General features: G+C 43.9%; 5 protein-coding genes across 6 annotated transcripts; 4 read left to right on the forward strand and 1 right to left on the reverse strand.

The window, feature by feature from the left end:
• Positions 1–11,966: 11,966 nt before the first annotated feature.
• On the forward strand, positions 11,967–21,483 carry LOC127336051 (uncharacterized). Its single transcript, XM_071825734.1, is given in 6 exon segments — positions 11,967–14,898; positions 14,984–15,359; positions 15,404–15,462; positions 17,732–19,630; positions 19,633–20,685; positions 20,778–21,483. Coding segments are annotated over 6 exon segments (6,705 nt in total). The 3' UTR covers positions 21,164–21,483.
• A 1,155-nt stretch (positions 21,484–22,638) lies between these two features.
• Positions 22,639–23,565, forward strand: LOC127336054 (protein translation factor SUI1 homolog 1). Its single transcript, XM_051362814.2, has one exon. It carries the CDS (start codon positions 22,954–22,956, stop codon positions 23,317–23,319), a length of 366 nt encoding a protein of 121 aa, XP_051218774.1. The 5' UTR covers positions 22,639–22,953; the 3' UTR covers positions 23,320–23,565.
• Positions 23,566–27,191: 3,626 nt separating this feature from the next.
• LOC139835851 (uncharacterized) lies at positions 27,192–27,830 on the reverse strand. Its single transcript, XM_071825735.1, has one exon. It carries the CDS (start codon positions 27,828–27,830, stop codon positions 27,192–27,194), a length of 639 nt encoding a protein of 212 aa, XP_071681836.1.
• Positions 27,831–28,600: 770 nt separating this feature from the next.
• Positions 28,601–29,534, forward strand: LOC127336053 (protein translation factor SUI1 homolog 1-like). The gene has a single exon (XM_051362811.2). The coding sequence runs from the start codon at positions 28,938–28,940 to the stop codon at positions 29,304–29,306; it is 369 nt and encodes a 122-aa protein (XP_051218771.1). The 5' UTR covers positions 28,601–28,937; the 3' UTR covers positions 29,307–29,534.
• Positions 29,535–34,850: 5,316 nt separating this feature from the next.
• On the forward strand, positions 34,851–36,816 carry LOC127330660 (CRIB domain-containing protein RIC9-like). 2 transcript variants are annotated; one of them, XM_051356795.2, is made up of 5 exons: positions 34,851–34,992; positions 35,085–35,158; positions 35,319–35,431; positions 35,679–35,769; positions 36,406–36,816. In XM_051356795.2, exons 2-5 carry the CDS (start codon positions 35,095–35,097, stop codon positions 36,636–36,638), a joined length of 501 nt encoding a protein of 166 aa, XP_051212755.1. In that variant the 5' UTR covers positions 34,851–34,992; positions 35,085–35,094; the 3' UTR covers positions 36,639–36,816. The 2 variants fall into 2 exon arrangements, with proteins under 2 accessions (XP_051212755.1, XP_051212754.1); XM_051356794.2 differs by having other exon boundaries at positions 34,894–35,158.
• Positions 36,817–53,112: the final 16,296 nt, after the last annotated feature.

The following is a 53,112-nucleotide window of genomic DNA, read 5'->3' on the forward strand; positions in this document are numbered from 1 at the left end:
CCCCTCTCCGGCAGGGTGCCGGAGGCGATCTCTGGATTCCCCGAGATGGGATCGGCGTTGGCGGCGTCTCTGGAAGGTTTTCCGTATCGTGGCTCTCGGTACTGGGGGTTTCGTCACGGAGGCTTTAAGTAGGCGGAAGGGCAAGTCAAGAGGCGGCACGGGGGGCCCACACCATAGGCCGGCACGGCCAAGGGGGGGGGCCGCGCCGCCCTAGGGTTTGGCCACCCCGTGGCCCCTCTTCGTCTCGTCTTCGGACTTCTGGAAGCTTCGTGGAAAAATAGGCCCCTGGGCTTTGATTTCGTCCAATTCCGAGAATATTTCCTTACTAGGATTTCTGAAACCAAAAATAGCAGAAAACAGCAACTGGCACTTCGGCATCTTGTTAATAGGTTAGTTCCAGAAAATGCACGAATATGACATAAAGTGTGCATAAAACATGTAGATAACATCAATAATGTGGCATGGAACATAAGAAATTATCGATACGTCGGAGACGTATCAGCATCCCCAAGCTTAGTTCTGCTCGTCCCGAGCAGGTAAAATGATAACACAGATAATTTCTGGAGTGACATGCCATCATAACCTTGATCATACTATTTGTAAAGCATATGTAGTGAATGCAGCGATCAAAACAATGTATATGACATGAGTAAACAAGTGAATCATAAAACAAAGACTTTTCATGAATAGCACTTCAAGACAAGCATCAATAAGTCTTGCATAAGAGTTAACTCATAAAGCAATAATTCAAAGTAAAGGCATTGAAGCAACACAAAAGAAGATTAAGTTTCAGCGGTTGCTTTCAACTTGTAACATGTATATCTCATGGATATTGTCAACATAGAGTAATATAATAAGTGCAATAAGCAAGTATGTAGGAATCAATGCATAGTTCACACAAGTGTTTGCTTCTTGAGGTGGAGAGAAATAGGTGAACTGACTCAACATTGAAAGTAAAAGAATGGTCCTCCATAGAGGAAAAACATCGATTGCTATATTTGTGCTAGAGCTTTGATTTTGAAAACATGAAACAATTTTGTCAACGGTAGTAATAAAGCATATGCATCATGTAAATTATATCTTATAAGTTGCAAGCCTCATGCATAGTGTACTAATAGTGCCCGCACCTTGTCCTAATCAGCTTGGACTACCGGATCATCACAATGCACTGTTTTAACCAAGTGTCACAAAGGGGTACCTCTATGCCGCCTGTACAAAGGTCTAAGGAGAAAGCTCGCATTGGATTTCTCGCTATTGATTATTCTTCAACTTAGACATCCATACCGGGACAACATAGACAACAGATAATGGACTCCTCTTTTATGCATAAGCATGTAACAACAATTAATAATTTTCTCATTTGAGATTTGAGGATATATGTCCAAAACTGAAACTTCCACCATGGATCATGGCTTTAGTTAGCGGCCCAATGTTCTTCTCTAACATATGCATGCTTAACCATAAGGTGGTAGATCTCTCTTACTTCAGACAAGACGGACATGCATAGCAACTCACATGAAATTCAACAATGAATAGTTGATGGCGTCCCCAGTGAACATGGTTATCGCACAACAAGCAACTTAATAAAAGATAAAGTGCATAATTACATATTCAATACCACAATAGTTTTTAAGCTATTTGTCCCATGAGCTATATATTGCAAAGGTGAATGATGGAATTTTAAAGGTAGCACTCAAGCAATTTACTTTGGAATGGCGGAAAATACCATGTAGTAGGTAGGTATGGTGGACACAAATGGCATAGTGGTTGGCTCAAGTATTTTGGATGCATGAGAAGTATTCCCTCTCGATACAAGGTTTAGGCTAGCAAGGCTTATTTGAAACAAACACAAGGATGAACCGGTGCAGCAAAACTCACATAAAAGACATATTGAAAACATTATAAGACTCTACACCGTCTTCCTTGTTGTTCAAACTCAATACTAGAAATTATCTAGACCTTAGAGAAACCAAATATACAAACCAAATTTTAGCATGCTCTATGTATTTCTTCATTAATTGGTGCAAAGCATATGATGCAAGAGCTTAATCATGAGCACAACAATTGCCAAGTATCACATTACCCAAGACATTTATAGCAATTACTACATGTATCATTTTCCAATTCCAACCATATAACAATTTAACGAAGGAGAAACTTCACCATGAATACTATGAGTAGAAACCAAGGACATACTTGTCCATATGCTACAGCGGAGCGTGTCTCTCTCCCATAAAGTGAATGCTAGGATCCATTTTATTCAAACAAAACAAAAACAAAAACAAACCGACGCTCCAAGAAAAAGCACATAAGATGTGATGGAATAAAAATATAGTTTCAGGGGAGGAACCTGATAATGTTGTCGATGAAGAAGGGGATGCCTTGGGCATCCCCAAGCTTAGACGCTTGAGTCTTCTTAATATATGCAGGGGTGAACCACCGGGGCATCCCCAAGCTTAGAGCTTTCACTCTCCTTGATCATGTTGCATCATACTCCTCTCTTGATCCTTGAAAACTTCCTCCACACCAAACTCGAAACAACTCATTAGAGGGTTAGTGCATAATATAAATTGACATATTCAGAGGTGACACAATCATTCTTAACACTTCTGGACATTGCATAATGCTACTGGACATTAGTGGATCAAAGAAATTCATCCAACATAGCAAAATAGGCAATGCGAAATAAAAGGCAGAATCTGTCAAAACAGAACAGTTCGTATTGACGAATTTTAAAATGGCACCAGACTTGCTCAGATGAAAATGCTCAAATTGAATGAAAGTTGCGTACATATCTGAGGATCATGCACGTAAATTGGCTTAATTTTCTGAGCTACCTACAGGGAGGTGGACCCAGATTCGTGACAGCAAAGAAATCTGGAACTGTGCAGTAATCCAAATCTAGTACTTACTTTTCTATCAACGACTTTACTTAGCACAATAAAACACTAAACTAAGATAAGGAGAGGTTGCTACAGTAGTAAACAACTTCCAAGACACAAAATAAAAACAAAGTACTGTAGTAAAATAACACATGGGTTATCTCCCAAGAAGTTCTTTCTTTATAGCCATTAAGATGGGCTCAGCAGTTTTGATGATGCACTCGCAAGAAAGAGTATTTGAAGCAAAAGAGAGCTTCAAGAGGCAAATTAAAAACAAATTTAAGTCTAACATGCTTCCTATGAAGAGGAATCTTGTAAATAAACAAGTTCAAGAAGCATAATGCAACAAGCGTAGAAAGATAAAACAAGTGTAGCTTCAAAAATTTCAGCACATAGAGAGGTGTTTTACTAACATGAAAATTTCTACAACCATATTTTCCTCTCTCATAATAACTTTCAGTAGCATCATGAGCAAACTCAACAATATAACTATCACATAAAGCATTCTTATCATGAGTCTCATGCATAAAATTATTACTCTCCACATAAGCATAATCAATTTTATTAGTTGTAGTGGGAGCAAATTCAACAAAGTGGCTATCATCATATATAGGAGGCATATTGTAATCATAAAAGAAAATTTTCTCCTCAATGCTTGGGGGACTAAAAAGATCATGCTCATCAAAGCCAGCTTCCCCAAGCTTAGAATTTTCCATAGCATTAGCAACAATGGTGTTCAAAGCATTCATAGTAATAACATTCCCATTAGCATGCATATAAAGTTCCATGGGTTTTTTAATTCTCTCTTCAAACACATCATGTCCTAATTCAAGATAAAGTTCATAAAGATCTCTCATATTTTTGTTGTTTTCCATTATGCTTAACTAGTGAAATAAAAACATGCATGATATTAAGTAAAGTAAAACAAGTAACTAATTTTTTTGTGTTTTTGATATAGCAAACGAGATAGCAAATAAAGTAAAACTAGCAACTAATTTTTTGTATTTTAATTTAGTGCAGCAAACAAAATAGTAAATAAAACTAAGCAAGACAAAAACAAAGTAAAGAGATTGAGAAGTGGAGACTCCCCTTGCAGCGTGTCTTGATCTCCCCGGCAACGGCGCCAGAAAATATGCTTGATGGCGTGTAACTCACACGTTCGTTGGGAACCCCAAGAGGAAGGTATGATGCGCACAGCAGCAAGTTTTCCCTCAGAAAGAAACCAAGGTTTATCGAACCAGGAGGAGCCAAGAAGCACGTTGAAGGTTGATGGCGGCGGGATGTAGTGCGGCGCAACACCAGGGATTCCGGCGCCAACGTGGAACCTGCACAACACAACCAAAGTACTTTGCCCCAACGAAATGCTTGAGGTTGTCAATCTCACCGGCTTGCTGTAACAAAGGATTAACCGTATTGTGTGGAAGATGATTGTTTGCGAAAAACAAGAGAACAAGTATTGCAAGAGATTGTATTTCAAGAAAGAGAATTGGACCGGGGTCCACAGTTCACTAGAGGTGTCTCTCCCATAAGACAAACAGCATGTTGGGTGAACAAATTACAGTTGGGCAATTGACAAATAAAGAGAGCATGACCATGCACATACATATCATGATGAGTATAGTGAGATTTAATTGGGCATTACGACAAAGTACATAGACCGCCATCCAACTGCATCTATGCCTAAAAAGTCCACCTTCAGGTTATCATCCGAACCCCCTCCAGTATTAAGTTGCAAAGCAACAGACAATTGCATTAAGTATGGTGCGTAATGTAATCAACAACTACATCCTTAGACATAGCATCAATGTTTTATCCCTAGTGGCAACAAGACAACATAACCTTAGAACTTTCTCACATCGTCCTGTGTCAATGCAGGCATGAACCCACTATCGAGCATAAGTACTCCCTCTTGGAGTTACAAGCATCTACTTGGCCAGAGCATCTACTAGTAACGGAAAGCATGCAAGATCATAAATAACACGTAGATATAACTTTGATAATCAACATAACAAGTATTCTCTATTCATCGGATCCCAACAAACGCAACATATAGAATTACAGATAGATGATCTTGATCATGTTAGGCAGCTCACAAGATCCGACAATGATAGCACAATGGGGAGAAGACAACCATCTAGCTACTGCTATGGACCCATAGTCCAGGGGTAGACTACTCACACATCACACCGGAGGCGACCATGGCGGCGTAGAGTCCTCCGGGAGATGATTCCCCTCTCCGGCAGGGTGCCGGAGGCGATCTCCTGGATCCCCCGAGATGGGATCGGCGTTGGCGGCGTCTCTGGAAGGTTTTCCGTATCGTGGCTCTCGGTACGGGGGTTTCGTCATGGAGGCTTTAAGTAGGCGGAAGGGCAAGTCAAGAGGCGGCACGGGGGGCCCACACCATAGGCCGGCGCGGCCAAGGGGGGGGCCGCGCCGCCCTAGGGTTTGGCCACCCCGTGGCCCCTCTTCGTCTCGTCTTCGGACTTCTGGAAGCTTCGTGGAAAAATAGGCCCCTGGGCTTTGATTTCATCCAATTCCGAGAATATTTCCTTACTAGGATTTCTGAAACCAAAAACAGCAGAAAACAACAACTGGCACTTCGGCATCTTGTTAATAGGTTAGTTCCAGAAAATGCACGAATATGACATAAAGTGTGCATAAAACATGTAGATAACATCAATAATGTGGCATGGAACATAAGAAATTATCGATACGTCGGAGACGTATCAAGGACCGGGGAGAAATCCCCGCGTAAGCTGACGAGGGCGACGCCCGTGGGCGCCGTCACCTCGTTGGAGGCGTCGTTATGGTGCTGCTCGTTCTTCCCTGTGTCGAACATCAAGGGAGACCTTGATCCGGTGTTCGGTTCAGGCGGCGGCGTCACGGCTGTGCCGTTTTCCTTCTTGGAGGCGTCGCCTAGGTGGTTCGGGAGTCCTCGGTGTGCCAATTGGAGTCGGTGGTGGCCGCCGCTCAGAGCTTGGGCTTCCGGGGCACTATGTACACCGTCGGTGGCACTTCTTCGTTGTCGATGCCTCCTTAGATCTGGTGCAGCCCCGTCGTTCACTCACCGTCCCTGGGCACTTTTGGGTGGGCGGTGCGTTGGCTTGTGCCATCCTGGAGTTGGAGTTGGCTTCCTAGAGTTCCCTTCTTCGGTCGTGACGTGACCAAGTATCTTAGTGTACCGTCTCCTCTGGATGGTGCAAGACGAGTGTGTCGTTCGGCTGTGGTGGGTTGTGTTGTAATCCGTGTGGCGTCGTGTTTGTATCGGGTTGCCTTGGTTGTCGTTGTTCGACCATCTTGGCCTCTTCTTCTATGAAATTTGATACACCTTCTAGGGTGTATCTTTGAAAAGAAACTTGATGAAGAATTAAAAAAAAGAGTAAATTTCACTTTTTATCATGTAGTTTTGTATTGGTGACACTAATTACCCCGCCGAATGAAAATTTATTTAGATTACCCATATTAAAGGCTTTGTACCCTTATTTTTTTGGTGTGTATGTATTGGGCAAGGTGTAGGTGATAACCGGGATCTAAAAATATCAAAACGTTAGTAATGAAGGGAACATATGGATTAAACAAGTTTGGGCATAAATTATCCATGAGGCCCTTCTATATTTACATATTTTATCGCTCCACATCGACGTACCATACCTATTCTATCTACGAATAACAAATAAAATGATATATTGGGTCTAAACCAAGTTTAAAATCTCCTAAATGAGATGTTTTGGTAGAAATTCCACTAAATGGGGTAATATGTGTCACAAATGCACAACGGACAGAGTGAAAAATGGAATTCACTGTAAATTTAATATAATAAAATAGCTTTTTAATTGGGCCGCATTGGGAGCGGCCCTAAACCGCCCTTTAGGCGGTGCGGCGGTAGCGCCCGCTGCGGGCGGGGAATCCTGTGCCCTGGGCCCTGGCTGGTGGCTGCCCTCTTCTCCCTTCCCCGGAGCCTTCAGCGCCCAGGCAGAGGCGTAGAGCTGCTGCGGAAGGTAATAGGCGGCAGGCTGGCCGCTAAGGCCGGTCAGGTAGTGCGCGGCGAGGGGGCGCCGTCAGGTGGTGGCGCGACGGACGCGGCGGAGCAAGTGTTGCCGCGGCGGGGCGGCACATGGACGACGGGCGAGGTGGCCCGGCAGTCAAACTTCAGGGACGTCTGAGGGTTTGCTCGATCCGCTCTCTATCTGTTGATTAATCAACTAGTTGTTTTGTAAGTCTAGTTATTAATTAGCTCACCACGTCGACTAGAATTCTAGAAATTCCTCTTTTTGTTTTTGGTTTCCGGAATGATTTTGCAACCTAGTGCATTCGCGTTGGGCCTTGTCTCACTTGGTAGTGTAGTAGACAGATGTTGCCACAGAGTTGAAGTCTGCATAATAGATCAGCAGCACCAGTCTATGACATATGCAACGATAAGCTAGTTTAGGAGGTCTGACTTAGGATTCAGTTAGCTTACTTAGCATTGAGTTATCTGCTCTCTCCCCTTTTTTTAACAAGTGTAGTAAAGGGTTACTCAGCATTCGGCCCCTAGGCTGTCGGTACTCAGGTTGGTGGTTTGACTATAGCGCTGAATAGGTTGAAAGTTTCTATGCACAATACAAACTTCTAGAGAGGGCGGCCCTGATAGCATTTTGTGGGGCGGCATCGAAAATGGGCTCACACTGGCGCGCCCCAAAAACCGCTGGCGCGTTTTCGAGCCCAATAGATGCGCCGATAACCCTGTGTCGGCCCCTTCGTGAAGGGCGCGAATCGGACGCGTTGGCGCCTCACATAGCGAATGATTTTGGGTGTGGGTGCCGCCTATTAGCTACACATCCCAAAATTATACATGCTTTCCCCCAAAACCCCTTCCCCTCCGCCGCTCAATTCTCCCGCCTGCCGCTCCATCTCTCATCCATACTCCAACGCGAAAAACCCTCGCCGCCGCCATGCCGCCAAGAAAAAGGCTCCGTTGAAGGCAGCGAAGGCCCCGGCGGCGCCGGCGAAGCCACGCACCGTGGCACCGAAGGAGAAGCCGACGACCATGTCGTAGGAGGTGCGGGACGAGGAGAAACTCCACTGCACCATGGTGATGGCTGATCGCAGAAGGCACCACATCGCCGCTGAGGCGTATAAGCCGAAGCCGCGAAAGCGGCGGCTGCCGCTGACATGTGCCTCAGCTTGGGCGTCGGTCTGCCCGAAGGGAGCCAGCAACTCGCCGGCCGCAACTTGAGCGACGGGTTCTCGAGCTCACCCTTGTCACCGGGGTACTACGCGGAGGGGCTGTCGCTCTCGCAGATGCGTCTGTCGCAGATGGACGGTCGCGCCCGCTACGCCCTCGAGTACACCGACAGGGACACGACCTTTGACCCCAACAAGCCGTTCTCGCTGGATTCGACACTGAGGGGCAGCGGTGCCTTTCGCTTCCCCGTCGACCTGAACTCGTCGCTAGATCTGCGTCGCCCGGGAAGCACTACCGGCTACGTGACTGACGGCACCAGCCTCCCCCGCACCCTCTTTGGCGACGAGAGCATGAGCGCCCACCAGGTGTTCGGTACCGCGTCCAGCGTGTCCATGGGCGACGACGACGTGAGTTTTCCTTCTCTTTATGTGTTATGTGCATTGTAGACACCACCGGCGACTCAAAGTAGGTTATTCGTTGTATAGATTGACGGCGCCGAGATCCTCAGCGGCTTCATACGCAATTGCCACGGCTACAAACCCCTCATCGACGAGTATGAAGAAGAGGCCGACGAGGACGAAGATGATGCGGAGGAGGAGGCCGAGGAGGAGCTGATCGACGCCGACACCGGCGTGACCACGAGGACGAAGAGGAACATGCGGGTCGGCGGCACTCGTGGTCCTAGGTGGAAGTCTTTGGAGGATGAATGCCTCGTCGACGCGTGGTAACAAGTGAGCTTTTGCCTCATCACCGGCGCCAATCAATCCGCCGGCAAGTTCTACAAGCGCATCCTTGATTCATTCAACGAGAAGAAGAACTATGGTGTCTACTCCACCATGCACATGAACCGGAACGAGGGTGCCCTCTCTCACCGTTGGAACATCATCAAGGCGGCGTGTAGCAAGTTCCATGGCTACTATGAGAAGATTAAGGCCCGGAAGGAGAGCGGCAAGACAGATGGTGGATTGGGTATGTTCTATGTCCATTTGATGATGCCTATTTCATAATGCATCATAGTATAGCTTGTTAATATAATCATGCAATGTTAGATGATCGATGCCCTCAAGATGTACAAGAGCCAAAATGAGGACAAAGATTTTCTCTTCATGCATTGCTTTAAGAATCTAGAGGGTTGCAAAAAATGGGACGCCACCCACCTCACTCTCAACAAGGACAACGTCGGGGAAGATGGGCCTGTCAATCTCGCCGGCGCCTCCACCAGGTGTCCCATTGGCAACAAGAAGGCCAAGGCCGAGAGGATTGCGGTGCCGGTATTGGCCGCCATGGACGCCTCCCTAGAGAAGATGCTATCCTCGGGCCACCTGTCGTGTGGAAGGCAATACTCTAGAAGCAAGATATGAAGATTGAGTTGGAGAGGGAGAAGGTGGAGGCGGCGAAGATGGAATCTCACGCCGCCGCTATGAAAGCCACCACCGAAGCGACGCAACTTTTGTTGGCCAATATGACTCAAGAATCCAAGATCTTGATGGCTAACATGGCGAAGATGGACCCATTGGCGAGGGCGTGGCCCTAAATGTACCGCGAGCGCATCGGCCACGAGGTGCTAGCGGCGCAAGCTGCGTCGGCGTCCATGATAGCGCCAACACCGTCGACGTTCAGGCCTCCCCCGATGCCGCCGACGTTCATGCCTTCCCCGACGTCCGTGGAACCAGTTCCCACGATGGAGGTGCCATCGGTGCTCGCCGACGATGAGGACATCGTCTAGGTTCAGCCGGCCATGACCCCCTTCATCTGATCATTTTGCTTGAAAGCCCAAGTTGTTTTTGCAGCCGGACTATGACGGTGATTCAGTGGCCGTATGTTGGCTCAAACTTCATATTCGAAAACATATTCGAATTTGTTGGCCGTATGTTGATCCGAACTTCATATTCGAAAACCTAGTCGAATTTCTATGCATGTTTTTATGACTTTTTATTCAAATGATCTATCGGATCGCCGATTTGGGAAGCGCCGGTGTGGGAGCAGCACCCCAAATAAAGGATGATGCGCCGACACCCCAATCCGGCTATACCGGCACTCCGCCGGCGCCTAATTTAGGGCACCGGTGGAGATGCTCTAAGGGCATGTCCAATGGGGTGACGCATCCGCGGTGATCGGAAATGCGTCTGGTACCCGCTCCAGCGGGGCGACGCATAGTGACCGGGCCGTTGGCGGCGACGCAAACGCGGCCCAAATATGCGCCAGGTTTGCGTCTCTGCGGACGCTGCACGGACACAGGCGGACGGTCACTTCAAGTGACCGGTCGCTTTTCCACCGGACCCGCCTGGCAGCGAGCCTGCATCGAGAGCATCACTTCCGCGGTCAGCTCTTCCGCGTATGCGCCGCAACCTTCGCCATCAATATCGCGGCGGCCTGCTGTGCACTGGCGGGCGGTGGCTGGGCCGCCTTGAATGGCATCTTTCCCGCGCGCGGCCGCCCTTAATAGTCCACCTGCGCCATCGCCCACAACACGGACACCTCCACTTCCACCACCAGAGTGCGCCGCCGCAGCACCATGGGGAAGAAGAATGACTTCGAGGCGTTCGGCAGCGGCAGCAAGAAAGCGGTGCGGCCGCGCAGGGTCCCGCTGCCCGTCCATGTGGCGCGGCTCATGCGCACGAATTGGACGCCGTGCGACGACTGGGGGACGTGCAAATGCCTGGCGGTTGGCGGCTCAGCTACCTCCGCGTGCCCGTCCCGCCCGTGCCTGCGCGCGATCCATATAGGAGCGAAGAGATCCGGCACAGGCGGGAGTAGCTGCCGCCGGACCTCCGCGCTGATCCCGCGTACGCCGTCAATTCCGACACGTGGCGCACCTGGCATGGCACCAAGAAGGATCCGAGGAGGAGAGGGGACTTCCCCTTCGACCCTCCACTGGCACCTTGTCGTTGAACACGGCAGCCGCCGCCGCCTGCACAGGACGACGATGACGACGAGGAGTACAGCGAGGCGCTGACCTACTACAATGAGGAGGCAAGGACGACAGCGAGGACTACGTCGCCTGTAGCGGGAGTATTTCAGAGTCCAGACGTGGTACCACTGAACAGATCCTCCATCTCCAGTGTACTCCACCGTTCGGCTCGCACCCATCCCGCTGCCTCCTTCTGCCGTCCCCACAGCTTCAGCCGTTCAGCGGCCATAGCACTGGAAGGGATGATGAAGTAGAGCCGCAGCGGAGGCCGCTGCGTCAGGTGGTGCGTGCTGCACGCCGACGGGTCGCTTTCTGGCGGCCGGCGGAGCAAGTTCTGCCGCGGCGGGACGGCACCTGGATGCTGGAGGGTTCGCTGGATCCGCTCTTCCTCGATTTCGATCTTGTGGTTTATTAAGGGATTGCTTTATACTGGTAATCAGTTAGCTCACCCTTAGCGAGTACTAGAACTCTACGAGTCATTCATCGTCTTCCTACATTATCACATTTGCCATTCGTTCGACTCGCTTCTCAATTTGTAGGGAATTACGCAAATTTACAGGCCAGGGAGTTGATGTCTGTCAGTAGACCAGCACCAATCAATCAGTATCAACATAAGCTAGTTTTGGAGCCTTTGGTAGAAGGCAAAGAACGTAACTAGTATTGGAGAAGCGTGCGATTACTTAATCAGCATTGGACTGTATACTTTTTCTCTTCTCAGAAACAACTCAAAGTAACTAGCATTATTTTGCGTTCAGGCAACGTTTGCTGCCATTGGCTGTTGGACTGGCGTCAACAGGTTGAAGGTTTCTAGGCACGATAGTCTTTGGTAGGTATGGCTAGTTTATAATCCTTGTTTTACCAAATTTCTACGGTATCTTTGGCCGGCAATTTGACTTTGGCGGGCAAAACGATTGAAAGTACTATAGATGGAAAGCAACATATTCATGAACCGACTCATTACATATATGACCAGTTAGAATGAACAAAACAGAGCAGATCGAGCAGCTCAATGACCTCTCCATGCATTCTCTTCATTGTGCTACTTGCATTATTGGCCATCTCCGTGTCAGCCATAGTGTCCGCTGTTGGGGCCTCTTCTCTGAGTCCGACCAGCGGCAACGGCAGTGACACTGATCTCGCCGCACTGCTGGCTTTCAAAGCCCACCTTTCTGACCCTGAAGGTGTTCTTGCAAGCAATTGGACCACCAGCACGTCTTTCTGCCAGTGGGTTGGCGTCTCATGCAGCCAACGCACGCAGCGTGTCATGGCCGTGGAGCTGCCAGGTGTGCCCCTCCACGGATCCCTCGCTCCTCACCTTGGTAACCTCTCTTTTCTCTCCATCATCAACCTCACCAACACCATCCTGACTGGCTCCATCCCAGATGATTTAGGAAGACTGCATCGCCTCAAATTTCTTGACCTTGGCCGCAATGGTCTGTCAGGTACCATCCCACCCACCATAGGAAACCTCACGAGGCTACAAGTTCTTGTCTTGAAGTTTAACCATCTTTCGGGTGCAATTCCGGCAGATCTACGGAACTTACACAACCTTGGCTTCGTGAATCTCCAGACCAATTACCTTACTGGCTCGATACCAACTGATCTATTCAACAATACACTGAAGTTAAGTTATCTAACCATTGGTAATAACAGTTTGTCAGGACCGGTGCCATATTCCATTGCCTTGTTGCCTATGCTCAAGTTTTTTGACCTCCAATACAATCAGCTTACTGGCCCATTGCCTCCGGCTATCTTCAACATGTCTAAGCTCCATACAATATACATCTCTCACAACTACTTAACTGGCACTATCCCTGACAACGGAAGTTTCAGTCTCCCCAGGCTCAGAATATTCAGCATTGGATTTAACATATTCACTGGTAAGATCCCACAGGGCCTCGCGTCTTGTCGGGGCCTCAAATCTATTTCCATGCCTACTAACTTTTTTGAAGGCGTTGTGCCAACATGGCTGGGAAAATTGCCAGATCTTATTTTCATTTCCTTTGGTGGGAATAACCTTGTTGGCTCAATTCCTTCCGCACTTGGCAACCTCACATGGCTAAGTGAGTTGGACCTAGGAAGGTGCAAGCTAACGGGACCAATTCCGGCAAATTTTGGACAGCTGGGCCAACTATGGGATCTGCGTCTCCGAAGCAATCAGCTAACGGGACTTTTTCCTGCTTCGCTCGGTAACCTTTCTGAGTTATCAAATCTGTCGTTGGACCAAAACATGTTGGCTGGGTCATTGCCTAGAACAATCGGCAACATGAACTCATTGGTGAGACTTACTTTTACAGAAACCAACCTACAGGGGGATCTTGTCTTTTTGTCCAGTCTTTCTAACTGTAGAAAGCTCCGGTATCTTGACATCTCATCGAACAATTTCACTGGCGGCCTCCCTGACTATATAGGTAATCTGTCAAGTCAGTTGGAAAACTTCTATGCATTTGATACCAATTTAGTTGGTGAACTTCCGGCTACAATTTCAAATTTAAGCAGTCTTAGAGTGCTAGACCTTTCAAAAAACCAGTTGTCTGGTGCAATTCCAGATGCAGTCATGACGATGGAGAATCTGCTATTCATTAACCTCCGTCGGAATAGCTTATTCGGCACTATCCCATCACAGATCGGAATGCTAAAAAACATAGTAAAGTTGCATCTTGAGCACAACAAATTATCTGGCTCCATACCTGAGGACATCGGCAATCTTACCAACTTACAACAAATTAGACTATCTTATAACCAGTTATCATCAACTATACCATCAAGTTTATTCCATCTTGATAGCCTCCTTTGGCTAGATTTATCTCATAACTTCTTGAGCGGCACATTACCGGTGAATATAGGCTATTCAAAGCAAATTTACCACATGGATCTCTCTGTGAATCACTTGACAAGTAGTCTCCCAGATTCGATTGGAAAACTTGTCATGATGATCAGTTTAAACCTGTCACACAATTCATTCTATAACCAAATTCCAGATTCATTTGACAAGCTGGCTAGCTTGCAAGCTTTGGACCTATCCCATAACAATCTCTCAGGTTCCATACCGAAGATCCTGGCCAATTTTACCTTCCTCGCTAGATTGAACCTGTCTTTCAATAATCTACAAGGTCAGATACCCAAAGGAGGTGTCTTCTCCAACATCAGCCTGCAATCGTTGATGGGGAATTCAGGGCTTTGTGGTGCTCCACTTTTAGGATTTCCAATGTGTGTGGATAACTCTGTAAGAACCAACGGTCTCAAGCTCAAATTTTTTCTCCCTGCTATCATTGTGATAATTGGAGCTGTGTCATCCTGCATATTTGTAGTAATCAAAAGAAAAGTTGGGAAGCAGCAGAAAGTAACAGTTTCTGTCGGAATGGTTGACACCACAAACCGCAAATTAGTCTCCTACCAAGAGCTCGCTCATGCCACTGACAATTTCAGCGAGAGCAATCTCTTGGGGTCCAGCAACTTTGGGAAAGTTTTCAGGGGCAAACTGAGCAACGGTTTGCTGGTTGCAGTAAAAGTTTTGGACCCGCAGCTGGAACATGCCACTAGGAGCTTCAATGCTGAGTGCCGCGTGATGCGCATGGCACGGCACCGCAACTTGACAAGGATTCTCAGCACCTGCACCAACCCAGAATTCAGAGCACTAGTGCTTCAATACATGCCCAATGGAAGCCTAGAGAAGCTCTTACACCATTCTCAAGGCAGAAGGCACTTGGGCCTCCTCGAGAGGCTTGGCATCATGCTTGACGTGTCGATGGCAATGGTGTATCTGCACCATGAGCACTACGAGGTTGTACTACACTGCGACTTGAAGCCCAGCAACGTGCTGTTTGACGAGGACATGACGGCACATGTTGCAGACTTTGGCATCTCAAGGCAGCTAGTAGGTGATGACAGCTCCATGATCTCCGCCAACATGCCTGGAACAGTTGGGTACATGGCCCCAGGTACTACTTTGTGCCACCTCTAATATGTGATTTTTATTCAATCTTCCGTCAACCATGCATTGAAATTCATGAATTTGTTTGGCAGAGTACGGATCCCTTGGAAAAGCATCACGGAAGAGTGACGTGTTCAGCTATGGAATCATGCTTCTCGAAGTCTTCACAGGAAGGAGGCCCACCGATGCTATGTTTGTGGCAGGACTGAGTCTCAGGCAGTGGGTTGATCTGGCGTTTCCTACGGAACTAGTCCAAGTGGTGGATGGCCAGCTACTAGAACTGCAAAACTATTGTTCTTCAAGCAGGAGCTTGGTCGATGGTTTTCTTGTGCCAGTATTCGAGCTGGGTTTGCTTTGCTCCAGCGAATTGCCGGACCAGAGGATGACCATGACGGAAGTGGTCGTGAGGCTCCAGAGGATAAAAATTGACTACGTTAAATGGGCAGCAGAGACTCAGAGTGCAGATAAGTGATCGATTAAATGCCCTTGCCTCCATGTATGTTCTGCTTCAGTGCTTCTTCACTAAGGACAATGTCAGCTGCATCAGGGTACTACTCACTTACATGGCTACGTTACTTGTACAGTTTGATCCACGTTTCGTTGATGATTTCTAGATTATGATGCTTTGTTGTGTTGGATGAAATGTCTGAAAGGTGTAGCAGAAAGAGGCAGTATGCTGGGAAATGCCTGGGGCGCCGTTGGGAGGAGAGTTCTTTGGAGGAAGCCCCATTGCGACATGTATCTATTATGTTATAATTTTGGTGTTGGCCGTAGCTTATACAGTGTTCTCTTACGGCTAATCTCGAGCCCTTGTACGTCTCTGTACACTTTGTATGCTTTTCCCTTCTATCTTTATAAAATTCGGCCGATATTATGTCATAATTTTTTATATACAAACTAAGCACAAATCAATATTGATGCTACATCCATATGCATGATTCCCATTTGTTTTTTGTAATTATTTTTGACAGGCTTGGTGTTAAATGGGGCCCAACTCTACCAAAGGGACAAATTTCAGTAGCATAAAAGGCCACGATGAAAATGAAAGATGCATTCATCTGCATAGCATACATTTGTATTGCACATAATATAAAATTTTATTGTAAAAATGGTCTCTATTTTAACACTGATGCATTTAACTGTAATTTTTTTAGTTGCTTCAACTGGAGGTTGAACTGAAATATTTCATAGCTAAATAATGCTTCTTCGGATTTCAAATATGCGGACTTACTAGTAATCCAAAATATATAAAAAAATAAAAATTTAGTGGTAGCAAGTTTAAATTGGGAGGGAATTTTTCGCATTAAAACTATGAACATTGGGACAAAATTTGAATTTGTCTTTTTTTGTTTCTCTAGCTACATATTTAGTTTGATTAAGAATTTTTTTCACATAACATAGACACATGAAAAACAAGTGGTGATTTTTTTTAAATAGCAGCTTCTAAATTGATAAGAATGTACGGGTGCACCGTGAGTAGTCCAGGCGTGGTACCACTGCACAGATCCTCCATCTCCCGTGTACTTCACCGTTCCGTTCCGCTCGGCCTCCTCCTCGCACCCATCCCGCTGCCCCCTTCTGCCGGCCTCAGCGGCCATAGCACTGAAACGGGGAGTGAAGCAGAGCCGCAGCGGTGGCCGCATGGGTGATATGCACCGCGCGCGCCGCTGCGTTAGGCGTGGCGAGGCGGTGAGTGCTGCGCGCCGACGGGTCGCTGTCCGGTGGGGCAGCACGGCGGCCGGCGGTGCAAGTTCTACCACGGCGGGACGGCACCTGGACGACGAGCGCCGCCGCCCCTTGGTGAAACGTCACGGTCGTCAGAGGGTTCGCTCGATCCGCTCTTCCTCGATTTCGAATTTTCGATCTTGCGATTAATTAAGGGATGGCTTTGTACTGCTAATCACCCTTAGCGAGTAGTACTAGGATTCTAGGAGTCATTCATCCTCTTCCTGCATTATTGCTTTTGCCAACCGTTCAACTCGCTTATCAATTTGTAGTGAAATACGCAAATTTACAGGCCACAAAGTTTATGTCTGTCAGTAGATCAGCACCAATCAATCAATATTAACATGCAGCAGTAAGCTAGTTTGGAGGCTTTGGTACCAAGTCAAAGGAACTTAATTAGCATTAGATTGTCTACTTTCTTTCCTCTCAGCAAAAACTCTAGCTGTTGGACCAGCGTCACCAGGTTGAAAGCTTCTAGGCACAATATACAGACTTTGGTAGGTGTGACTACTTTATATTCCTTGTTTTTACCATTACATTCTTTGGTAGGTGTGGCTAGTACTAGTTTGTAATCCCTGTTTTACCAATTCTGTACTAGTTCTATATTTGACCCGCAACCTTGGCCTTTGCGAGACTGCATATATGGAACATGGGGGCATGTGAACCCACTTTTTGAAAAGTTCCGTTTGTGATCTCAAAACATGTTTTAAAAATCGAAACACAAAATGATTTTCCAGATGATCTCAAATATGTGCCCTGGACATGAGTTTCGTGACGAAAAAATCTTTTATTTTGTCTCGGCAAAAAAGTGAAATTTTGCAGGGCTATATAGCAGTATATATGTGACGTATTTTGTCTTTTTTAGATTCTGAAATAAAAAAGTGGTTTCTCCACGAAAACTTTCTACGCACACATGGAACATGCGTACGTACCCGGATATTTTTATTTCAGAATTTTTTAACATTTGAAAAATGCATTTCCAACTAGAGTTCACATGCACCCAGGTTCAAACCGGACTTTTCCTGCCCAGCTAAACAATATAAAGGGGTTGAAAGTCTGTGTAAAGCAGCATATTCATTGAACAAACACATTGTATATATGACCGGTTAGATGAGGAGAACATAGGAGCAGCCCAATGGCCTCTCCTTGCATTCCCGTCTTCATGCTACTTGCACTATCGGCCATCTATGTGCTAGCCATAGTACCTAGTGTTGGCTGCTCTTCTCTGAGTCAGACCAGCAACAATGGCAGCGACACTGATCTCGCCTCACTGCTGGCTTTCAAATCCCACCTCTCCGACCCGCAAGGTGTCCTTGCGAGCAACTGGACCACCGGCACAACTTTCTGCCACTGGGTTGGTGTCTCGTGCAGCCGGCGCAGGCAGCGTGTCACGGCTATTGAGCTGCCAGACGTGCCCCTTGATGGATCCCTCGCTCCTCACATTGGTAATCTCTCCTTTCTCTCCATCATCAACCTCACCAACACTGTCCTGACTGGCTCCATACCAGATGATTTAGGAAGACTGCATCGACTCAAATTGCTTGACCTTAGCTTCAATGGTTTCTCAGGTAGCATCCCACCCACCATAGGAAACCTCTCGAGTCTCCAAGTCCTTGTCCTAAATGTAAACCGTCTTTCGGGTTCAATCCCGGTAGAGCTGCAAAACTTGCACAACCTTGGCTCCATAAATCTCCGGACGAATTACCTCAGTGGCTCAATACCGACCGATCTATTCAACAATACCACTATGTTAACGTATCTATCCTTCGGCAATAACAGCTTGTCAGGGCCGATACCATATTCCATTTCCTTGTTGCCAGTTTTAGAGTTTCTTGACCTGCAGTTCAATCATCTCGCTGGCCCATTGCCTCCGGCTATCTTCAACATGTCTAAACTCCATTCAATATATGTCACCAACAACTATAACTTAACTGGCAATATCCCTGACAATGGAAGTTTTACTCTTCCGATGCTGCGCATAATCAGCTTGGGAAATAACAGATTCACTGGTCAGATTCCGTTGGGGCTCACATCTTGTCAGGACATCAGAGCTATATCCATGCCTGGCAACTTGTTTGTAGGTGTTGTGCCAACATGGCTGGGCAAGTTGACTCGTCTATCTTACATTTTCTTGGGTGAGAATAACCTAGTTGGCCCAATTCCTGCTGCACTTGGCAACCTCACTTTGCTACGTGGATTGAGCCTGCCATGGTGCGAGCTGACGGGACCCATTCCTGGAAATTTTGGACAGCTGGGTCAACTATCGTCTCTTCATCTCGGAGACAATCAACTAACAGGACACATTCCTGCTTCTCTCGGTAATCTTTCCAAGTTATCACTTGTAGTGTTGAAGAGAAACATGCTGGTTGGATCACTACCTTCAACAATTGGTGACATGAATTCTTTGGTGAAAGTCGATTTTTCAGAGAACCTCCTACAGGGGGATCTCAGCTTCTTGTCAATTTTATCCAACTGTAGAAAGCTCAGGTATCTTAAAATCTCGTTCAACAATTTCACTGGTCGCCTCCCTAACTATATAGGGAATCTGTCAAGTCAGCTGGAAACTTTAGCTGCACATGAGACCAATTTAGTTGGTGAACTTCCGGCTACGATTTTGAATTTAACTAGTCTTAGAGTGCTAGACCTTTCAAAAAACCAGCTGTCTGGTGCAATTCCACATTCAATCATGATGATGGAGAATATGCAATTTCTTAGCCTCCACCAGAATGCCTTGTCTGGCCCAATCCCACCACAGACTGCATTGCTAAAGAACCTAATAAAATTGCACCTCGGATACAACCATTTATCTGGCCCCATACCAGAGGACATAGGCAATCATACCAAATTAGAACAGATTGGACTTTCTTATAACCAGCTATCATCTTCTATACCTCCAAGTTTATTTCATCTTGGTGGCCTCCTTTGGCTAGATTTATCTCATAACTTCCTCAATGGTACATTACCAGCTGATATCGGCTATCTAAAGCAAACTTACCACATGGATCTCTCTGCCAAACGCTCAGGAGTAGCCTCCCTGATTCAATTGGTAAACTTAGCATGTTAATCAATTTGAACCTGTCACACAACTCATTCTATAACCAAATTCCAGGTTCTTTTGACAAGCTAGCCATCTTACAAGCTTTGGACCTATCCCACAACAATCTCTCAGGCTCCATCCCAAAGTACCTGTCCAGTTTTACCATCCTGTCTACATTGAACCTGTCTTTCAATAACCTACAAGGTCCGATACCGGAAGGAGGCATCTTCTCAAACATCAGCCTGCGGTCCTTGATGGGGAATTCAGGGCTTTGTGGCGCTTCAAGTTTAGGATTTCCATCATGTTTGGGTAACTCTCCCAGACCCAGCAGTCACATCCTCAAGTTTTTGCTCCCTGCTATCATCGTAGTAATGGGAGGTGTGGCATCCTACATATTTGTAGTACTAAGAAAGAAAGTTAAGAATCAACAAGGAGTGACAGTTCCTGCTGGGATGGTTGACTTCATAAACCATCAATTAGTATCCTACCACGAGCTCGCTCGTGCGACTGATAATTTTAGTGAGAGTAACCTCTTGGGGGCTGGGAGCTTTGGAAAAGTTTTCAAGGGCCAACTGAGCAACGGTTTGGTGGTTGCAGTAAAAGTTTTGGACCTGCAGGCCGAACATGCCACTATGAGCTTTGATGCTGAGTGCCGTGTGATGCGCATGGCGCGACACCGCAACTTGATGAGGATTCTCAACACCTGCTCCAACCTTGAATTCAGAGCACTGGTGCTTCAGTATATGCCCAATGGCAGCCTAGAGACACTCCTACACTACTCCGAGGCCACAAGGCACTTGGGATTCCTCGAGAGGCTGGGCATCATGCTAGACGTGTCGATGGCAATGTCGTATCTGCACCATGAGCACTATGAGGTTGTATTGCACTGCGACTTGAAGCCCAGCAACGTGCTGTTTGATGAGGACATGACGGCACATGTTGCGGACTTTGGTATCTCAAGGCTGCTATTAGGTGATGACAGCTCCATGATCTCTGCGAGCATGCCTGGAACGGTTGGGTACATGGCACCAGGTACTAGCTGGCACCTGTAATATTTCTCAGTATGTAATTCTTGTTAAACCATTCATCAATCATGCACTGAAATTCATGAATTTGTTAAACAGAGTACGGATCCCTTGGAAAAGCATCGCGAAAGAGCGACGTGTTCAGCTATGGGATCATGGTTCTCGAAGTATTCACAGGAAGGAGACCCACTGATGCTTTGTTTGTCGGAGGACTTAGCCTTCGGCGGTGGGTTGATCAGGCGTTTCCAGTGGAGCTAGTCCGGGTGGTGGATGGCCAGCTTCTACTTCCTCAAGGCTCTCCTTCAAGCCGCAGCTCAGGCGATGGCTTTCTTGTGCGCGTATTTGAGGTGGGTTTGCTGTGCTCCAGCGAATCGCCAGGCCAGAGGATGACGATGAGTGAAGTGGCCGTGAGTCTCGAGAAGATAAAAAATGACTACGTCAAATGGACAGCAGAGCTGAAGAACTTGTCTGATCAAAATGCCTGAAAGGTGTAGAAGAGGCAGAATGCCTGAAAATGCCCGGGGCGCCGTTGGGAGCAGAGTTGTTTTGAGGAAGCCATTGCCGCGACAGGTCTTCTCTCCGTTCCTTCATGGGCCCCGTGTCTCCCTTTATTGAGTTGAAGCTGCATATGTAGGCGAGGTCTGAAGTTTTTATCTCCGGTTGTTTCTGTTTTACCATGAATTATGGGAAGATTCGTCAAACCAAGACATGTATACCGCGACATGGTCCTGCCGTCGGTATATCAAAACCACTCTGTTTTGAGCTATAAATAATTTGTGGGATCTTCCTTTCCCCAAGGTGGTCACTGGAGTTGTTCAGATGTCATATCTGAATTTCCCCCTTCCTTTTTTTTTGTCTTTCTATTCTGATGATAGATTTATTTGCAGTTCTGCTGAAGCAAGCTCCGGTTGTCACAATCACCATTTCTTGAATTCGTAGTCTGTAGACATAATTTAGCTTGGTCCTTTTGGTCGTACACCTGTACCGATGATCACAGCCGCATTGGCTGATAGCTGGATATGACTGATTTTCAGGTAACGTTGAAGTTCAGTATATGCATACTAGTATATCTGTTGTGCACTGTGAAACAACTGGCAATCAATCATGTAGTACTTGTAAGTATTTTTTATGGAAATCAATCATGTTATTAAGGACGGAATGACAGTTATAGCAGAATACTTTTGCTAAAATAAAATAAAAAGTTGGACCAGAATAGAGCGTGGCGTTTTGGAGGCTGAGCTACATGTAGCCCTTTATTTCAAAGACTCAAAACTCATATTTCAAAGTTTCAGAAAAATCTGAAACAAAATCCTAGAGGTAGCCAATGATGTACGCTACAAAGGTGCAAAAGCTCAATGCAACTGATTTGTATTATAGGCTACACGAAATCGAAAAAATCTTACAAAATTAGTAGTCTTGAAATGTGTACTATTTAGTATAAAGTTTGTTAGGATTTGTCATTTTTGTGCAGCATAGAATATAAAGTAGGTTGTATTGAGATTTTACACCATTGTAGTATACATCATTACCTATCTCTAGAATTTTGATTTGGATTTTTTAAAATAGGTATTCTGAGTGTTTAAAAATAAAGGAATATACGTTCGAAGTTTTTCGACTAGAATATGAATCTGTATACAGCGCGGAGCAATGCGTAGCTTTCTTGGCCTCCAATCTTCCTTGGAAACAGAAACGAACCATGACAGGACACGAGAGAGGAGAACCCGTAGGAGCCAAGTTTCGTCCCTCTGGCAACGTGCCACGATCGGCACCATCTGAGACCGTACACATACCATTGGACGGCAGAGATCGATCGGGAGATCCTACCTCCGTGTACGACCTGGCACGTCGGCCCTACCGACTCGGGCTCTGCCTCCGTGTCCGGCAAGAACTCCGCTCGATCGATTTCCACCCATAAATACTTCCCGCGGCCTCTCCCAGAAGCATATGCAAAAGAAAACCCCCAGCGATCTCCAGCGCCAGAGCCTCCCGAGCCAGCACACCCGCAGCCGCCGTGTCGTCGCTTTCAGCTTTCCCCACCAACACCGCCGACGTGGCGCCCCCGGAGTTCGAGCCCAAGGTGTCGCCGCCGCCGCCCTTCGCATCCGACCGGTGGGCCGCGGGCGGCGCCTCCTCGTCGGACGAGGAGGAGGACGTCAAGAAAACCACAACCAAGAAGGGCACCGCCGCTGTCAAGCGCGCGCCGGCGAAGAAGAGCTCCAAGCCCAAGGGCAAGGACAAGTACCTCGCGGAGGCTCCACCATCCGAGCAGGAGTTCATGTCCGGCACCCCCGACTTTGACGACGACGCGCTGCCGCCGACCTCCTTCGACCCGTTCGCGGACGAGGCCGCCGACGCGGGCGCCGGCGCCGGGGCCGGGGACGACGGCCGCGTGCACCTCCGCGTGCAGCAGCGCAATGGCAGGAAGACGCTGACCACGGTGCAGGGGCTCAGCAAGGGCTACAACTACGCCAAGGTGCTGCGGGACCTCAAGCGGGACCTCTGCTGCAACGGCACCGTCGTCGAGGACAAGGAGCTCGGCAACGTCATCCAGCTGCAGGGCGACCACCGCAAGAAGGTCGCAGCATTCATCGCCAAGGCCGGGCTCGCCAAGACGGACTGCATCAAGGTCCACGGATTCTAGTCGCCTCATCCAGATCAATCTGGGCTGCCCGGACCCGGAGGGAGAGTTTGCTTTAGTTTCGAGTCTGCTGTTTACAACTTATAATTAAGAGTGCTTTAATTAGTTAGTTTGCTATATCGGGTTTGCTGTTTGGTGATTTTACTTCCGTGTGAGTTTATTTAGCAATAATGGCTTGCAGTTGTCAGCTTAATCATGTAAGGGATCGTACTTTTGCTACATCAATGATAATGCAGACTTTTATATCAATCACCTTGATCTTGATGTTTGATGTTCTCTGTATTGCCCACTCCAAATTCGAAAATTTTCTGGATGAAAGATTGGTATTTATTAAATTTTAATCATAATCAAACACTTTATGAAAAAAAAAATTCATCAATCTTTGTATTGATAATTTTATGTGCTTATATGTTTGTAGCATTAACTTATCTTGGAATAGTAGTTTTGACATCTCAATTGCACCCTCCTACATCGCTCGGTCGAATCATCATCCTTCTCTTTTTTTTACTAATCGGATGCTTTATTAGACAGGTAAGGGCTCCTACTAGCTTTACCAGCCTCCTAGCTAATCTCACACTACTCTGTCAAACAATGACGGGTCCAGCTCAACACAATATTTCACAACAAAAAAAAGACTAATAATTTGAAGATAAATCAAGCGTAAATATCTAATATATATGCTTAGTATCATATTTACTTACATCTAAGATAGACATTGGTACATCTGGTGGATTCGACGATGCCAATCCCATGCTGATCAAGTTCCTCCTGTTCGTCATTGCGTTAATTCAATCAGAGCTATTATTGTAAATTATGGGAAAGCTAAGATACTGACCTCATTTGCCAAGAAACATATATGGCTGAAACCATGTGCTCGGAATTTAAAACTGAATGTTGATGCTGCCTTCTCCATTGAGGAGCATGTTGGGGCAACGGGGCGGTGATAAGGGACAGCCAAGGTAATTTTATGGCGGCCTCATCATTTTTAATACCACATGTGCACTCAGCAGCGATGGCAGAAGCTATGGCAATGATGCATGGTCTCTCTCTGGTGAACCAAATAGGGTGCAATGCAGTGGAAGCTGAATCTAATTCTATGGAGGTAATCCAGATTTATGGGGGAGAAAACCGTATGTGGAATGAGGCAACTGCAATATATGCTGATATTCTTGCACAAGCTGCAAATATAGGGAAGGTTGTGTTCATGCATTGTGGGAGGGATACAAATTTAGTCGCTCATGAGTTGGCTAGGGATAGTTTTTCTAGGAAATCTTGTTGTAATTGGGTTGATGAGCCCCCTAGCTTTCTCCTTCCAGCCCTCCTAAATGATGTAACTGTACTTTGATTGGGAGCAATAAGTTTCCGACGCACTCTTTTCCTTACCAGAGTACCGAAGGGGACTGGAAGGTTTTTAATGAGGCGGCTTGCTTGCTCGGTTTAATATATATGTTTACCTAAAAAAAGATAGACATAAACTCTAGATATCTCTTTTAAGATAATTATAACCTAAATTGAAATTGTATACATATACACACAATATGTAATCGCAGTGGAACCAATTATTATGTGAACCCTTCTTTTTCTGACATGTAGAGTGATTTAGTTAACTACTGAATATACATCATTACGGCGCAAATAAAAGAAATACAACATATATACATAGTTACAATAAGAACCAATTATTATTGCAGAATATTTTTTTAATCTTTATAATGAGTAAAACTACTATGTGGTTAATTTTATATATACGAATATGTACGCATTAAGATCACATATATAATTTTTTTTGAAAGTAAAAATATTTAGTATAAATAAGTGAAACATGTAATTTAAGACTGCATACCATGTTAGGGACTTTAATTGATTAATTCCAACCCGGTTAGGGATTTTAATTCATTAATTGAGTATTTTGCTAGTTATGTGTTGGGCTCCAGTTTTGTAAGTTCGGAAATAGAGAATGAGCTCACGTTGTTGTGTGCGGATATATGTCTAGGCGACATGACCCGGATAATGTCGCAAAATTCAGACAATCGATTTTCCTTAAACTGAATAATATTAGAGAAGAAGTTCAAAAGTAGCTAAATGTTTTGCCTCAAAAGCAAGCACTAGATTACATGTTATTCGACTGAGTGCCCAAAAGAGATTGTAGTATTGTATCTTAATTTCCATTTATCCTTGCATTCAAATTATTAGTACAACACAATTCAGACAAATTAGCATATTGTAAATGCTTACGCATTTTATCCACCATACATCCATACCCATTTGACATAACTATTGAAAATTTATATGATTTAGCTTATATATATATCCTCCTTACTTTTTCAAGTGACATCCACGGCAAGTAACTTGATTTTCTTACTAAAGGGAGCAGCACAAAATGTTTGGGCGGCTGCTAGTTTCTCAAGTCCCTTCTACTAAAACATACACGAAGCGTTTGGGTAATTTTCAGGAACAAAAAATCATGATTATTACACTGTTTTATTCTGGTTGAGTTGCCGATAATATACAACACGGTTAGGTGAAAAGAAACTCTCTTTCTCACATCACCCTGGTTACCTCTCTGTTCCAGAAAATAGTCTCAATGCACACAACACAAACACGTGCCAAAAAATCCTAGCTTCTTAATGGCTCTAAGCTAGACAAACACACCAAAGATCGAAAAGGATGGGCGGTGACAGGACAGGAATTGCAGGTTACCCCGAATGCTTCACAGTAAGAACAACGACTAAAAACAGAGGCAGAGCATCAACATTGGCCACAAGGCACAACCCACCCTTAGAGCATGTCTAACAGACCCACTATTTTTTTGCCCGTAAAAAGCGAGTAGAGGATCATGTATTCATTTTCCATCGGCCCTAGAATATTCTGTTTTACGGGGTGGAGATACGGGATCTGCTAGCTCGGACGAGTTTTCAATATTCTGTTTTACGGGGTGGGGATATGGGGTCTGCTAGCTCGAACGAGTTTTCAACCCCTCAAAACAGGATTTTTAACAAATTGGATATTACAACCAATACAACATTCACATCGAATAAAAGTTTTAAATCACACAATAATCGTCATAATTATTACAATAATGTTTTTCGGAACTGCCAACAAATGTTCTAATGGAAGAATTAAATAAATAACAAATATTCCCGCAATCAAACAATCAAGATAACTGTTTCACATACAACAATAGGAAATGAATGTAAAAACTCATTGGCCATGCAACTGCCAGTGGTGATCAATCAGATCTTGGGTGAGCTGGTGATGAGTCTCAGCATCTTCTATGCTGCGATGCGCTGCAAGAAAAGCTTCAATCCGATCAGGGTTCCGCTGGGGCTGCACTCGGGTGCCAACATTGTCATAGAAACATGGCAAGTTCAACCCTCTCTCATCTTCAATGATCATGTTGTGAAGAATCACACAACATGTCATGATTTTAATAAGAGTTTCCTTGTCCCAAAACCTTGCAGGACCCCGGACAATGGAAAACTTTGTTTGCAAAACACCAAAAGCTCTTTCAATGTCCTTGCAGCATGCCTCTTGATTTTTGGTGAACCAAGCTTCTTTTCTTGTCAAAGCCTTGCCCTTTTCTCTTTAATAAACTTGACAAGAGTTGCATAGTTAGGGTAAATATCATCTGTGAGATAGTACCCCATGGTGTTCTCATTGTTCATAACTTTGTAGTTACAAGTTGGAGCTTCACCCTTAACTAGTCTTGCAAACAAAGGGGATCTATTCAAGATGTTGATGTCGTTGAGTGTCCTCGGTAATCCAAAAAAAGCATGCCAAATCCATAAGTCTTGCGAGGCCACAGCTTCAAGAATAATGGTAGCATCACGGCTTTTACCACAATACATTCCATGTCATGCTTTTGGACAATTTTTTCATGTCCAATGCATGCAATCCAACCTACCAAGCATCCCCGGACACCCCCTCTTTTCATTGATCTCCACGAGTCTCTTTGTATCTTGCTCATCTGGAGCTCGGAGATACGTCTCACCATACAACTTGATCACCATCTTGGCAAACATATGCACGCAATCCGTGGTTATTTGTACACCAATGCGAAGGTACTCATCGGTATAGTCTGCTGGGATACCATAGGCAATCACCCTCATGGCGGCTGATATTTTCTGAAATGGACTAAATCCCATGACTTGGGCAGCGTTCCTCCTTTGCTTGAAGTAATCGCAATTTGCCTCACAATTTCTAACAATTCTCTCGAACAAACTCATACGCATTCGATACCTTCTACGGAAGAGGCGGGGAGGATAGGTCGGTACCTCGGCAAAATAATCTTGCATGAGCTGTTCGTGGCCGAGCGCGCGGTTCTGTGGAATGCACATACGCCCCATAGTGGATCCTTTTCTCTGATCCAGCAGCCTGGCGCGGTCCTCAATTTGCTTCATGCCGAATAGGAGCAGCAGCATCTCCGTGTCGTCGTCGTTCAGCAGCTCGTCGAGGTCCGAATCATCGGATTCCGATGAGGACCAATCGGTCGACGAATCCACCAAATCCTCCATATGCACATCCTCCGAAGTCATCTACCACCGTGAAGCATAGATACACCTCCAAGCATATCGATTCTACCGGCGAAAAGAAGAGAAACACGGTGGAGTACTCACCGTGGGTTTGACGGCGGAGGGGAGCGCGGTGGGGGTGCGGCGGCGCGCGCGGAGGGGCGCGGATGTCCGGCGGGGGTGCGGCGGGCTTCGACGCAGCGCGGCGCGGATCGGCGGGCGGTAGAGGGGGCCGGATCTAAAGGTTTCCGGCGGCGGCGTGCGGGTGGCTACGGCGGCGACGCGGGGAAAACGGGTGCGAAATCTGAAATGTCCGCGCGCCCTAGCTAAAATGGGATGCTGGGTTTGCCATGTATTTCCTCTCCCGCTCCGCACAAATAGGGAGCCAGAAGCCACCCCTTAGCTGAAACTGAAAAAAAATCGACGCGGCAGGCTGTTGGTGTGATAGACGGCTGGGTAGAGCCCTACCCCATATTTCAGCGGTTATTATAAGGGGGATTGGCCCTTTTAAGAAATTTGTTAGACATGCTCTTATGATGTGGCGTGCCCTTTGGACACATTTCACCAGTCCCTCATTGCACGCCTGAATCTTTCATTCTGAAAGAGAGGCGAGATCGATCACAGTATCCTCCGGTTAACACATACACATACCATTGGACGGCAGGGATCGATCGGGAGATCCTACCGACTCAAAGCTCTGCCTCCGTGTCCGGCACGAACTCCGCTCGATCGATTTTCCACCCATAAATACTTCCCGCGGCCTCTCCCAGAAGCATATGCAAAAGAAAACCCCCAGCGATCTCCAGCGCCAGAGCCTCCCGAGCCAGCACACCCGCCGCCGCCGTGTCGTCGCTTTCGGCCTCCCGGACCAACACCGCCGACGTGGCGCCCCCGGAGTTCGAGCCCAAGGTGTCGCCGCCGCCGCCCTTCGCATCGGACCGCTGGGCCGCGGGCGGCGCCTCCTCGTCGGACGAGGAGGAGGACGTCAAGAAGACCACAACCAAGAAGGGCGCCGCCGCCGCCAGCAAGCGCGCGCCGGCGAAAAAGAGCTCCAAGCCCAAGGGCAAGGACAAGTACCTCGCGGAGGCGCCACCATCCGAGCAGGAGTTCATGTCCGGCACCCCCGACTTTGACGACGACGCGCTGCCGCCGACCTCCTTCGACCCGTTCGCGGACGAGGCCGCCGACGCGGGCGCCGGCGCCGCCGGGGCCGGGGACGACGGCCGCGTGCACCTCCGCGTGCAGCAGCGCAATGGCAGGAAGACGCTGACCACGGTGCAGGGGCTCAGCAAGGGCTTCAACTACGCCAAGGTGCTGCGCGACCTCAAGCGGGAGCTCTGCTGCAACGGCACCGTCGTCGAGGACAAGGAGCTCGGCAACGTCATCCAGCTGCAGGGCGACCACCGCAAGAAGGTCGCGGCCTTCATCGCCAAGGCCGGGCTCGCAAAGACGGATTGCATCAAGGTCCACGGATTCTAGTCGCGCGCGTCGTCCAGATCGATCTGTGTCCCAAAAGTTTGGTTTAGTTTCGAGTCTCTGCTGTTTAGAACTTATTAGGAGTGCGCTTTGATTAGCTTGAAATCGGGTTTGCTGTTTGGTGATTTTACTTTTGTGTGAGTTTATTTAGCCATAATGGCGTGCAGTTGTCAGCTTAATCGTGTAAGTGATCGTACTTTTGCTACATCAATAATAATGCAGACTTTTATACTATGTTCGATGTTCTCTGCGTTCCCACTCCAAATTCGAAAATTTTCTGGAAGAAAGATTGGTAATTTATTAAAGGTTAATCATAATCAAAAAAAATATGACTATTAATTACCTTGGATGTTTCATGTTCTCTGCATGCCCGCACCAAATTCGCAAACATTCTGTGTGAAAGATTCATAAATTTACTAAAATTTAGCACAATCAAACTTATGAAAACATTTTTCATCAATATTTACATTGTGCTTATGTGTTTATAGCTTCTTACATTAACACAACTCCTTTCTGAATAGTAGTTTTGACATCTCAATTCCACCGCTACTGGTTATCGTGGCCATGATCTCCTGCGAGTTAACACTACCGGAAAACTTCAAGGTGCTGATGGCTTTTTTCTCGGGGCCGTTGGCACAACGGTTTTTCGCCGTGATGGCGAGACAACATCATTAGGGCTGTGGAGATGGCAAAGCCGTCGGCACAAGTTTTTTTTTCCTTTTTTTCCAAAACTGGAAACTGCTTTTCTGGTTGCATGCAATCTCGATCTGATGAAAATATTTTTTATATGAATCTCCGGAAAATTTTACATCCGATTCTACTACCGTTTACCAATTTTTTGGATTCATCAAAATCAAAAAGGAAATAGGAGTTTTTCCAGGTTTTAGATTTTGATGAGAAAAATATATTTTATTTTATTGCTTCAAGATTTATTATTAAAAACAATAATATATTCATTGTTCTTTAATCAAATAATTGTTTGGAATTCAAATAATAAAGAATTATGATGTTATGGCCCAAGGGTTAATAGGATTGATAGAGAACTATTATCAACAAAGAATAACTACTCGCCGGAAGTTCATCCAGAAGGAACAAAGAAATTAAGTATGCTGAAATGGGAGTAATTTGAGCATAGGTGACCGAGTGAAAAGTTTGACTATTAATAAGTAATAATCCAACCTAACATTAAGCATTCTTAGAGATTACACCGTCAAAAATTAAAAAAATGATAAATGATACACCTTCCTAGACTAACGGTTGTTAGGCATCCGCCAGACCCACCTAGGAGCTATGCCGATAGCATTGGCTGTGCGGACGGCCAAATAATCTTTGCATAGAGAGAATAGTGCCGACGACCACCGCAAGCGGGAGCTCTACTGCAACGGGACCGTCGTCGAGGACAAGGAGCTCGGCAACGTCATCCAGCTGCAGGGCGACCACCGCAAGAAGGTCGCGGCGTTCATCGCCAAGGCGGGGCTCGCAAAGACGGACTGCATCAAGGTCCACACGGCTTCTAGTCACGTCGTCCAGATCGATCTGTGCCCGGAGAGTTTGGTTTAGTTTCGAGTCTGCTGTCTAGTAGAACTTATTAGGACTGCTTTAATTAGTTTGCAATATCGGGTTTGCTGTTTTGTGATTTGCTTCCGTGTGAGTTTATTTAGCCATAATGGCTTGCAGTTGTCAGCTTAATCGTGTAAGGTATCGTACTTTTGCTACATCAATAATAATGCAGACTTTTATATCAATCACCTTGGATGTTTGATGTTCTATGATGCAGATAATTTATAGAAAGTTTAATCACAATCAAGCAATATATATGAAAAATTATCTCTCAGCAATATTTATATTGACAAGTTTATTTTTTTGAGAGCATATTGACAAGTTTATATGTTTACGCGTTTGTAGCCATTTTTACATCAACATAAGTTGTTTCAGAATAGTAGTTTTCACTTCTCAATTCCACCCTCCTAGGTTGTAGCTATCGGCTTTTTTAGCGCTCCTGCCCAACATATAAACTCATGGACTATTTTTCATACTAGTCTAGCAATGGCGGATCCAACTCAACACAAATTTGCAGAAACAGAAATCAATACTAATAGTGCCATTTTTATTATTGATGGAATCAACTCATCGACAGATTGAGGAAATCTCTCCGCAGAAGAATATATGGCTTTCGATCGATTAAAAGAGTGTGACATGCTGTGAATTATTGATGACAACCAACTCTGCTTAGAAGGTGGTCTCTTTTTCCGATCTGGTCATTGCAAGTTTGTATTTCCTCAAGCATGTAAATCTCTAGGCAGCTCTCGTGTTGTTTACTGTGCAGTAACTCACCGTATTCCTGCTTTCTTGGGGAATGTCACATTTCTCCTTTCCAATTGACACTCGTAAAATGTTAGGCTACCTCTCTGTTCAGGGGATCAATAGTGGCTATTAAGCTTTTCCCTTTCTATACATCGTTGATACTCCCTCTATACTGGTTTATTATGTTATCATGTATTTTGAGAAAAAAATTAATTTAGTCAATAAAATATGAGATATACGCCACAAAAATTATATTATTGGGTTCATATTCAAAAGAAATTTTCAATGGTATAACTTTCCTGACATATATTTATATCATGGTGACTAAATTGATGGTAAAAAAATTTCTCGAAATAATGGACTTATAAACCGGTAAGAAGAGAGTAATAAGTACCATGTGTAAACATTTCATATTCTTAGTATTATATTTAATTAGATCTAATACAAACATAAACTCTAGAAATCTCTTTCAAGATAATTGTTAGGCTATACATTTTATAGCCACCCGCCAATATAACCTAAATTGAGATACTATACATATATACACTATATTTAATCCAGTCCGAACCAATTATTATGTGAACACATGCTTGCTTCTTCTTTGACATGCCAGAGTGGTTTTGTTAATTGCTGAATTTATCATTACAAGTAAAATAAAACAAATATAACATAATGCATTACAATCCATAGTAACAGTAAGAACAATTATTATTGAGAACAAAAAATAGTTTATCTTAGCAATGAGTAAAACTGCTATGCGGTTAATTTTGTACATAAGAACATGCACTTGTTAAGATCAGATATTGACTAAAGTTTTTTTTAAATTAAAATATTTAGTATAAATAAGTGAAACATTTATTTTGAAACTACAAATCTGGTTAGTTAGATGTTATTTTCTTTGGTTTCTCCAGATAATAAATACATCGAGGTCCCACTTCATTGTGTCCGGATATACGTCTTGGAGACATCATCCGTGGTCATGTCGTGTCCGTGCAACGTAATCTAGCTCAAGTTCGAGTTCGTAGGATAAAATGAGAGAAAATGTTGAAAAGTACCTAAGTTGCTCGTCAGGATGGGAATGGGCCGACCCGGACTTGGCCTTGGCTCTAGCCCTGATGGCCTCAAGGCCAATTCGAGGGGCCGTGGGCCGACCCAATTCAAAAACGTTGGTGGCCTTGCTGGCCCGATGGGTATCCGGGGCCGACCCAAATTTTAACTTTGATATACTTTCTGGGCAGTGCTTACACGGAAAACGTTTGGCCAGATTGACAGTAAACAACAAAAATGCTCTCCAAAAAAGAAGTGACAGAATAGGCGATCCTGATATAGGTGGTGACTATTTTAGCTATTTGTTAGAGTATGTGAAGTACATCACTAATATTCAAAACGATTACGTGACCATAACTTCTCAGGTAAATGTTTCAGCATGTGTCACGTATGATATACTTGTGCAAGCTTTCTTGTCAATGGATAGGCAGAGGTATCGTGACTCGTGATAGCTTCAGTTTAACGAGCATTTGTTTTAGACACTTGCAGAAACGCGTCGCGCACTGTGAACAGCGTGAGCAGCACAACCTGCGGTTGCAGCCTGATGTCGCTACGTGGTGGGTCGACCCAGCTGACCCGGCGGGTCAGTCGATGCCGGCCTCATTGGCCCAAATCTTATTTAGGGCCGACCCACATGACCCATTGGCCCTGACTTTTTGGGTCGGGTCAGCGACCCGCCGGGTCGGCCCGCCCCATTCCCATCCTGAGTTGCTCGCTGCACATTAATTGAATGGTACATGTTATTCGGCTAGGTAGACAACCAGAATTGTATTAGAACGATCATGTTGTACTTTTCTTTTTGTTTATCTCAAACTATTAGTACATCACAGGTTGGACAAACTGCCATCTTGTAAATACGTTAGTATGCATTTTATCCACCATACATCCATCTTTACCTATTTGACTCAAAATAACTTTGAAATTTATTTTGCACGGTTAAGCCTATATCATGCACACCTTTTTTCATGTGACATCCATGGCCAGTAACCTGATTTTATCATTAAAAATCAATCATATGGTCCTATTTTTCAACCACTAGTTGAAGGCTCGTGCGTTGCCACGGCTCAACAAACATAGACCTAGTTACATTTATGTTCGTATTTCACGTCATATGCATCTAATACCATTTAGAAAAATGATCATATCTCCAAAGATCCGAATGTTTCTTTGGCAGGTGGCGTGTGAGATTTCAAAGGGACCTTTAGCTTCACAGATATAGGGTTAAACCTTGTATGGTGCAACCTCTTGCTTGACATAGACCTTTTGCTCTTTTCCTTCCTTGTCCATTTCTATCCTCTCTAATGCAATCTCTCATAATCTCTCTTGGTTTCCCCTATACATACCGCTTTATATATAAATAGAAAGTAATTATACCGTAGGGGTTTCCCCGAAGGTTTCACAGTCAAAAAATACCATATATAACTATGTTGTGACAATTATTGCCTTATATTTACCTACTTTCAACAACTCATCCCACTCCTTTAAGTTTATTTTCTCACCACACATCTAAAATAGTGCACGCGAACATTGCATACTCGTACCTGAGTAGCAAGTGATGAATTTGGACAAACTACCATCTTGTAAATACGTTAGTATGTATTTTATCCACCATACATCCATATATACCCATTTGACTCAAAATAACTTTGAAATTTATTTTGCACGGCTTTGCAAGCTTTTTTTCATGTGACATCCATGGCCAGTAACCTGATTTTATCATTAAAAATCAATCATAGGTTCCTATATTTCAACCATATACTAGGTAAATACCCGTGTGGTGCAATGAGAAGCCAAAAAATGTTTTGGTGGCTGCTAGTTTCTCGAATCCCTGGTACTAAAACATACACAAAGCGTTTATGTAATTTTGAGGAACAAAAAAAATCACCCAACTTTACACTGTTTTATTCTGGTTGAGTTGTCAATAAGATACAACGCCGTTAGGTGAAAAGAAACTCTCTTTCTCACATCACCCCTGGTTACCTTTTGTGTTCCAGAAAATAGTCGCTGAATCTTTGACAAGGAACTTCCTCTTATCTCATCCCGGTCGCAATGCACGCAAACACCTGCCAGAAAGCATCCTAGCTTCTGCATGGCTCTAAGCTAGACAAACATACCAAAGATCGAAAGGGATGGGGCGGTGACAGGACAGGAATTGCAGGTTACTCCAAATGCTTCAGTAAGAACTACGACTAAGAACAAAGGCAGAGCATCAACATCGACAACAACCCACCATATGATGTGCTCGCATCAACGCGCCCTTTAGACACATTTCACCAATCCGTCATTACACGCTTGAAGCTTCATTCATTCTGCACGAGAAACGGTCACAGTATATCCGGTTGGTACATCTCTGTCATCGCTGGTCTTCCTTGCTGCTTCTCCTTTCTGCATGCCTGTGGTTCCAGAAGGCTTGCTTGGCTGCCTCCGAAGCTGGGATCCAATGGCGTCCTCTTACAAGATGAAAGGGATCTTCAAGAGCTTCAAGATCATCTCGCACATCTTCGGTAAGTGCATCCAGTGAAGTATATTCGTATGTGGGTTTTCGAATTTGATCATCCAGGGCAAGAACGGGGACAGACAACTGAGACTGAATTCATTTTTTCTCTGTGAATCAATCTTTTGACAATTTCCATGTCGCTCGCGTGATTTCGTCCCTGCATGAAGCGGCGAAGGAGCAGGAGATGGAGATCGGCTGCCCTACGGACGTGAAGCACGTCGCGCACATCGGCTGGAACACCTCCACGGGGACGCTGGCTGGAAACGCTCCTGCAAGCTGGGTAAGTGCACGTATATACCCTGATCAATTCAGTACAAATTCTGGTTTCTTCCCCCTGATGAGCCGACGATACCAAAATATTTTTTTCGTGGAAGACACACATGTACTACCACCGTCCCATGAAACATGTCTGAAATTTGTTAAAATTCGGATGTATCTAGACATATCTAAATTTAGACAAATCTCCGTTCATTGGACCGTGGGAGTATTACTGATCAATGATGTATCTGAATGTGTTTTCGTCGTAGATGAACTCCATCGGGGGATCGTCTGATTTTGGGTCTCTGGGTAACCTGGCGCTCGCGGCGCCGTCCGCAGGGACCTCCTGGGCTTCACAAGGTACGGTTGCTCAGAACTCGAGGCTAGAACACGTATCCATTTGGTGTGGTTCCTTCATGTGCTTGCGCTTGTTTAGGTGAGATTCTGAATTCGTCGCGTGAGTTGGCAATGTACGGATGGGCAATTTTCTGCGCTGTTTATTTATTTATATCCTGCCTCGACGCCACGTTGAGCAATTTTCTGTTGGATATTTGATCTGGTATCCTGATTCGCAGAGTGCATGTACTTTCTTTCGTTTTCTTTAGGGTATCGAGTTGCAGAGCACGTGTTGATATCTGAGCTCTAAGCACCACCAGCATGTTCTGCCGTTGGTAGGCAACCCAAAATTGGTGCTAAGAAAACCGAACTTAACTCTAACATAGGCCAGGGCTATGCTCCCATTTCGAAAAAAAAACCTATAACATTCATGTTTGAGCATGCTAGCAACATGTAAAAATGCATCTGAAATGCAGAAAAAAATGCAACAGTGGCTGCGTTCCTCGGGTTTTGGCATCTTTTGGGCATTTTTGGTTAATGTATGCAGATGTTCTTGAACGATAATCAAACATACATGTGGCGATGTGGATTCCATGCTGTGTGTCCTTGCCACTGACGAGCACACACATATAATGAAACTACGGTGTGATTCTGGAACAGATTTCGAGCCCCGACACATATCTCCTGTCGAGATAGCTTCAGAGATAAACGGACAACAAGACGCCGCAGCAGTTCCGACGTGCGTCCCTGACGTGCCACGGCCACCAAAAAAGACGAGGCGCGGGAGGAAGAGAACGGCGACCGGCTCTCTAGCAACTTCGTCGATGCAAAATGAGTCGTCAGTGTCAGCTTCGGCAGCCGACACCGTTGGCACGAGTGACACGATGCAGTGACCCAGATGGAGATCCTGAATTCATTGTACAGGGAAGACTCTGAGTGTGCTGTGTGCTCAACTGATCTCGCCGAGTGGTCTCGACCTGACTGAGTTGATTCACGTCTTAACTTCGGAACAAATTTGTATACCATTTGTAAGTGACTGATTTGGGATGCGTGTGAGTGAGATGCAGTTAACTGTTACAAAGTGCCCCCGCAAAAAAAATAACTGTTTCAAAGTGGACACCGTATTGGTTTTCTGCTGCCCCGCTCGGCATACGGCAAAATCCGCTCGACAAACCATATGCTTAAGGGTGCAACTAAGTCCTAGTGCTTGACCGATAATCATCAAAAATTTAGGCGTTTGCATAATTCGTATGGGTGCAACTAGAGATTGGTTGATAAAAAGGTTAATGTAATTCTAAGTTGCATGGCGTCATCATACGATTTGTGACATGAACATCTTTTTGCATCACGTGAATAATTTTTTGTATTGAGTAAATATTCTGCGTGTACTGCGTGAATCACTTTTTCTCCACTCGGAAAATCCAAGTTACAACTTACATCCACCTATAGGCTATAGGGCGTATGAATCACGACAAAAATTAGTGGTTTTAGAGTCAACCTAACTCTAAGCTAATTCTCGGGCAACCGATCGAGAACCAGCAAAAGGTAGAAATCTGCAAACGTATTTGTCTGGGGTCGAGGTGAATGGGATGCAGCTAATAGTTCCAAAAGTGGATAATCAGTAAACGTACTAGTTGGGAGTGCCTATGAATGAGATGCAAATAATTGTTCCAAAAGTACATAATTTGTAAATGTAATCACTTGGTGTGTATGAAGAAATCAACAAAGAATCATACCAATAGTTCACTTTATACTCTAAAAGTTTTTTAAAAATAGTGTGCTAATTATGCAATAGAAACATGCAAACAAATAGTAGGATGTTTGCTAGGTCGTACAAAGATACTTATCACAAATATGTATATATATACACTATATAGTTTATGCAATTGCCACACGAAATTCAAAAGCAATGTTTAAGTTTAGCGTAACTTAACTTTTATTCGAAGATATACATAACTTATGTATAACAAAGAGCACTACAACGAATATTTATGTGGTTAACTATGCCAAATAAGTAACTAAAAATTATTTTTGTTAATATTGTAGCATGCAAAGAATAATTTTAGTAAGTATTAAATTTAAGTTTAAATTATAAATATTTAAGTTCATTACGGGTTCGGTTCTATTTTTTCTTAGATGACACCTCCTACTAAAAGAATAAATCATAACATTAAACTAGCAGCGATCCTCAAACAAAGAAAGATACTACTAGAAGCTAAACCCAAATGAAAATAAGTTTAATTTCAACATATTAGGAAATCTTACATCTCGTTTTGCACAAGTGTTCTATCGAGATGAAAAGTCTAAAGTTTCCCTCCAAAATTTTAGTGAGTGCAATTCATATGCTAAATCTGCTTCAGAGACATACTCATTGTTTTGGGGTTGTACATCGCAAGTTTTGGGTTCTCCTATTTACAAAGGGGGAAAAATGAGCCAAAACCATGTTGTAGTAAAAAAATAGAAATTACTATAACCTTAAATGATGTATTGTATTTTACTACACTTACATGATCGAAAGGGAAAAGAACCACTCTTAGATAACCTGAAGCAATATCTTACTCCTCTTAGATGTCCTTTAAAATACAAGTAGATGATTTGGACCAAGAAGATGGCGGGTGAAAGGACACGGATGTCGCCTAGAGGGGGGTGAATATGCGGTTTAAAACTTTTACGAGATGGACTTAATAAATACGGAATAAAATTAGAGTTTACTTTGTCAGGTCGAAAGCCTATATACTATGGTTCACCTAATTGCACCAACAACTTATGCTAAGCAATATAAGTAACTATGTGATAGCAAGATATATAACTTCAAGCACGATGGCTATCACAAAGTAAAGTGCATAAGTAAAGAGCTCGGGTAGAGAGATAACCAAGGCACATGGGAGACGATGATTTATCCTGAAGTTCACACTCTTGCGAGTGCTAATCTCCGTTGGAGAGGTGCGGTAGCTTAGTGCTCCCGAACGCCACAAATGGCATCACCTTAAGGTGTGGTTTCTCGATGCACATTGATGTCTACGCCCCCCTCCTTTCCTGTAGACAGTGTTGGGCCTCCAAGAGCAGAGGTTTGTAGGACAGCAGCAAGTTTTCCCTTAAGTGGATCACCCAAGGTTTATCGAACTCAGGGAGGAAGAGGTCAAAGATATCCCTCTCATGCAACCCTGCAACCACAAAGCAAGAAGTCTCTTGTGTCCCCAACACACCTAATAGGTGTACTAGTTCGGCGAAGAGATAGTGAAATACAGGTGGTATAAATAAGTATGAGCAGTAGCAACGGTGCCAGACAATAGCTTGCTGGCGTGTAGTTGATGGTGGTAGTATTACGATAATAGTAATGAAACAAGTAAACAAGCAGCGATAGCAGTATTTAGGAACAAGGCCTAGGGATTATACTTTCACTAGTGGACACTCTCAACATTGATCGCATAATAAATAACTCTTTCTCATATGTGCTACATACACTCTTTTGTTGGATGATGAACACATTGCGTAGGATTACACGAACCCTCAATGCCGGAGTTAACAAGCTCCACAATTCAATGTTCATATTTAAATAACCTTAGAGCATAATAGATCATTGCAAAATAAACCAAGAACTAACATAGTGCACACACTGTCCACATTACACTATGAAGGAGGAATAGATCACATCAATACTATCATAATGATAATTAACTCCACAATCTACAAGAGATCATGATCATAGCCTACGACAAGAACCACATGGTGCACACACTAGTCACCTTTACACCATGCAGGAGGAATAGAATACTTTAATAACATCACATGAGTAGCACACAACTAGTAGCGATACAAAGCTCATCATATGGATCTCAATCATGTAAAGCAGCTCATGAGATCATTGTATTGAAGTACATAGGAGAGAGATTAACCACATAGCTACCGGTACAGCCCCGAGCCTCGATGGAGAACTACTCCCTCCTCATGGGAGCAGCAGCGGTGATGAAGATGGCGGTGGAGATGGCAGCGGTGTCGATGGAGAAGCCTTCCGGGGCACTTCCCCGTTCCGGCGGCGTGCCGGAACAGAGACTCCTGTCCCCCAGATCTTGGCTTCGCGATGGCGGCGGCTCTGGAAGGTTTCTGTGGGTTTCGTCAAACGTCTCAGGGTTTTCGCGACGGAGGCTTTAAATAGGCGAAGAGGCGGCGCAGGAGGGTCGAAGGGGTGCCCACACCATAGGGTGGCGCGGGCCCCCCTGGCCGCGCCGGCCTAGGGTTTGGTGGGCCTGTGCCCCCTCTCTGGCGGCTCTCGGGTGTTCTGGATGCTTCCGGGCAAAATAGGAACCTGGGCGTTGATTTCGTCCGATTCCGAGAATATTTCGTTACTAGGATTTCTAAAACCAAAACAAACAGAAAACAGAACCGGCACTTCGGCATCTTGTTAATAGGTTAGTTCCAGAAAATGCACGAATATGACATAAAGTGTGCATAAAACATGTAGATAACATCAATAATGTGGCATGGAACATAAGAAATTATCGATACGTCGTAGACGTATCAGCATCCCCAAGCTTAGTTCTGCTCGTCCCGAGCAGGTAAAACGATAACAAAGATAATTTCTGGAGTGACATGCCATCATAAACTTGATCATACTTATTTGTAAAGCATATGTAGCGAATGCAGCGATCAAAACAATGTATATGACATGAGTAAACAAGTGAATCATAAAGCAAAGACTTTTCATGAATAGTACTTTCAAGACAAGCATCAATAAGTCTTGCATAAGAGTTAACTCATAAAGCAATAATTCAAAGTAAAGGCATTGAAGCAACACAAAGGAAGATTAAGTTTCAGCGGTTGCTTTCAACTTGTAACATGTATATCTCATGGATATTGTCAACATAGAGTAATATAATAAGTGCAATATGCAAGTATGTAGGAATCAATGCACAGTTCACACAAGTGTTTGCTTCTTGAGGTGGAGAGAGATAGGTGAACTGACTCAACAATAAAAGTAAAAGAATGGTCCTCCATAGAGGAAAAGTATCGATTGCTATATTTGTGCTAGAGCTTTGATTTTGAAAACATGAAACAATTTTGTCAACGGTAGTAATAAAGCATATGTATCATGTAAATTATATCTTACAAGTTGCAAGCCTCATGCATAGTATACTAATAGTGCCCGCACCTTGTCCTAATTAGCTTGGACTACCGGATCATCGCAATGCACATGTTTTAACCAAGTGTCACAAAGGGGTACCTCTATGCCGCCTGTACAAAGGTCTAAGGAGAAAGCTCGCATTGGATTTCTCGCTATTGATTATTCTCAACTTAGACATCCATACCGGGACAACATAGACAACAGATAATGGACTCCTCTTTTATGCATAAGCATGTAACAACAATTAATAATTTTCTCATATGGGATTGAGGATATATGTCCAAAACTGAAACTTCCACCATGGATCATGGCTTTAGTTAGCGGCCCAATGTTCTTCTCTAACAATATGCATGCTTTAACCATAAGGTGGTAGATCGCTCTTACTTCAGACAAGACGAACATGCATAGCAACTCACATGAAATTCAACAAAAGGTAGTTGATGGTGTCCCCAGAAACATGGTTATCGCACAACAAGCAACTTAATAAGAGATAAAGTGCATAAGTACATATTCAATACCACAATAGTTTTTAAGCTATTTGTCCCATGAGCTATATATTGTAAAGTGAATGATGGAATTTTAAAGGTAGCACTCAAGCAATTTACTTTGGAATGGCGGAGAAATACCATGTAGTAGGTAGGTATGGTGGACACAAATGGCATAGTGGTTGGCTCAAGTATTTTGGATGCATGAGAAGTATTCCCTCTCGATACAAGGTTTAGGCTAGCAAGGTTATTTGAAACAAACACAAGGATGAAGCGGTGCAGCAAAACTCACATAAAAGACATATTGTAAACATTATAAGACTCTACACCGTCTTCCTTGTTGTTCAAACTCAATACTAGAAATTATCTAGACCTTAGAGAAAGCAAATATGCAAACCAAATTTTAGCATGCTCTATGTATTTCTTCATTAATGGGTGCAAAGCATATGATGCAAGAGCTTAAACATGAGCACAACAATTGCCAAGTATCACATTACCCAAGACATTTATAGCAATTACTACATGTATCATTTTCCAATTCCAACCATATAACAATTTAACGAAGAAGAAAACTTCGCCATGAATACTATGAGCTAAGAACACATGTGTTCATATGCAACAGCGGAGCGTGTCTCTCTCCCACACAAGCATGATGTAATCCAATTTATTCAAATACAAACAAAAATAAAAGCATACAGACGCTCCAAGTAAAGCACATAAGATGTGACCGAATAAAAATATAGTTTCAAGAGAAGGAACCTGATAATTTGTCGATGAAGAAGGGGATGCCTTGGGCATCCCCAAGCTTAGACGCTTGAGTCTTCTTGATATATGCAGGGGTGAACCACCGGGGCATCCCCAAGCTTAGACTTTTCACTCTTCTTGATCATAGTATATCATCCTCCTCTCTTGACCCTTGAAAACTTCCTCCACACCAAACTCGAAACAAACTCATTAGAGGGTTAGTGCATAATTAAAAATTCACATGTTCAGAGGTGACACAATCATTCTTAACACTTCTGGACATTGCCCAAAGCTACTGGAAGGTAATGGAACAAAGAAATCCACCCAACACAGCGAAAGAAGCAATGCGAAATAAAAGGCAGAATCTGTCAAAACAGAACAGTCCGTAAAGACGAATTTTAAAATGGCACCAGACTTGCTCAAATGAAAATGCTCAAATTGAATGAAAGTTGCGTACATATCTGAGGATCACTCACGTAAATTGGCATAATTTTCTGAGTTACCTACAGAGAAAACAGCCCAGATTCGTGACAGCAAAGAAATCTATTTCTGCGCAGTAATCCAAATCTAGTATGAACTTTTCTATCAACGACTTTACTTGGCACAACAAAACACTAAACTAAGATAAGGAGAGGTTGCTACAGTAGTAAACAACTTCCAAGACACAAATATAAAACAAAGTACTGTAGCAAAATAACACATGGGTTATCTCCCAAGAAGTTCTTTCTTTATAGCCATTAAGATGGGCTCAGCAGTTTTAATGATGCACTCGCAAGAAATAATATTTGAAGCAAAAGAGAGCATCAAGAGGCAAATTCAAAACACATTTAAGTCTAACATGCTTCCTATGAAGAGGAATCTTGTAAATAAACAAGTTCATGAAGAGCAAAGTAACAAGCATAGGAAGATAAAACAAGTGTAGCTTCAAAAATTTCAGCACATAGAGAGGTGTTTTAGTAACATGAAAATTTTTGCAACCATATTTTCCTCTCTCATAATAATTTTCAGAGGCATCATGAACAAACTCAACAATATAAGTATCACATAAAGCATTCTTATCATGAGTCTCATACATAAAATTATTACTCTCCACATAAGCATAATCAATTTTATTAGTAATAGTGGGAGCAAATTCAACAAAGTAGCTATCATATATAGGAGGCATATTGTAATCATAATCAAATTTCTCCTCCATAACAGGTGGTAACAAAAGACTACTATCATCATAAATAGGAGGCAAAGTATCATCAAAGAAAATTTTCTCCTCAATGCTTGGGGGACTAAAAAGATCATGAAAACCAGCTTCCCCAAGCTTAGAACTTTCTATATCATTATCAACAATGGTGTTCAAAGCGTTCATACTAATATTACTACCAGCATGCAAATAAGATTCCATAAGTTTTTTAATTTTCGCATCAAACAATCCATGTTTTAAATCAGGAAATAGAATAAGAAGATCATTCTTGTCCATTATGCCAAACTAGTGTAAACAAGAAACAAAAAGATGCAATTGCAGGATCTAAAGGAAATAGCTTTGAGTACTTACGGCGCCGGAAAATAGCTTAGTAGCCGAGATCCGGAGTGTGAGTACCTTTTACCTTTCCTCCCCGGCAACGGCACCAGAAAATAGCTTGATGTCTACGCCCCCCTACTTTCTTGTAGACAGTGTTGGGCCTCTAAGAGCAGAGGTTTGTAGGACAGCAGCAAGTTTTCCCTTAAGTGGATCACCCAAGGTTTATCGAACTCAGGGAGGAAGAGGTCAAAGATATCCCTCTCATGCAACCCTGCAACCACAAAGCAAGAAGTCTCTTGTGTCCCCAACACACCTAATAGGTGTACTAGTTCGGCGAAGAGATAGTGAAATACAGGTGGTATGAATAAGTATGAGCAGTAGCAACGGTGCCAGACAATAGCTTGCTGGCGTGTAGTTGATGGTGGTAGTATTGCAGCAGTAGTAACGCAGTAAAACAGTAAACAAGCAGCGATAGCAGTATTTAGGAACAAGGCCTAGGGATTATACTTTCACTAGTGGACACTCTCAACATTGATCGCATAATAAATAACTCTTTCTCATATGTGCTACATACACTCTTTTGTTGGATGATGAACACATTGCGTAGGATTACACGAACCCTCAATGCCGGAGTTAACAAGCTCCACAATTCAATGTTCATATTTAAATAACCTTAGAGCATAATAGATCATTGCAAAATAAACCAAGAACTAACATAGTGCACACACTGTCCACATTACACTATGAAGGAGGAATAGATCACATCAATACTATCATAATGATAATTAACTCCACAATCTACAAGAGATCATGATCATAGCCTACGACAAGAACCACATGGTGCACACACTAGTCACCTTTACACCATGCAGGAGGAATAGAATACTTTAATAACATCACATGAGTAGCACACAACTAGTAGCGATACAAAGCTCATCATATGGATCTCAATCATGTAAAGCAGCTCATGAGATCATTGTATTGAAGTACATAGGAGAGAGATTAACCACATAGCTACCGGTACAGCCCCGAGCCTCGATGGAGAACTACTCCCTCCTCATGGGAGCAGCAGCGGTGATGAAGATGGCGGTGGAGATGGCAGCGGTGTCGATGGAGAAGCCTTCCGGGGGCACTTCCCCGTTCCGGCGGCGTGCCGGAACAGAGACTCCTGTCCCCCAGATCTTGGCTTCACGATGGCGGCGGCTCTGGAAGGTTTCTGTGGGTTTCGTCGAACGTCTCAGGGTTTTCGCGACGGAGGCTTTAAATAGGCGAAGAGGCGGCGCAGGAGGGTCGAAGGGGTGCCCACACGATAGGGTGGCGCGGGCCCCCCCTGGCCGCGCCGGCCTAGGGTTTGGTGGGCCTGTGCCCCCTCTCTGGCGGCTCTCGGGTGTTCTGGATGCTTCCGGGCAAAATAGGAACCTGGGCGTTGATTTCGTCCGATTCCGAGAATATTTCGTTACTAGGATTTCTAAAACCAAAAACAGCAGAAAACAGGAACTGGCACTTCGGCATCTTGTTAATAGGTTAGTTCCAGAAAATGCACGAATATGACATAAAGTGTGCATAAAACATGTAGATAACATCAATAATGTGGCATGGAACATAAGAAATTATCGATACGTCGGAGACGTATCAGCATCCCCAAGCTTAGTTCTGCTCGTCCCGAGCAGGTAAAACGATAACAAAGATAATTTCTGGAGTGACATGCCATCATAAACTTGATCATACTTATTTGTAAAGCATATGTAGCGAATGCAGCGATCAAAACAATGTATATGACATGAGTAAACAAGTGAATCATAAAGCAAAGACTTTTCATGAATAGTACTTTCAAGACAAGCATCAATAAGTCTTGCATAAGAGTTAACTCATAAAGCAATAATTCAAAGTAAAGGCATTGAAGCAACACAAAGGAAGATTAAGTTTCAGCGGTTGCTTTCAACTTGTAACATGTATATCTCATGGATATTGTCAACATAGAGTAATATAATAAGTGCAATATGCAAGTATGTAGGAATCAATGCACAGTTCACACAAGTGTTTGCTTCTTGAGGTGGAGAGAGATAGGTGAACTGACTCAACAATAAAAGTAAAAGAATGGTCCTCCATAGAGGAAAAGTATCGATTGCTATATTTGTGCTAGAGCTTTGATTTTGAAAACATGAAACAATTTTGTCAACGGTAGTAATAAAGCATATGTATCATGTAAATTATATCTTACAAGTTGCAAGCCTCATGCATAGTATATTAATAGTGCCCGCACCTTGTCCTAATTAGCTTGGACTACCGGATCATCGCAATGCACATGTTTTAACCAAGTGTCACAAAGGGGTACCTCTATGCCGCCTGTACAAAGGTCTAAGGAGAAAGCTCGCATTGGATTTCTCGCTATTGATTATTCTCAACTTAGACATCCATACCGGGACAACATAGACAACAGATAATGGACTCCTCTTTTATGCATAAGCATGTAACAACAATTAATAATTTTCTCATATGGGATTGAGGATATATGTCCAAAACTGAAACTTCCACCATGGATCATGGCTTTAGTTAGCGGCCCAATGTTCTTCTCTAACAATATGCATGCTCTAACCATAAGGTGGTAGATCGCTCTTACTTCAGACAAGACGAACATGCATAGCAACTCACATGAAATTCAACAAAAGGTAGTTGATGGTGTCCCCAGAAACATGGTTATCGCACAACAAGCAACTTAATAAGAGATAAAGTGCATAAGTACATATTCAATACCACAATAGTTTTTAAGCTATTTGTCCCATGAGCTATATATTGTAAAGTGAATGATGGAATTTTAAAGGTAGCACTCAAGCAATTTACTTTGGAATGGCGGAGAAATACCATGTAGTAGGTAGGTATGGTGGACACAAATGGCATAGTGGTTGGCTCAAGTATTTTGGATGCATGAGAAGTATTCCCTCTCGATACAAGGTTTAGGCTAGCAAGGTTATTTGAAACAAACACAAGGATGAAGCGGTGCAGCAAAACTCACATAAAAGACATATTGTAAACATTATAAGACTCTACACCGTCTTCCTTGTTGTTCAAACTCAATACTAGAAATTATCTAGACCTTAGAGAAAGCAAATATGCAAACCAAATTTTAGCATGCTCTATGTATTTCTTCATTAATGGGTGCAAAGCATATGATGCAAGAGCTTAAACATGAGCACAACAATTGCCAAGTATCACATTACCCAAGACATTTATAGCAATTACTACATGTATCATTTTCCAATTCCAACCATATAACAATTTAACGAAGAAGAAAACTTCGCCATGAATACTATGAGCTAAGAACACATGTGTTCATATGCAACAGCGGAGCGTGTCTCTCTCCCACACAAGCATAATGTAATCCAATTTATTCAAACACAAACAAAAATAAAAGCATACGGACGCTCCAAGTAAAGCACATAAGATGTGACCGAATAAAAATATAGTTTCAAGAGAAGGAACCTGATAATTTGTCGATGAAGAAGGGGATGCCTTGGGCATCCCCAAGCTTAGACGCTTGAGTCTTCTTGATATATGCAGGGGTGAACCACCGGGGCATCCCCAAGCTTAGACTTTTCACTCTTCTTGATCATAGTATATCATCCTCCTCTCTTGACCCTTGAAAACTTCCTCCACACCAAACTCGAAACAAACTCATTAGAGGGTTAGTGCATAATTAAAAATTCACATGTTCAGAGGTGAAACAATCATTCTTAACACTTCTGGACATTGCCCAAAGCTACTGGAAGGTAATGGAACAAAGAAATCCACCCAACACAGCGAAAGAAGCAATGCGAAATAAAAGGCAGAATCTGTCAAAACAGAACAGTCCGTAAAGACGAATTTTAAAATGGCACCAGACTTGCTCAAATGAAAATGCTCAAATTGAATGAAAGTTGCGTACATATCTGAGGATCACTCACGTAAATTGGCATAATTTTCTGAGTTACCTACAGAGAAAACAGCCCAGATTCGTGACAGCAAAGAAATCTGTTTCTGCGCAGTAATCCAAATCTAGTATGAACTTTTCTATCAACGACTTTACTTGGCACAACAAAACACTAAACTAAGATAAGGAGAGGTTGCTACAGTAGTAAACAACTTCCAAGACACAAATATAAAACAAAGTACTGTAGCAAAATAACACATGGGTTATCTCCCAAGAAGTTCTTTCTTTATAGCCATTAAGATGGGCTCAGCAGTTTTAATGATGCACTCGCAAGAAATAATATTTGAAGCAAAAGAGAGCATCAAGAGGCAAATTCAAAACACATTTAAGTCTAATATGCTTCCTATGAAGAGGAATCTTGTAAATAAACAAGTTCATGAAGAGCAAAGTAACAAGCATAGGAAGATAAAACAAGTGTAGCTTCAAAAATTTCAGCACATAGAGAGGTGTTTTAGTAACATGAAATTTTTTGCAACCATATTTTCCTCTCTCATAATAATTTTCAGAGGCATCATGAACAAACTCAACAATATAAGTATCACATAAAGCATTCTTATCATGAGTCTCATACATAAAATTATTACTCTCCACATAAGCATAATCAATTTTATTAGTAATAGTGGGAGCAAATTCAACAAAGTAGCTATCATATATAGGAGGCATATTGTAATCATAATCAAATTTCTCCTCCATAACAGGTGGTAACAAAAGACTACTATCATCATAAATAGGAGGCAAAGTATCATCAAAGAAAATTTTCTCCTCAATGCTTGGGGGACTAAAAAGATCATGAAAACCAGCTTCCCCAAGCTTAGAACTTTCTATATCATTATCAACAATGGTGTTCAAAGCGTTCATACTAATATTACTACCAGCATGCAAATAAGATTCCATAAGTTTTTTAATTTTCGCATCAAACAATCCATGTTTTAAATCAGGAAATAGAATAAGAAGATCATTCTTGTCCATTATGCCAAACTAGTGTAAACAAGAAACAAAAAGATGCAATTGCAGGATCTAAAGGAAATAGCTTTGAGTACTTACGGCGCCGGAAAATAGCTTAGTAGCCGAGATCCGGAGTGTGAGTACCTTTTACCTTTCCTCCCCGGCAACGGTGCCAGAAAATAGCTTGATGTCTACGCCCCCCTCCTTTCCTGTAGACAGTGTTGGGCCTCCAAGAGCAGAGGTTTGTAGGACAGCAGCAAGTTTTCCCTTAAGTGGATCACCCAAGGTTTATCGAACTCAGGGAGGAAGAGGTCAAAGATATCCCTCTCATGCAACCCTGCAACCACAAAGCAAGAAGTCTCTTGTGTCCCCAACACACCTAATAGGTGTACTAGTTCGGCGAAGAGATAGTGAAATACAGGTGGTATGAATAAGTATGAGCAGTAGCAACGGTGCGGACAATAGCTTCTTTGGCGTGTAGTTGATGGTGGTAGTATTGCAGCAGTAGTAACGCAGTAAAACAGTAAACAAGCAGCGATAGCAGTATTTAGGAACAAGGCCTAGGGATTATACTTTCACTAGTGGACACTCTCAACATTGATCGCATAATAAATAACTCTTTCTCATATGTGCTACATACACTCTTTTGTTGGATGATGAACACATTGCGTAGGATTACACGAACCCTCAATGCCGGAGTTAACAAGCTCCACAATTCAATGTTCATATTTAAATAACCTTAGAGCATAATAGATCATTGCAAAATAAACCAAGAACTAACATAGTGCACACACTGTCCACATTACACTATGAAGGAGGAATAGATCACATCAATACTATCATAATGATAATTAACTCCACAATCTACAAGAGATCATGATCATAGCCTACGACAAGAACCACATGGTGCACACACTAGTCACCTTTACACCATGCAGGAGGAATAGAATACTTTAATAACATCACATGAGTAGCACACAACTAGTAGCGATACAAAGCTCATCATATGGATCTCAATCATGTAAAGCAGCTCATGAGATCATTGTATTGAAGTACATAGGAGAGAGATTAACCACATAGCTACCGGTACAGCCCTGAGCCTCGATGGAGAACTACTCCCTCCTCATGGGAGCAGCAGCGGTGATGAAGATGGCGGTGGAGATGGCAGCGGTGTCGATGGAGAAGCCTTCCGGGGGCACTTCCCCGTTCCGGCGGCGTGCCGGAACAGAGACTCCTGTCCCCCAGATCTTGGCTTCGCGATGGCGGCGGCTCTGGAAGGTTTCTGTGGGTTTCGTCGAACGTCTCAGGGTTTTCGCGACGGAGGCTTTAAATAGGCGAAGAGGCGGCGCAGGAGGGTCGAAGGGGTGCCCACACCATAGGGTGGCGCGGGCCCCCCCTGGCCGCGCCGGCCTAGGGTTTGGTGGGCCTGTGCCCCCTCTCTGGCGGCTCTCGGGTGTTCTGGATGCTTCCGGGCAAAATAGGAACCTGGGCGTTGATTTCGTCCGATTCCGAGAATATTTCGTTACTAGGATTTCTAAAACCAAAAACAGTGAAAACAGAACTGCACTTCGGCATCTTGTTAATAGGTTAGTTCCAGAAAATGCACGAATATGACATAAAGTGTGCATAAAACATGTAGATAACATCAATAATGTGGCATGGAACATAAGAAATTATCGATACGTCGGAGACGTATCACACATCAACGCTACAAAGGCCTCACCCCAAGATGCGATAGTCACACCACACACACCGAGCGCCACGAAGGCGCCTCACCTTATTCTCCGATGACCCTCGTCACAAATAACTAGGTCACGGTTCCACTAAGGGATTTCCTTCGAGGTGGAAATCGGGTCTTACACAATGATTGGGGAACACATCCACAACTTAATTGGAGGCTCCCAAAAAATCACCACAAAGGCCTCCAATCCGTCTAGGATTCCAAGAACCCAAGAGTAACAACTTTCTTGCTTTCATCTCCATGAATCACAGTGGAGAACTCAAACCGATGCACCAAATGCAATGGCAAGAACACCACAAAGATGCTTAAGTCATTCTCTCTAAAATTCCAACAAAGCTACAAAAGCTATTGAGGAAATAAGTGAGGAAGAACAAATAAGAGTAGGAACACCAAATTTTTTCAAGATCTAGATCTAGTGGATTCCCCTCACAAAGAGAGAGATTTTATTAGTCAAGATGTAGATCTAGATCTCCTCTCTCTTTTCCCCCAAATAGGTGCAAGAATCATGGAGGGATTAGAGGGAGATGAAGCTTCTCAAGGGCAACAATGGAGTAGAGAGAGAGTAGAAGAAGCAACCAGCCCAAGGAGAAAGAATCCCAATGAATATGACCGTTTGGGACCTCCCAGGCCGGATTATCCGCCCCCCCCCCCCCCCCGGCTTCGAAAATCGGCTAAGGACCAGAGCGTCCGGGGTTACTGGACTCAGGCCGGTTATTTTGTATCCGGGCCGGATTATCCGCCCCCCAAAAAACTGGCAGAAACATCAAACTGAAACGGGCATAACTTTAGCATCCGGACTCTGATTTTGATGATCTTGGGGCTCGTTTTGAAGCTAGGAACAAGCTCTACAAGATCATGCAGGGAACCATCAAAGTCCAACAAGGTAGGATAGAAATAAATGATGAAATATTTGACCTATCTAAAAAAGACATGCCGGTAAAACCTCCAACCTCGAAAATGCAACAAGTTGCCCGTGCAAAAACCATTCTCGATGAACTAGAGCTTGTCATGAGAATAAGCACAAGCTCTAAAACATCACATAAATAAGATCCAAATAACAATCAAGAAATATGATACAATGATGCAAAGGTTTGAGCTCTCCGAAGGATACGATCGAGTTACTCACTCGAGAGCCCTCTTGATAGTACGGCAACTAAACTATAAATCGGTCTCCAACTACATCATGAGACCGGTGAGAAAGAAACCCTATCAAGAGCAAACCATAATCTTGCGCATTCCACTTGAGCTCGATGATGACGGTCTTGACCGCAACAAGATGGAATGCCTTTCTTGATTGTGTTTGCTTGATGAAGTCATGCGAATTGATCCTCAATACTCCACTATGGGAGAGCTTCTTCTTCGGTGCATCTTCACATATCCATGATCACCATATGGATGACAAGTTTTAAGCATATGATCTCTTCGAGTTGAATCGTCTTGGACTTGCGCTTCATTTTTTCCTTCTTCATCATGTTGATGTCTTGAAGTTAACTTTGAAAGCTCACTTCATCTTCATCTTGAAGACATACTTGACACTTGATATTCTTCATCAGTTTCTTCTTATTCCAACCTTGAAGCCAACATATGGTTCAAGCATTGACTATGGACCACTCCTACAAATATAACTCAATGCACACATTAATCAATGGGGATTGTCATCAATTAATAAAACCACACATGGGGGCTCCATGCACTTTCAGCGGGTTCCTCACATGTAAGGAAAAAATGTATGTATAGTGCAATTGGCTTCCATGATGAAACCATTGTTCTGACGTGCTTCGTTCAAAATAGTAGGGCTTTTGCTATTCACATGCATCTTGGCATGCCTCGACATCTGTCATACCAGTGATCTTCTTTTAGTATTTTATTGTTTCAATGGTTTTGATCCTCACATCTGTACTCACTCTATGTGAAAAATGTAGTACATATAAAGTTTTCTAAAAATCAAACAACGTAAAGTTTGACCAAGTATGAAGTGTAGAGGTAATTAAGAAACACAATTTTGGGAAAAATTACACCTTGTTTGGTTAGGATTAACCCTAGGCAATTAACGGGAGCTAATAGAAGACTTTGCATAAGCTAAGAAAACATAATCGAATCACTAAAAATATTTTCCATACAAGTGGGGCAACATAGTAAACCTTATATTATGGAATTTTTCTCAAAACACTATATGGCTTATATTTAGGACCGGAGGGAGTATAAAAAAGTTGAAATTTAAAAATTATTTGGAATAAAAATGCTGAAAACTGGAAAACGTTTATATACGAAATTTAATTTTTTTTTGAAGTGTTCAGATTTTTAAAAAGTTAAAAAAAAACTGTCCGAAAAACCCAGATAGACCAGAAAAAACCCCGAAGAAAAACCGAAAAAACTGACCAAAATCAACTACAGGTACCGTTTATGGGCTGGGCACCTATAGGCTTTTTTTCCCATTGAAAGGGATAAAAGATCATTCAGGATCTGCCCGTTCGACCTTCGTAAGAGTCGGCCCAACGAAACAAAACGCGGCCCCTTTCAGTTCGTCTCGCTCTTCTGTTCCTGCCGCGGAGCGGCGACGAGGCAACGGCGCCACCGTCGGCGGCCGCCCACCGAGGATCTCCGCCCCGTCGCCGGGAAAATTGTGCCACATATCTACGTAAGTGGATTCCATCTCGAAGCTCTCCTCCCCTCTTCCCCCGTTCCGTTCTTCGCCTGCCCCCGTAGTCCTCTAGGGCCTGCACTGTACAAACTCTCGTGAGACTTACCAACCTGTAAAATGTAAATCCGCGACCAACTTATCGAATTACTCGTGGACTCAGTTCAGTGGTGGTACTAGAAGATTGCCAACGTACCGAGAAATTTGGAAAG

The sequence above is a fragment of the Lolium perenne genome, chromosome 2 (assembly GCF_019359855.2).
Source record: "Lolium perenne isolate Kyuss_39 chromosome 2, Kyuss_2.0, whole genome shotgun sequence".
Classification (NCBI taxonomy): Eukaryota; Viridiplantae; Streptophyta; class Magnoliopsida; order Poales; family Poaceae; genus Lolium; species Lolium perenne.

What these genes read in the sequence shown, in the direction of transcription:
- LOC127336054 (XM_051362814.2), top strand. Translation starts at nt 22,954, where the DNA reads ATGTCCGGCACCCCCGACTTTGACGACGACGCGCTGCCGCCGACCTCC.
- LOC139835851 (XM_071825735.1), bottom strand. Translation starts at nt 27,830, where the DNA reads ATGGAGGATTTGGTGGATTCGTCGACCGATTGGTCCTCATCGGAATCC.
- LOC127336053 (XM_051362811.2), top strand. Translation starts at nt 28,938, where the DNA reads ATGTCCGGCACCCCCGACTTTGACGACGACGCGCTGCCGCCGACCTCC.
- LOC127330660 (XM_051356794.2), top strand. Translation starts at nt 35,044, where the DNA reads ATGCCTGTGGTTCCAGAAGGCTTGCTTGGCTGCCTCCGAAGCTGGGAT. An exon ending in GATCATCTCGCACATCTTCG is followed by an intron (nt 35,159 to 35,318) that starts GTAAGTGCATCC and finishes CCCTGCATGAAG; the next exon opens with CGGCGAAGGAGCAGGAGATG. An exon ending in GACCTCCTGGGCTTCACAAG is followed by an intron (nt 35,770 to 36,405) that starts GTACGGTTGCTC and finishes ATTCTGGAACAG; the next exon opens with ATTTCGAGCCCCGACACATA.